This window comes from Myotis daubentonii, chromosome 8 (assembly GCF_963259705.1).
Source record: "Myotis daubentonii chromosome 8, mMyoDau2.1, whole genome shotgun sequence".
NCBI classification, from domain to species: domain Eukaryota; kingdom Metazoa; phylum Chordata; class Mammalia; order Chiroptera; family Vespertilionidae; genus Myotis; species Myotis daubentonii.
Genome location: NC_081847.1, coordinates 24186457 through 24245997, shown reverse-complemented (window position 1 = coordinate 24245997; position 59541 = coordinate 24186457). Strand labels below are relative to the sequence as shown.

The window sequence follows — 59541 nt, the reverse complement described above, 5'->3', positions numbered from 1 at the left end:
TCGATGAGAGAGAAACATCGATCAGCTGCCTCCTGCACATCTCCTCCTGGGGATGTGCCCGCAACCCAGGTACATGCTCTTGACCGGAATTGAACCTGGGACCTTTCAGTTCGCAGGCTGACGCTCTATCCACTGAGCCAAACTGGTTTCGGCAAAAACATGCAATTTTTTCCACCTTAAAAACTTTTCTTGGTCCCATTTCTCTCTCCATGTAGCACCTCAGTTTTGTTTCCCTTTATAGCAAAACTGTATGAAAAAAACTCTCTACTCTTCCTTTATATTGCCTCCAATTTCTCCTTTATCTCTTGAACCATCAGAATTAGACACTCACTCAAGGACCAAAATTACTGGTATTACAAAAGTCACCTGTAATGTAAAGTTTAGGAAACAGAACAACATCCAGCAAAGGAGAATGAAAAGGACATGCCAGTAAAGTAGGGGAAGAAGCAGGACCATGTGCTGTCCTAGAGACCAAGAAAAGAAAGTAATTCAAAAGGAGGAATATGATGACTTGATTCAAAAGCTGCTGAGAGGCAGGAATGACCTTTGGATGGTGCAGTTTGGAAGTCATGGAGGACTCTGACAAGAGTGGCTTCCATGGAGACAATGGAATGACAAACGTTATGGAGGTGGTTCAAATGAGAATGGAAAGTGAGGAGAATGACAAAGAGTCTCCAAGACCACCCACTGTTTCAACCATTTGCTGAAAATATTCATAGAATTCAGCACAGCTGTACTCTCATCTATGATTCATGGCTGTGAAAGGATACAAAAATCAACAAAGGGAAAAGTGGTGAAGTCTGGGTGAAACTAGGCACAAGCTTCCAAGAGTCCTCTCCAAGTAGAGTCACATAGAACCATGTTTAGTTCCCCCATCAAGGGGGTTGTGACATGTGTGAAACTGTGCCAAGCAGAGCAGCTCATTAGAAATACAACCACAGCTTTTATTGGAGGCTGATCATGTAGCAGTCTCCGCCTGGAATGCACCAAAATTCTAGACTTCCGTAGGTATTTGGTGTAAAACATATTGTTTATGCAAACAGTGAGCCACTCTTACAATTAATGGTGGTAGTAACCCTCCAAGAACCAAGCTCCCTTGTAAACAGGCCTCTTAAAGGCAGGCCTGCTACTTTAACACTCCTCTTCACGAGGAGAGAGACTCAGCAAGTAGATGTTATTCCTTTCATGAATTTGCTGAAAAGAGGAGAAGATCCAGCAGCTGGCAGCTGAAGAGAATATAGAATATCAAAGGTTTTTATTTTATTTTTCATATGTGAGATTACAGGATGCTTCAATGCTAAAGAGAATAATCATTAAGGACAGAAAATTTGATGATACAGAAGAGAAAGGGATATTTAAGTGGGAAAGAAGAATGAGATTCAGCACAGAATTGAACATGGGAATATGGGAAGTGCACCCATTATATGAATGAGTATGATTGCTGATTAACATAATAAATATGCCTATCTTTGTTATATATTTGATTAGCAAGAGAGTTCAGCATTATAACAACTTACATAATTAAATATACAAAATCATTAGCTGTCCTATTTTAAAAAAAAATTATAAGGAAAACCACCATTCTCAGTACCAATAGGAAAAATACATCAAGATAGAAATAGACACAATATATGAAGGACTTTTATGAAAAACACTATAAAATGTTACAGAAAGGCATAAAAACAGAAAAGAATTCATGGAGAGACATACCAATCAATGTTCTTGGGAAGAAAGACTAAATATTGCAATAGAGTATTTTCTCCTCAAATCAATTCAATCAAATTTATTCATTCAAGTCAAAACCAATTTCAGAAAGAAGGAATTTAAAAGATTTAAAACTTTTTTATTAACTGAAATATCCTTAAGTTATCTGAAACAAATTGATTTGATTCACATCAAAACCTAATAGGATTTATAGGAGTAAATATTAAGTATTACATTTTTTCTTGTATATTTTTGTATTATACAATCAATATACAGCTAACCCTTGAACAACATGGGGCTAGGAGTATTGACCACCATGCAGTTGAAAATCTATGCATGACTTTTGATTCCCCCAAAACTTAAGTTGTCCTGGTATCCATGGGGGATTGTTTCCAGGACACCCAGCAGGGACCAAAGTCCAGAGATGCTCAAGTTCCCTACATAAAATGGCATAGAGCAATGCATATGCTGCACTCCCAACTGTGGATCAAAAACTGTACCTGAATTTATTGCTCAGGGGGGAGAAATCCATGTATAAGCGGACCTGCACAGTTCAAACCCATTTTGTCCAAAGGTCAACTATATGTTAATAGCAAGAATACATAGAATATGCATAAGGACTTTTTTAATTTAATAAAGTAAAACTATCTGCAAATGCAAGACCCAGGACAGCCACTCAGTTCATATTTTTTTGCATGCTCTTCAAGGCTTTTTCTGTTTGCAGTTCTTGATCTGCACTGTGCTGATATGCAAACACTCAGTTACCATGGTTCAAATTTTGGTTTCTATGTTATACTAACTGTAAGTAACTGCATAAAGTACCAACTTTGCTTCTAGATCTTTGGTCCACCAATCACTTTGCAAATAACAGCAGTACATCATGACCAGTGACCAATGGAATTACCTCTTTCCAAGTCTGTCAGTGATTGGACACTGTGCATTTATTCTGTTCACAGACAGCAAAGCTTGTGGCTGTGTTTCCCAGTGATAAGTCCATGTGACAATTTAGCAAAATGAATAATTGAAAGATGAAATTGGCCCACCAAATGAAAGTTCAGCATAAAAAGAAGTGAGAATGTTAGAAGTGAAATTCAAACAGAATGTAAGTGGGGTTATAGAAGAAAGAGCTGGCCTTTGCAATGTTGACAGTGCTGCCATTGGAGAGGAACTTAGTGAAGGCAAACACACACATACATGAGGAATGCAGTTGTGATGAAAGGATCTTCCTATGAAAGAAACCCTCAGAGATATTTCATTAGTATGGCAGTGCAAAGAATAAACTGTTAGAAGATGACCCAAAGTTAACAAGGAAGATGATAATTTGCCAAGGCATAGAAAAGACGCTTCCTCCATATCATATATTATATGACAAGAAGAAGGCAAGCACTATTCAAACTACTCTTGATACTTTTGTATTGAGAAACAAAACACTTTAATTTTCAATGCTTCTAATGTTTTACATGAATTTTACTATTTTTTTTCATTTCTGTATCACCTGTCACAGATAGGAAGAAACAACTCGCACAGTTTCATAGTTCCACACTAGCATGGAAAGGAAGGGCTGACTGTATTTCTCTCCTGTTCATTCTCTCTCTTATCATCACTTGCACTTAAATAAAAATCCTACATAATAAAGATGTAATATGCAAATGGTTGTTACACTTCACCGTATAACGACCACTGCATCACGACCGAATCAGCAGGAGGGTGGAGCAGCTAGCTATAAGCAGGTGGTGGAGAGCTACAGGAGGGGGCAGGGCAGCAAGCTATGAGCGGACGGGGGGAGCTACAGGAGGGCAGCAGTGAGCTACTGGTGCACGGATTCGTGTGCAGGGCTACTAGTGGTACCATAATAGAAATGTTGTTTTGAGTCCTACTTTCACATATGATATATTATTTCCATGTCAACAAACATAAATACACACCGCTTTGCCTTTAGTGAATGCAAAATATTCCACTGACTGGCTGTGTCAACATTTATACAATGATTCATATTTAAAAAAAACAAATTTAAGTTGTTGCTTTTTCTTTATGGCATGAATAACGCTACAATGCACTTCCTAAAAGTAGAATTGCTAAATAAAAGAGTACTTGTGTGTATATTTTAATTGGATAACATATTACTGAACTGAGTTTCTGAAAGTTACACCAATTTACACTTCCTCGGCCAGGGAAAGAGAACCCAATACTCAGATCCACATTAAAAGTGGGTATTTTTAATCTTTCTAAACTTTGCTAATCCAATAAATAAAATACTCATTTGTATGTTTTTGTTAAATAGTGTAACTGAATTGAATTTGTATTGGGACAAAATAAGAGACCATGCAAATTTCTATTTCACATTAAAAAGATTAAAACTTCAGGTCAGAAAGTTTAGAGATAGTCATATTCAAAAGAGACTTTTTGTAGTTTTCCAAAACCCTTAACTGTTGTTTCTTAGTAACCAATGTTACCTCCATCTTCACAAACTAGAAAATGTAGGTTACACAGAAACAGAATACAAGTTTGGGATTCTGTTTATTGTTCTTTTCACTGGCTTGTTCACCACAGATACTTAGATGTTCATATAGTGGTCCACATGAACACCCCTGTGTGCTAAGGATGCTTCTAAGATTAATAGATACTAATTAACGGGTGAGGTTTTTTTTATTTGTTTGCTTGTTTGTTTTTTAATCTATTGATTTGAGAGAGAGAAGGGGAGAGGGAGAGGGAGAGGGAGAGGGAGAGGGAGAGGGAGAGGGAGAGGGAGAGGGAGAGGGAGAGGAAGGGGAGAGGGAGAGGGAGGGGGAGGGGGAGGCGGAAGGGGAGGAGGAGGGGGTGGGGAAGGAGAGGGAGAGGGGGAGGGGGAGGGAGAGGGAGAGGGAAGGGGAGAGGGAGATTCCTTGTCTGTAACCTTGGCATATCCAGACAACACTCCAACCAACTGGTCTACCCAGCCAGGGTAAGGTCTTGTGTTCTCTAGTGATAACACTCGACCTTCCATTTCTACATGGCAACTGTAGACAGGGACTGGAAAGCAGCTGCTTCCTTATAAAGGGGCAAACTTCATAGTCTCTACCTCACCTTCTTTATTCACTTATATTGCCTGCCTGCCTTTTGTTCAAGAAAATAAACCAATCTTGAGTTTCCTTTTTAATTTATATTACTAGGGGAAAGAAATGAAAAGTTATTATGGACTCTGATTAGCATTTCAATTATATTTGAAAGGGACAAAAAATAAGTTTATCACTCTCTTTAGACATTTTATTTCGGAAAATTATTTTTTCTTTAAGGTCCTGTGAAGTTCTGACAACCTGCCCAAACAGATAAATGCTGTGAGTTAACGCACCATGTAAGGGTACATAGATTTCCACTGAATTTTCCATGGCCCTAGTGGAATCACTTATCTGACTGTAACATGTAAAAGGTGGCCATCATTAAGGGGAATGAGTATAATATTCAGGTCTGCCTGAGAAGGGACTTTCTGACTTTACTTCGTGCCCCTGTGTACCTGGTACAGACCTGTGCTGCCCAGCTCATATTCCCTTATACTTACTGGTGCCAGATGCCTGCCTTCCTATTGCCAGCAGTTGAGATTCTTTGACTTTCTTTGTGGTCTCAGAACTATATTCAGCTCACAAGTAAGGACTGAATGTAAGACTCGGGAAATTAGTTTCCCTGGGAGCAGCCCTCAGTCTCTGATAGACTGGAGAGGAATTGGTGGATAATGACCCCAGTGCTCTAGTCTTTTGATGAATGGGCATGAGTGGATAATGATCCCAGCTCCCTGGACCCTCCATTGGGATATCCCTGAGCTGTGCCTTCTGCACTGGCTCCCGGAGCTCCCCTTCAGGACTGAGCACCCTCTGGTAACTCGGCTGCCTCCCTTCATGGTTTCACTTCCCTGCTTCCCCACCAGTGTTTCCTCGGGTCACTTCCAACTAAACTACTCACACTTGGATTCTGTTTGCATGTTTGCTTCTGAAGAAAAGCAAGAGGGGCTGGTGGGCTAAGGCTCTATGCTGTCACTTTAAGTTCCAGAACATTGCAAATCCACAAAACTAACCTTGGGAGAATCAGAACCCACAAGCCTTCTGCTGGTCTGAGTTACTTACTCAGGAAGAATACCTTCTCCAGCTTTCTGGGGAGTTACACAGTAACAACCCATTTTAAAAGGGCAAACAGCATAATATAAGTAGGTAGTGTTTCTCAGTCTATTTTTTGTCATTTACTCATGTAGGCACAAAGTGTTGCATGGTAGTTCAAAGCTCTATGAACTGTAATTTACTCTTGTAAGGTTATAATCTAGTAACAAACAATTTACAATGCTTGTTTAAAGGGAAAAAGAAAAAAAAATGTTTCTATAGGACTCTGAACCTCCACAGATGCCAAATAAGTAACCTCAGAGAAGAAATTGTACTTGTTTTATTTCTGAACACATAGATTAGTCATATACTCAATTGATAAAATACAATGCCTTTTACTTTAAATGTCTAGGTTTAAGAATCTCTCCATATATAACATTTTTCTATGTTTTCCTCAAAATTCAACAGGGAATGGTTTGACATGATGAAATGAGCCATCAATTGTGAACGAATGTAGTGAAAAACACACGTGTGAACTACAAATGTTGAATGGACAATGGACAAGCAGGAAGTGTTTATTAATATTGCATGCATATAAACACTTATTTACTTGATTTTTTAAAAAATCAAATTTAGAATTTTGACAGAATATATAGCATTTAAAACCTTTTGGAACTCAAGACAAAGCATAGTCTTTTAAACTCATTGTATCTGTTTACAATCACAAATTATATTCATTTTTATTATTACCCATATAATCAAGTTTAAAAAGAAGTTTAAAAACATAAAATGACTAAACCACAAAGAAAAATTCTAAAAAACAGGATTCTAATAAAATTTAGAGATCCCATTTACAATAGGGAGAGATATTCAATCCTATATAATAAAATCCTAATATGCAAATTGATCGAACTGCAGAACAACCTGTCACTATGATGCACACTGACCATTTGGGGGCAGACGCTAAATGCAGGAGCTGCCCCCTGGTGGTCAGTGTGCTCCCACAGGGGAAGCACTGCTCAGCCAGAAGCCTGGCCCACAGCTGGCTAGCGCAGTGGCGGCAGTGGCAGGAGGCTCCTCGGCCTCTGAGGCAGAGCTAAGGACCCCTCAGGGGATGTCTGACTGCAGGGTTAGGCCCTTGGGGAGTACTGCAGTAGCCAAGAGAGATTTAAGAAAAAAAAGGTGGCAGAGTAGGAACAACTGGAAAACAAACAATAGAATATGAGAGGACGAGTCAAATAAAACACGGTGCATGGCAGATTGAATGCACTCATGCATGTATCCATGCCCTTTGGTAATGCTTCCTGCACTGACTCCAGGCTTGCCCATGTGGCTTGCTTTGGCCAATGAAACTGTGTCAACTTCATGCACTCAGAATCTTGAATATGTGCTTTCATATTTTGATATCACCTCTGAAAGGCCACCACTGCTCTTGAGAACAAATCTAGGCTAGCTTGCTAGAGGTTAAGAGATCACAAGGAACAGAGCTGAGTTGTTCCAGGTGAGACCATCTGTCAAGAGCAAGGAACCATCCCTGAAAGAAGTCACTCACACATGTTTGTGTCTTTCCACAATGCCAGGTTTATTAGGGGTGACCTCTAATAAGTCAATAGATTTAAATGCAAGTTACACACAGAGAGGGACAGCCTATGTGATAGAGCAAGTAGAGCCAGCAAAGGGCGCCAACTCCTGGGTTACAAGTGGAGGGGTAGGCGTCAGTCTCAAGCCAGGTGGCTACAGTGGTGGGACACGTCCTGTGGAACTGATGTCCTGTTGGGCTATGAGAGTGACGTGTGGTACAGCTAAACTTGAGCATTCAATGGTTGGAGCTCTGATTTCTCATAGCCCACAGTGGGTGGCTATGGATGAAGTTCTTATCTGAGTGTCCAGCCTTGTGGTTTTGGGCATTCAGGGTTCCTCCATTACCTCAGTCTTGGGCATACCACACTTACATTAGTGCCATGGCTAACAGTGGCTCAATATTGGATTTTCCAAAGGTGTCCAGAAAATCTGCCCTGCTCTTGACCCATACACCACCCTAGACCCATGGTCAGCAAACTGCGGCTCGCGAGCCACATGCAGCTCTTTGGCCCCTTGAGTGTGGCTCTTCCACAAAATACTGACTTCTGCGCATGGGCCATGAAGTTTCAATCGCAGCACTGTACATGCGCGCTCGCACGTGGTATTTTGTGGAAGAGCCACACTCAAGGGGCCAAAGAGCTGCATGTGGCTCGCGAGCCGTAGTTTGCCGACCACTGCAGACCAACACGCCTCCAGGCACCCCACCAGCTACAGGTGGATGCTTGAGAGAGCTTCGTCAAGATTAGCCAAATCTGGCCCAGAAGCGAAGCTGTACAGTAGACCCATAGGCTTGATGGAACAAAGGTTGTTATTTTAAAGCCACTAAGGTCTTTGAGTCATTTGTTACTGCGCAATATTAGATCTACCTAATATATTAGTTACAGATAACCAGTAATCACAGGAGTAGAAAACAAGATTGGAAATATCTGTCATGAGTGTAAGTTAGCACTTACACTTGCAATAGGATACTGGACACCAAGAGTTAAACATATCAAATAAATGTAGGCATCATAGAAGGGTTTATGACCCCAGCGTTAAAGTGATTTCTCTATTAGGAGAGTTATCAAACAAATAAAAAATTCCAGAGAACATACACAGAAGTACCACTATTCAACAGTGCTCACAACGCACTAAATTAAATCCTCACCTGGAATCGTCCATGTTACATATAAACTCAGGGCCAAATTAATCAAAACTTTGGAACTTTATTAGCGATTATTAATTATATTAAAAATACTAGGAGTGTGCATATGCCATGTATGTTACATAAGCTAAATTGTTAGTATGTTTCAGCATGATTTCTAAATGCTGTTGGTTTCAAATAAGAAATTATTGCCACTGGTTTCATAATATTAAAGATTTGATAATGCTTTAAAAAATAAGTGAGACTAATGATTTTCAATCTTTGCTTATTTGAATCTCCTGAAGAGTTTTTGTTTGTTGTGTGTTTTTAACTCCAGTACCCAGGTGACACCCCAGAGCAAATACACAAGAATCATGGGACCATGACTCAGGCATCAACATTTTTTCAAGTTTCTCAGGTGATTCCATTGTGTAGCCCAGTTTGAGAACCAATGACCTAGTCCTACATCTGTGCTGTCCACCCAATATGATAGCCATTAAACTAGACAATTTGGAGATGAGCTATAAATGAAAAATATACACCAGATTTCCAAGATACAGTTTTAAAACAATTGTTAAATATGTCATCAATAATCTTTTCATATTATTACATGTTAAAGTAATAATATTTTGGATATTTGTATTAAATAAAATGTGTTCATAAAGTTAATTTCACCAATGTTGCTTTACTTTTTAATGTGACCACTAGAAAATTTAAAATTATGTATGTTCCTTGTAATCGTGGCTAACATTTCTATTAGATAGCATTGTTTCACCAAACTAAGGTATGTAAATAATTATTTTGATATTCATGTAACTTTACAAAACTTTGCTTAATGAAGTATGTGTTTTCATTCTAGAAAACTGGGTATAATGTTCTCTAAGAGGTTCATTTTTAAAGAAAAACCCTCTGTAGCACAATATTGGGTTTGTTGCGCTATTTTTGCCATTGTGTATGCAGAATAATGTATATGTATTTAATTTTATGATTATATTCTATTTTCTATTTTAAATGTCATACTGATATGGTTTATTTAGAATTCAAAATTACAGGTACAACTAAATTGTGCAAAAGTCAGTTTATTGAAAATGTCAATCAATCACATTTTGTCAGTGCGAAAAAAAAAATTAAAGGGGAGAGGGAGGTAAAAACCTGTAAAGAATAACTGATATTGTGCCTGCTAACCATCTTATTAAATTTTCATTTTTATGATAAAATATTCTTATAATAAGAAACACTTACATTGCCATTCTTTTTACTGAGTGGGCAATATTCTATCTGATACTGTTCAGGTTGAATTCTTTTGAATAGTATTAATTAAAAAATCATGGAGAAAAGAGTGCTGCATATGAATAGTGTAGAGATAATTATGTTGTAAGTTCGATTTTAACCCATTCCATGCAAGTACATTGGTTAAATTTACAAGGCATTATTCCAGGGTTTGTAATTTAAAAAAAAATCTGGTCTAGGATGTATTTTAACTTATTTCACATCTTCTGTTATCAGCATTATTATTTGTCAGATGATAATTAACATCCATAACTGGGGGGCCATTCCTTTTGATTTTATAAAAATTTTTCCTTTTCTGGTATTGAGTTTGCTTTCATCTCAGATTAATTTATTTCCCAGTCACTGTGCCAAAGCTTCTGAAATTAATATCTTCACAAATTCTCATGATAAAATAATATCCTGATTATTTAAAGGTTACTAAAATGCTATGTATTTTCCAAAAATCACTTGCTTTTGTCAATCCTGGAGTTGGTTTACTCTCATCCATAGTGGAATATTTCATTCTCAGCCAAAAGGTAAAAGGTCACAACATGGCAACACGGGCACAGGACAAACATGATGGTCATTTTTCTCCACCTGGTTAATGGTTTCCAACCCAATCATTCCTTGTCCTTTTATAAACCCAACCCCCCACCTTTTGTTATTTTGATGTTACTTTTAATGTACTTTCCACATAAATCTCAATTAGGTCAGGGAAATTTATCTCATTTTTTTTTTCTAAAGCTAAAGTTAAATTTTCCTTTAAACAAAATAAAACAAAAAAACCCAGCCAGGACAATAAAGAGAAAACAAAGAACAAAGGAACATTTACATCTGAGTGGGCTGTAAATGCCTCTCCTGTCCCTCTCTTCCTGTATCTTATAAACAGTATAAAGCAAGTGAGTCCAAGGAGTGAAAGTGTTATTTTCGTTGATAGTTACCAACTTTGCTCAAAATGTCTTTAATGCTCCTCTGTTCCACTATTCTGCACTATACTAAACTGTGCAAAGCTGGGGGCAATAATAGAGGCAGGATTGGGAGAGTGAGCCCCCATCACCAACTTCCTGAACAAGTTACAATTGGCCCAATCATTTATGTTCCTCCTCCAGCACTTGCCACATTCTGCCTTAAGTTATAGTTATGGTTATTCATTTTATTCTAGGCTATTTGCTAAATTCCCTGAGGGCAGGGATGCTGCCTAGGACATAATAAATGGCAATATTTGTAGATTAAATGGAATATTTCCCCCATTTTTACATGCTCCCAAAAGCCATAGGCATGCCCCAGAAGGAATTAAATAAACACACTGATTGAGTGCTATATTATGCACTTACTCTGAGACGGGGAATTATTTCAAAGGTAAGTTTTCTTAGGTTTCTCTTTCCTAGTAGCAAGTAAAGTGAATTGAATTGGCATCTATATTGGAATAAAATGTTCAGATGTGAATAAAAAGATGTGTTTTAAGAGTACAGCTAGAGTCTGTATTTACTTAATGGCTCATTTGGCATTTATTTCCAAATAATTAAAATATTCATGTTATTACATTTTTAGCACATCAGAGCTGAGACAAAAATTTTCTGTTATCTCTTAAAACTACTTTTTTAAATTTAATGTTATTACCTAGTAATCTGAGAAAATGCTTTTATAGTGCTAATATCTACCCTCTTGTTTTTGCCTTTGGTATTGCCTCTTACATAATAGTAGCTGCCATTTATTAAGACCCTACCATGTGTTGGATGCTTTACCCAGTTTTATTTAGTTTTTCATAACCTTACAAGTTAAAGACTATAATCCCAATTTTTCAGGTTCAGATGATAATTAATTTATATAATCTTCATGATCTTGCAAGATATATTTGTCAGGGTTCTCCAGAGAAACAGAACTAACATCTATCTATCTATCTATCTATCTATCTATCTATCTATCTATCATCTATCTATCTATCTATCTATCTATCTATCTATCTAGCATCCATCCATCTGTACATAGAGAAAAGACAATTATTTTAAGGAATTGACTCACATGATTATGGAGGCTGGCAAGTCCAAAATCTGAAGGGTGGGCAAGTAGGCTGGAGACCCAGGGAAGAGTTGCAGTTCAAGTCCAAAAGCAGTCCGTTAGCACAATTCCTTTTTGTTTGTTTTTTTTAAATCTTCACCCGAGGATATTTTTCCATTGATTTTTAGAGAGAGTGGAAGCAAGAGGGAAAGACAGAAAGAAATATAGATGTGAGAGAAACACATCAATTGATTGCCTCCTGCATGCTCCCTGACCAGGGCCTAGGCAGTGGAGGAGCCTGCAACCAAGGTCTGTGCCCTTGATCAGAATCAACCTGGGACCCTTAGGTCAGCATGCTGACGCTCTATCCACTGAACCAAACCAGCGAGGGCAGCACAATTCCTTTTTATTCATGTTAGGTAAGTTTTTTTCTATCAGGGCCTTCATTGACCCAAAGTCCACTGATTTAAATGTTAACCTCACCTTAAAAAAAACAACTACATGCCTAGTAACGTCTAGAATATGTTTGACCAAATATCTGAGTACTTTGGCCAGCTAAATTGACACATAAAATTAACCACCAACAAGGTAAACATTATAATTCTATGTAATAGATGAGCACAGAAAGGCCCAGAGATATTAAGTAAATTGCACAATATCAGTTTATTTTGGAGCATACGGACTTTATGAAAAGGGTTTCTGTCTTTCAAAGTCCATGTGTCTTTCACTATGTATACTACTTCTCAAATTAAGTTTATTGATAGAGTAGAAATAAGTTCTTCCAGGGCCCAATTTATTTTAAAAGAATTATTTAGTGACTGTAGCAATATATTTTAGAGGTTTAATTTATCCACTAATAAATATTTACCAAGGATGATGACCGAGAAATAGAGTCTGTCATCAAGCTAGGAAACCCTCCTGTTCTTCAAAATCACTAAAATCTTTCCATTCCTGCTGCCATCACTTAAATTTAGAACCCTACTACTTCTTACCTAGAGTACATACTAGGACTAGGTAGAGCATTTCCGGTCTGTAGTCTTTATATGCCTAAATTCTGACTACCACGGGTCCCTCTCCACCAAACTTTAGTATTTCTCAATTATCCATTAAAGAAATGCTGAAATTTTGAAGTTAAACATTAAAAATGATGTTGAACTACAACTACTCTTCCAACTGTCATTTGCACTATTCACTATGAACAATACACGCACGGTTAAACTTGTTCACAACAGGGTTCATGAGCTCACATATTATTTGATATATTTTTTCAATTTTTAATTGTTTGCTACTTATGTCTTTGTATTCCCCTTCCTTGCCAGGTGATCTTATCTTCTGTCTCTAGCTCTTATACTTCCAGGCTTCTCAAATAAGTTTTTCTCTTCACCCCAGCCAGCAGCAACACCCTGTCCCTCAATTGCTCAGGAGTGTAGCTAAGGTTTGCAGTTTGGGGTATGGGGTTATTACTATCGATGCACTCTCCTTACCTGTGCAAAGGGAGGGCTGGAATCAGTTCCGGAAATGTAATCCCTAACCCAAATGTAATGGGTTCCCCAATATCAGAGGATGCCCTGTATCCTGCCAAAGTAGATGCTCAATAAATGTTCAACACATCAATGAATGAACCAGATTAGGAAACTTCAGTTGGTGGGACAAGGGCAAACTTGCCTCTTAGTGAGGAGAGACTCCTGGCCCTTTCTACCTTCATCCTTTTTATTGGTTGAGGGTCCAAGCCCATTTTGCACCTCCACTTCTCCCAAGGGACAGGCAGTGCGCATGCCCTGTATCCATAGCCGCCTTTGGGAACACCGCCCGCTTGGCTCCGCCCCCACCCCGCGCTCGAGCGCGCGCGCGCGGCCCCGCGGAGCGTGCCCTGCGTGCGGGTGCCCGCTGAGCCCGCCGGGCGCTAGATTCCCGAGTGCCCGGGCCAGGGCCTCAGGAGTGGGCACCGGGCCGGAGCGGCCCGCAGCGAGCAGTGCAGGCGGCAGCGCCGGAGGCGAAGATAAACGCGAATGGTGAGTCAGGGCGCCGCCGGCGAGCGGGCGGGTACCTCCGCGCGTGCGCGGCGCCGGACCGCCCGGCTCGGGGCGCGCTCCCGGCCTCGGCCGGAGGGGCCAAGCGCGGTTGGGTCGGGACGCGGCTGCGGCCGGCGATGGGCTCGGGGTTCCGGGGGCGCCTGGAAGACCTGCCCGGGCTTTCGAGGCTCCGGCCGCGCGCGCACGCGCCTGCTTCTCTAAGGCTTTCCGGCGGGACAGTGCGGGCCCCGCGCGGGGGCCGGCGCCCAGCTCCAGGCGCTGGGCCAGCTGCACCCCGGGCGCCCCGGGGAGGGGAGAGGCGAGCCCCCGGCTCCGGCCGGCCGGGCTCCCGCGGAGCGCGTCGTCCCCGAGGTGGCGGCGGTCCAGCGAGGGGGCGCGGCCGGGTAGCCTGGGCGCCGAGCAGGTGGCGGGGGCCGCGACCCTCGCCCGGGAGGGAAAGTGAGCAAACTTCCCTCCAGGAACTTTATGGAGCGAGTTGCAGGGACCGACGCCCAGTCCCGGTCGTCGCAGCGCCCCGGCTCATGCTGGTGGGATCCTGGGGCTTCGGTGTCTTTCTGGTCCTGGAGCTGGCCCACCAGGCGCTTAGCGGCATTCATGGCTCATTTCGCTGTTAAAACAGGAAAAAAATGAGTTTGGTGTTTTGGTAAGAAGGATATTTGCTCTCTTGGGAAGAAAGGACTGAAACTGTCCGGTCTTTGTATCTCAAAGAAAGTATTGTTAGGGCATGCTGGGGACTCCTGTTTATGAAGCAGCCTATTGTCCTGTGTGCTTGGAAAAAGCCAGCGAATTCTATTATTAGCCTGAAAAAGACAACGGGAGATAATTGTGCTTTCTTTTTCTTTTCTTGTTAAAAATAGTCTCGGCAGTCTCGCCAAATCCTGGAATCCAGTAGTCCCCAAAACTGGCTCCACAAGGGAATGTCTTGGGAGTTTTAAAACTCCGTGCTCAGTTCACGCCCCACGTTAATTAAACTCGATGTGTATTTTAAAGATCCCCGGATAACTCCTGGATGCCACAGTGTGGGAACCGCCGGTTTCATAGAAGGAAATCAAGATGTTAGTTTCACCAAGTGTTGAGTTCGTAGTTGGTGAGATGAAACTCGATAGCTTCGTTTTCCATGGACAGAAACTCACAAAGGGCGGTTTGTTTCCCACTAGGGATGGAGGGGAGCGTCTCCACTGTTTCAAACTTTAGCTGAACTACAACCTGACTCCGGCGGCGTCCGGAACTTTGTTCTGCCGGCTGTTTTGAATTTTCTGTGGGGTTACCAAGCCCACGCTCTCTGGCCCCTGAGAAAGCCAAAGGGTTTCCTCTTCTTTTAACCCTCTCTGTACCTCCTTCTCTTCTCCCTCCCCCCACTCTCCTCTTTTTACTATCCCCAGCCTCCGGGAGGATCCTCTCCCAGGCTGTCCTGGCTTTAAAGGGTTATTTGGGGTTCTCCTAGCAACGGGGTCTCCAGGGGAAGTGGGCGGGTCCGTGCCTTTGGGTGCCTGAGTAGGGCTACCTTTTCTGAAGATTTTGAATCCCCATTTTCAGTTCTTGATCTCAGCGCAGGTAAGGGTGAGTGATACAGTTCCAGGTTTGTTTGTGTGTTTTTTTCTCCTAAGTAATTACAGCATTATTTAATAATCCTCTCATATGAGGTGATGCTGCTGGCGGCTGTGTTGTCCTTTGATTATTCATGCGCCCCCCCCCCCCCCCCCCCCCCCGTCTTTGCTCCGAAAACTTGTTTAACAAAGTTCCAAAATAAAGTGGGAACAATAAAACAAAACCAAAACGACACACACAAAACCAGTCCTCCTGCGGGGCACACAAACCTAAGAATTGTATCATCATTTGTCGAAAGTCCTAAAACCTTACAGTTAAGAAATTTTTAAAAGTGAAATATAATCCTACAGCCATGCAAAAAATCCTTTGATAATTTGTGGCCAAAAAAAAATAGTCAAATGTCAATATCAGCCTTTAATTTGTTTTGTTCCTAGAAAGTACTTTGCCATGATTCTTTACAAAAAGTTAAACCACTTGTCATGTTACACTTTAAAGTAACAAAGGAAAGGCACAGTTTACAAAATCGCCCACTCCTTTTCTTCCCCAAGGCGCACACATCCAAACAAAGATGCATTTTAAAAATATTAATTCTTTTATGCTCAAGACAGATATTTGGTAGTCATCTAATTGTAGTTTGCCTTGCAAGAACTGTTCTGAACAAAATAGCATAAAAATATGTCACTCGTGTCAGGCTTTTTTGTTTTTTTGAAACCCTTTTAACTTTACTGTGTAAATGATCACAATTCAATCAGTGAATTCCCAAGTGCTTTTGGTAGTCCAGTGATTTGGAGCATGTATGGGATGTTGAAGAGTTTGTTTCTTGCTAATATCTCTTGTTTTATGTGCTAGTTAAATTTCAGTTAACTCGGCTATCAAGCAAGTTATATAAGGCTCATTTTTCCAGTTTCACTCTGAGAAAAGAATAATGATGGAAAATACTCTTATTTGCTGGACCCTGTTCAGCAGTATTGCCAAATTGCTAAGATAGTAACCTCTCACCTGATCTTTCCTGTTTTCATTGCTTGTTTAAAAATTGAGACCTTCTAAGCAGGCACAGTTACGAATTTCTATTGTTTCTATGCTTTTAAACATTTTATTTTATTTATTTTTATTGCTTAAAGTATTACAAAGGGTATTACATATGTGTCCTTTTGCTTTTAAACATTTTAAAGTAAAAAGCAATTATCCGTATTGTAGACATTTTCCAGAAATATCCCCCCCCAAAAAAAACCCACACACACACAAAAGATTAAGAAAGTAAAAACCACAATCACATTACCCAGAAATAAACCTACTGCTCATTAGATGAAGTTCTTCCTTTTGTCCCTTTTTATTTGTGTGCACAGACATACTTTTAAATATTGCCCCTCCACTTAATATCTTACAGATTTCCTATGCCTTTAACTCTTACTTGAAAATACAATTTTTAATGATGGATATGCCCAAGTTTAACTTGCTTTCTGTTGTTTGACATATATCCATTTTTAGTAGTTGAGAATATGGTATTAAACACTGGTTGCAAATCCTAGCTTGACTACTTCCAATCTCAGTGACCTTAATTATGTCATTGCATTTCCTTATGATTGCTTAGAATGAAGGTGATAAAGGTGGCCACAATGGAATGAAGGAAGGTCCTCAACAGTCTGACGCAGGAGGTCCTCTCAGAAAGTAATAGACTTGCAGGCAGAGCTGGGCTAAATACCCTTGTCTGAAAGTCTCAGTGTGTCTGACTTGTTTGGGTTGGATTTAAAGAGAAGAATTCCTCAGGCAGGGGTGAAGTCTTTTATGGCTTGAGGTATGTTGCCAAATTGCTTATGCCTAGATACACTGATTCCCTTTAGCATAGAATGATCTTCCCATGATGCCCACATCTCAATGTTAAATCTTTCCTAATTTTCTATCAAATATGTAGTCGTCTTCTTTTTTTTTTTTTTTTTTTTGGTAGATAGTGAAATTAGTTTTTTGTTTTACCTTTTGAGAGTTTATTCACGTACTTTGCCCATTTTACTCTTATCTGATGACTTTTATAAATGATTTTAAATAGTTTTATATAAAGAGTATTGTGCCTTTATCATATTTGAAGTGATTACCCCCCTCTCCCCCCGGGTCATAAGTTGTCTTTTACTTTACAGTGTTTTCCAAACAACATAATATTTTTATTTTTATACAGTCAGCTCTCTATATCATGTCCTTTATGATTTTTCCTTGTGAACGTTTGTGTTTGGAAAACCCAGAGGTGAAGTGAGTGAAACAAAATTTTGGAAATATATTAGTTTTTACATTTAATTCTATATTAGTATATTGATATGATTTGTCTTACACCACCTTCTACCCCTCCCCCCTCCCCTTCCCCAGCTAGCCAATTCTATCAGCACCCTTTGTTACATACAGTCCATCCTTTCCTCACTGGTTAGTAGTCTTTCCTTAATTATATTTTAAGATCTTAACTAGCTATGGAGTCTATTCTGTTTTATGCCTTATGCATCAATGCATTGATTTCTAATCTTAATCAATGCCAGATCTTTTTTTGTTTGTGTGTTTGTTTTTAATTTAAATTCTTTATTGTTTAAAGTATTACATAAGTCTCCTTTTTCCCCCATTGACCTCTCCCCGGCCACCCCCCACCCCAGCACATGCCCCCCTCCAGCACATGCCCACCCCCAAGGGCAAGCCCCCACTGCCCATGTCTGTGTCCATTGGTTATGCTAATACGCATGCATACAAGTCCTTCGGTTGATCTCTCCCCCTCCATCCCCCTCCTCTGCCTGCTCTCTGCGGTTAGACTGTCTGTTCAGTGCTACCTTGTCTCTGGATTTGTTTTTGTTCATCAGCTTATGTTGATCATTATATCCACACTAGGGGCCCGGTGCACGAAATTCGTGCACTGGGTGTGGGGGGGGGGGGCGGGGGGAGTGTCCCTCAGCCCAGCCTGCCCCCTCTCACATACTGGGAGCCCTCAGGCGTTGACCCCCATCACCCTCCAATCGCAGGATCGGCCCCTTGCCCAGGCCTGACGCCTCCGCCAGAGGCATAGACCCCCATCACCCTCCGATCGCCTGATCGGCCCCTTGACCAGGCCTGAGGCCTCTGGCTGAGGTGTCCGGCCCGGGCAGCGGGGACCCGCAGCTGCAGCGGCCCCGCGATCGTGGGCTCCGCTTTAGGCCCAGGCAAGGGACCCCTAGCTCCTGGGACTGCCAGCTTCGACCGTGCCCAGCTCCCATCGCTGGCTCCACCCCTACTTCCTGCTATCACTGGCCAGGGCGGAAAAGGCACCTGATTCTCCCATCATGGCTGGGGGGCAGGGCAAAGGCGGCCCCAGGGCCGCCTTTGCCCTGCCCCCCAGCTCTTAGCTCCCCCCTGGGTTTCCGATCACTGTCAGTGGCAGGGGGCTTCTTCCTGCTTTCCCTTTCACCTCCCTGCATTGAGCCTACATATGCAAATTAACCGCCATCTTGTTGGAAGTTAACTGCCAATCTTAGTTGGCAGTTAACTGCCAATCATAGTTGGCAGTTAACTGCCAATCATAGTTGGCAGTTAATTTGCATATAGCCCTGATTAGCCAATGAAAAGGGTATCGTCGTACGCCAATTACCATTTTTCTCTTTTATTAGATAGGATATGAGTGAGATCATGTGATATTTATCTTTCTCCCGCTGGCTTATTTCGCTTAGCATAATGCTCTCCAGGTTCATCCATGCTGTTGCAAATGGTAAAGGTTCCTTCTTTTTTATAGCAGTGTAGTATTCCATTGTGTAGCTGTACCACGGTTTTTTAATTCACTCATCTGCTGATGGGCACTTACGCTGTTTCCAAATCTTAGCTATTGTAAATTGTGCTGCTATGAACATAGGGGTGCATATATCCTTTCTAATTGGTGTTTCTGATTTCTTGATATATATTTGTATAAGTGGGATCACTGGGCCAAATGGCAGTTCCATTTTTAATTTTTTGAGAAAACGCCATACTGTTCTCCACAGTGGCTGCACCAGTCTGCATTCCCAGCAGTGCAAGAGGGTTCCTTATCCTCTGCATCCTCTCCAACACGTGTAGTCGTTTGTTGATTTGTTGATGATAGCCATTCTGACAGGTGTGAGATGGTACCTCGTTGTTTTGATTTGCCTCTCTCGGATGACATTGACGTGTAGTCAAGTCAGTCTCTTCAATAAATGGTGTTGGGAAAATTGGACAAATACATGCAAAAAAAAAATGAAACTAGACCACCAACTTACACCATACACAAAAATAAACTCTAAATGGATAAAGGACATAAACGTAAGAGGGGAAACCATAAAAATCTTAGAAGAAGCCATAGGCACCAAAATAGCAGACATTTGTTGTAGCAATATTTTTACCGATACAGCTCCTAGGGCAGTGATGGCGAACCTTTTGAGCTCGGCGTGTCAGCATTTTGAAAAACCCTAACTTAACTCTGATGCCGTGTCACATATAGAAATTTTTTGATATTTTCAACCATAGTAAAACAAAGATTTATATTTTTGATATTTATTTTATATATTTAAATGCCATTTAACAAAGAAAAGTCAACCAAAAAAATGAGTTCGCGTGTCACCTCTGACACGCATTTCATAGGTTCGCCATCACTGTCTAGGGCAGGGGTGGGCAAACTTTTTGACTCAAGGGCCACAATGGGTTCTTAAACTGGACCGGAGGGCCGGAACAAAAGCATGGATGGAGTGTTTGTGTGAACTAATATAAATTCAAAGTAAACATCATTACATAAAAGGGTACGGTCTTTTTTTGTTTTAGTTTTATTCATTTCAAACGGGCCAGATCCGGCCCGCGGGCCGTAGTTCTCCCACGGCTGGTCTAGGGCAATGGAAACCAAGGAGAAAATAAACAAATGGGACTACATCAAAATAAAAAGCTTCTGCACAGCGAAAGAAACCATCAACAAAACAACAAGAAAGCCCACTGCATGGGAGAACATACTTTCCAATGTCATCTTCGATAAGGGTTTCATCTCCAAAATTTATAGGGAACTCATACAACTTAACAAAAGGAAGATAAACAATCCAATAAAAAAAATGGGCAAAGGACCTAAATAGACACTTTTTGAAAGAGGACATACAGAAGGCCAAGAGACATGAAAACATGCTCAATGCCAGATCTTTTTAACGTAGATTTAGAATATATAGAAATACCTGGTAGAGCAAATTACACTATTCTTTTTAAAAAATCATAATGACATACATCTGCCCTTAGTTAAGATTATTGTCTTGCTATCATGAATATATTCATGAAGTTTAAATCTAAGAATACTGAAAGAGAGGCATCAGTCTGGAATGTTAGCAGTCCCTTTGTATAGTCACTCTGGGGAAAGTTCCCATGCTCTCACGGTTCAAAGATTTACCTGTTTTATCTACTCTCCCCAGAATCAATGTTCAGTCTGGCTGGGCCCTGGGACTGTCAGCCAGAGCTCACCAGTGATGAGTTGGACAGGGCATCCAGGGATGTAGGTCTTCTCAAACAGCCTTTACTAACCTTTTATGAGCTCACCACCCTTTCACCGCCAGTTTTTGAGCAATCTGGAGTGCTTCTCAGCTTTCCTCAGACAGTATAGTGTTTCATTCACTCTTTCAGGTCTGCTAAGTTGCTACTTGTCCTTTGCTTTCCACTTCCATGATTATGTTTCAAGTCCTTGGGTCTCTGTCTTCTAGAAAGATCTCTTTACTGCCATTTCAGTGGAGTTTAGAGAGTGGATGTATTGATATACCTACCATTTTCATTTGGAAGACTCTGCCGATAAATGCTTAGAACTAAGAAATGCCCAATTATGTTGTATTTTTACTCTTTGGCAAGGACTGTCGCTTACATGTAGTGTAGTCAGTGTTTCTGTTAAGGGACGTAAAAGCTTATTCAACTTGTCTCTCCTAGCAGAGGTATATATGCCTCTTTTTTTTTTTTTTTTCCCATCGAAGTTCTAGTATTCCCTGTTAGGGTTCTTAGGTATTTATGACTCTGTTGTTGTTGTAATGCATTCTTCATATTGGCTATTTGCTGGTGTAAATGGTTGTCGATTTTTGTATATCTATTTTATAGCTGGCTCTCATTCTAAGAGCTTTGTGGTTTATTCTTTTGGGGTTCTAGTTATATAATCAATTGCAGATAATGACACTTGTGTCTACTTCCTAATAATTATACCTTTTATTTTGGTTTTCATGGCTGGCTGCACTAGTGTTAGCATTTTGGAACATAATCAAATAATAATGGCAATAATGTACCAAATTGTGGTGTTCTTTATTTTAATAGGAAAAACAGTGGTATAATATTGGCTCTTGGTTTTATCATAACACCTCATGAGGACCAAATAAATCTGTCTTTTTATTTCCAGTTTACATAGAGGTATTTTTATTTTTTAATGGACAGGAATTGAATATTGGCAAATTGCTCTTAGCATCTGAAGTTTATCCCTGTATTTCCTGCTGATTTGAGTCCCAAATAGTAAACTAGAGTAAATCCTTCCTTTTGGATAAGTCTTTAGAAAAACAAATTCAGTTCATGAGAAAGTTGAAAGATAACACATTCAGTGCATAATCATGTTCTCTGAGGTGAAGGTATGCTGGGATACAGTCACAGGGCTTTTTCAAAAGAAAATACTCCAAGTTGCTAAATTCAACAGTCAGTTCTCTATCTGTACCTGTTAGTAGCATTGGATATAATGGGTCATTCCCTCTTCTTTATGACATGCTTTCTTCATTCAATTTTGAGAATACCACAACTTTCCTGCTTTTCCTCCTATACCACTGGCCCACTGGTTTCTTTTCAGTTCTGAGTTTCTTAAAATTTGTGTTGTTTTTTTCTCACCAACCTATTATTTGGGAATACTTCAAGGCTCAGTTCTTGCGTAACAGTTGTCCCAGTTGTAAGACTTTCATAAAATGTATGTTGCTGCTTAAGACTCCCAGATGTGTATTCCCAACTCCAGGCGCACATACCTAACTACTTTTTTGGCTTCTTCACTTGCGCATGTAAAAGATGCCTCAGTTTTAATAAGACTGAACCTGGAAAGTTCCGATCTTTCTCTGTAAACCTGTTCTCCCTGTGACCTGCTCTAATTTGGCTCCATTTTTTTCAGCTTATTCAGTCAAGAACCTTGAAATCCTCCTGATTTTTCTTTTTCTCTCCATTATTCTTTTTCTCTCCCGCTCTACATGCAGGCTGTCAGCAAATCCTGCTGTTTTATCTTCAAAATATTTCCAAAATCTTGTCTTCAAATAAATTCAGGAGTTCAACCTTTTCCCCACCTCTGCTCTTAGCTAGTACCTTTGTCCTAGTCTCCAGGACCTCTTGCCTGGATTACTGCCATGGCCTCTTCTTTCTCCTCTTCTGGCTTCCCTTTAATCTGTTATCAGTGTAACAACCAGAGTGTCTTTTTTTTTTTTTTTAAAGAGAACATAAATCAGATTACACTTAAAATCCTCAATGGCATTCCATGTCACTAAGAATAAAAGTCAGATTTTTCATAAAAGTTCACAGAGCAGATACTATCCAGTTACCAGTAATTCTGACCTCTTTCCCTCCCTCTCAGATGTTCTCCATTCCAGGCATCCTTACTTACCTCCTTGCTCATCTTGGAACAGGTCAGTCATGTTCCCATTGTTTTATCTTTGTGCTCGGTTTTCCAATTTGCATATTTTCAAAAACATATATCTTCTCCTCTGATACATTTTTTGGCCAGTTCTCTCACCTCCTTTGAGTCTTCACTAAAATAGCACCATGTCAGTGAGGTCTGTCCTGATAAAACTTGTAAGCTTCGCCTTGTGTCCTCGGAATACTCCACTTTTTCCACGGCATCTATTACTTTCTAAATTACTATATGACTTATTTGTTTGTTTCTGGTGAGTTGTCTTTTTCTCCCTCTTCTAGGCTATAAGTTCCATGTCTGCTCATTAATGTGTTCCAAGTGTCTGGTACGTAGAAGTTGCTCAGTAAATATTTTTGAATGAATAAATGTAGGCTGCCTTCTTCTCCCCATCTCTGACCCATGAATTTCTCATAAAGCAGTCTAATGCTTTGGCATCTGTGGATCCAACATAGGTTATTTAGCATCCCACCAGCAAGGGAGAAATTCCAGAACATGTAACATTTATAATGGAAATAATACATAGAGTGGTTGTGAGGATTGAATAAGATGCTGTCTGTAAAGTGCTAAACTGTGCCAGTGTATAGGAGAAAGTCACTTAACTGTCAGAAAAGCCTAGCCAGTTATCTTGGTTCACGTCTGAATGACATGAATCTACATGTTATTGTAGAACATGTTCTCTTAGGATTTCAGTTTTTAATCAAGGGTGGGCAGTGGCCTCATATTGGGAACTTTTCAAATTTATGGCTGAGCCCCCTGGTAAATATCAGTGATGTACTGTTACAATATTTATTCTTTAACCAATCTGTTAAAGTGGAATGTAGTAACCATTTGTTTTCTCCTTTTGTACTTTCTTACTGTTCAGGACATCTCTTCATCTCTCATGTCCTCTTTAATCCTTTTTTTCTTCTGAGGTTCTAGCTCAGGGGTCCTCAAACTAAGGCCCGCGGGCCACATGCGGCCCGCCGAAAACATTTATACGGCCCGCCGGGTGTTTTTGCCACCGCTGTGTGCATAGGAATTTGTTCATAGTTTTTTTTTTTTTTAAACTATAGTCCGGCCCTCCAACGGTCTGAGGGACAGTGAACTGGCCCCCTGTTTAAAAAGTCTGAAGTAAGTTCTTTTAAGCTGATTTTGAAACATTTTAGAGCCACAGAGAATCATATAACTGTACATGGAACTAAATCCACAAAATCTAAGACACTCAGTTCTTTACCTTCAATTTCCCAGACAGGAGTACATTGTAGTCTCCCCATAGCAATCATTTTAAAGTTTTGCTTACAGTGTTTCTAGAGTTTCCTTTTGTGTCCAGGTCCCAGAATATCTCAAAAACATCAGACTTCCTTTCCTTCTCTTTTAATAGAGCAAGAAATGTTTGCATAGTTTGTACTGTTACAGTCACTGCTCAAGTAAGTGGTATTGGTGTGCAAGAAAAAGATGATTATTAGAGATCATGTAAGCATAGAGGGTAAACCAAAGATGTACCTCTATAAATGCATAAACCCAATAATAGCTGCTATGTAAAAGCACAAAAATATGAAAATTTCCACTTTTTTCCTCTCAAGTCATATCTAGTTTCCTTTTTTTTTTTAATCTACTTAATTTTTCAGTAATAGCACGAATGGGGAAAAAGTAGATTTATAGTTCATATGGAAAACTAACACAAGAATAAACTCTATTTAGCATATTCACAACTGTAAACCTACTTTTGACCCACCCTGTGTATCAGCAAGAGTGTTCCTACATTCAGTTAGAAGGTATAAACATTTCAGTCATGGTTACCATACAGCACCACTCTTCTGAATGCATTACACTAGAGTTTGCCTTGCCTTTGAAACGATTAGCATTGTATCTGGGTTTTGTTATGGTGAAGACTCTTTTGCAAATATCACTGTTACAACCTATTTTATTTGAACACTTTACAGTCAGTTCTATTGGTCAAAGCTGAATGGAAAGCACTGACCTGCATTTCTGCTGCTGTTTAGGCTATTAATGGATAGCCCAGTTAGAATATACACCTTGTTTTTATAGTTCTATACCTGGTTTGGGGACCTGTGTAAGTATTTGTTTTGTATGTAGATTTTTTTTTAATTAACATCTTTCTTATATTCATCCAGTTTTTTGTAAGTAGTTATCTTGCCTACCCTGCACCAGCAAATATGCCTGCTTTATCGTGAGGGACTAATTTTGGCCTTCAGCTATTATTATACTTCAGGTGTCTGGATAGACCAGGGATGGATATATATATATATATATATATATATATATATATATATATATATATATCCATATATATAGACTAGCTCACTAGCACCTATTTTCATACCTTTTGTTCATGGAAAATGTAGTGAAAAGTTGGCTGTAATTGTCAAACTACATTCAGATATGTTATTGGAAGGGCTTATTCAGAAATGATCTACAGTCCTAGTTCTTAACTAAGGTTACAACAGGCATCTCTTCCCAAATAACCTTATTGTCAACATTAAAAAGGTGAGAAGCTACTCAGTAGCACCTCCTGCTCAAGATGCAGGTTTAGGCTCCAAACAGCTGTTGCTAGCTACATACACCCCTTTCTCTTGCACAGCCTTCCACCCACTCCAGAGTGCTCCCTCCCTCTACCCTCTCCTGTGGCCTCCGGAGACAGAGTGAGTGCTAGGAGCTGGCACCCATCTGCTGGAGACTGGGCAGCAGCTGTGGAGGAAGAGTACACAAGTACAGTCATTTCTGATGCCTACATCTACCCCTCCTCCAGGTGGTTCAGCACATTTTCATAAACACTGTAGAAATTCTTTATGTGAATTAGATTTTGTACCTAATTTAATGCTATTCAACAAGTATTTCTGTGGGACCTATGGTATTAGCCCATACTTACCTGAAAGTCTGGGTTACTTTATTAATCTTGTCAGTGCCATGAAAGATTCCTCAAAGTGCCAGAATTGATCCTGAAATTTTGGTTAGCATATCTCTTGTCATGTACTTAAAATCATCACCAGGCAATGATATACTTTTACCAGGTGGGTGTTGGATAGGGATGCCAACATACAGTGGTGTTTGGGTTCGGTTCTAGGAAAATCAGATGCTCAAAATGGGGACAGCCTGTATTTTGATTTTACAGTCTTTCTAAAATAATACATAATTATTGAGTGTAAAGTAATTATGAGGATAACAATCCTGTTGACATGCACACCCCCTAAAATCTTTTTAAGAATGAAGCTGAGAATGTGTTTCAACACCAGCTCTTTATTAAAATGAAAAGTTCCTGTTGATAGATTAAATATTTCTTTTGTCTGGACTTCTGCAAAATCCTAACCTAAACTTTATTTCCAACAAACTCTTTTCTAGTACTTAGTAGAAAGATTTTGATGTTATATAATATCAAATACTGTACTATATAGAACTAGTATATAGGAAGGTGTTAAAATGATATGGATAGGTTCTACCTACTATGCCTCTCTTAAGTGAAGGAAAAAGTGAACAACACATTCTTTAAATGTTGGCAGCTCTGCTTGGGAAACAGCAGACGTTGCTGTGGAAATGTGATACAGGAGAAAGTAAATTATCAAAGAGAAATATTTGCTTTTTTGCTGGTTTATGTGACGTTTCTAGGGACATTTGTCTTATCGATGTCCATTTAAATTTTTCTCAAGATCTTCAAAAGAAGGTGTCATCCATTGCTATATCTTAACACCTGTGTTCTGTGAATTTTCTGAGATTGGGGCAAAGCTAAGATATTAAACAGTGTCATAGGACAAATAGAATTTAATTTTTGTGATAGAGATTGTCATGTTTCTCCATTCTGTCTGTCTAATGTACACAAAACTCTTTGTAATGAATGGTTGAGAATTATGCTTTGAGAATTAGTTATTGTTTACTAGAAGGGTAAAACCAAAAAGCAGATATTTTGATCACTTACACTTTTTATATTTTTTTTAAAAAAAATTTTATATATCTATTTTATTGATTTTTTCAAAGAGGAAGGGAGAGGGATAGAGAGTTAGAAACATCGATCAGCTGCCTCCTGCACACTCCCGACTGGGGATGTGCCTGCAACCAAGGTACATGCCCTTGACCGGACTCGAACCTGGAACCCTTGAGTCCGCAGGCCGACGCTCTATCCATTGAGCCAAACCAGTTAGGGCGACTTTTTATATTTTTTAAAAGTCTAGTGGCCTACCACCAATCACACAATGAAATTCAAAACCTCCTATAATATCAGTGGTTCTCATATTTTTTGGTCTCAGGACTCTTATACTCTTTTAAGTATTTTGAGAAGCCCAGAGAGCTTTTATTATATCTATTGCTATTTACTAGAATAGAAGTGAAAACAAAAAAAAAACTTTAAATATTTACTTATTTGTTTAAAAATAAACAAACATTGTTTTGAAGAAAATTCGGCTTTACCCAAATGAGTAGCTGGAAAAGGAAGGGGTATTTTAATAGCTTTTTCAGATAATTGTGGTTATTATTTGATATTTCATCAAAACTTGAATAGCAGTTTCTTAAAGGTTACTTGCCATGTGGAATCTAAAACCACTGGTGAACTTTGCTCCTGTTTACTAGAATGCATTGGTTTGTCTTGAACTCTGAATGGACCTTTTACCCATGTGTGCATGATTCTATAATGTACAGTGGGGCCTTGACTTACGAGTTTAATTCATTCTGAAGCCGAGCTCCTTGAGGAGCTGGTTAAGGAGCTTGTTAACTCAAATTACTCTGTCAACTCAATGCAAAAAATCGGCCGAGAGACAGCTGGTATCTCAAAAAACTCGTTAGTCGGGACACTCGTAAGTCAAGGCCCCACTGTAATTGCATTGTTATTGGAACACATTGGTTCACTGAGTTATGGAACTCTCAAATGCTGACATGTTTCGATATATATATAATATGCAGTGTGTCCCTTTAGGAGTTCGACCGACTGGGAGTTCAATCGCTTGCTGTGACTTGCACTGACCACCAGTGGCGGCACGGAATGAAGGAAGGCCCTGGCCGGCAGCCAGCATCTGGGGAAGGGAGGCCCCGGCCAGTAGCCTGCAGCTGCTAGGGACCCTACCCATGCACAAATTTTGTGCACTGAGCTTCTAGTACAGTGGTTCTCAACCTTCTGGCCCTTTAAATACAGTTCCTCATGTTGTGACCCAACCATAAAATTATTTTCGTTGCTATTTCATAACTGTAATGTTGCTACTGTTATGAATCGTAATGTAAATATCTGACATACAGAATGGTCTTGGGCGACCCCTGTGAAAGGGTCATTCTACCGCCAAAGGGGTTGCGACCCACAGGTTGAGAACTGCTGCTCCAGTACAATATAAAAAATTACATTTATTTAATATTATCACGAGTCTCATCAGAAACAGTCTTTGACCATTGGGAAGCTCATGGTGGCTTAATAAGTATTTTCAAAATTCTAATTTTTGCTTAAAGGTTTGAATGTTATCATTGGCAATAGTTTTCCTTAAAGTGACAGGCTCACTTTATTCACTTTTGAGAAAATGGCTGCTAAATACCTAAGTGTGAATAACACACTTTGCGTGTTTTCTCAAGTACAGTAGTGTTTCATGGAAAAAAATGAAAAGGTGGCTTGTTCAGCTCTAACACAAACAGTTGCCACAAGTATTTTTTCTCAAGGCAATAATTGTATTTCAGTTTCACCAGAAACGCTTTAAATATACTTCCATTTCATCACACAGAACATTAAAAAAGTTTGTGTACTCGAGGATCGAGATTTGATGGTCAATAATTTGCACTACTTATCTCCCATGAAACAGTACATTGATTATGACAGGAATGCACAATACCTAATCTGTTCTCACATAAGCTGTTTCACCACTGTTCCTAATCCCCCAGGTGTGAATGGGGAAGGAAAGGCGACTTGACTGGTCCTTCAGTGCCTGTTCCCTTTGGCTGCTCAGAGTCCACTGGAGTGACTTTCAAGTGGCCGAAGAACCAGTGGCATCAATAGTAAAAAGGAAAAAAGCACAGAGCCAGCCTGTGGCGCTCTTGGAGAAAGCCCTCCCTTTTCTGTGGGAGCAGAGAGAGAGCTCTTCCTGTGAGGGCTTTTGCTTGTGCTTCACCACTCCCGGAGGCCCTGGGAGGCTTCAGAGGGCTTCAGCCCCTTGTACCAGCTTCAGATACCTTCTTACCTATTGTGATCAAAACCTAATTAAAATCATTCACAGTTTAAACAACAGGCGCAAAACAGATGTATTTACCTTATTGCACCTTCCAAAACATACACTTTTATAAAAAACCAGTTGAGCTTACTTGGAAATTCAAGCTGTCTTTTATTTTTTGCCAACACACAATTCAAGCCATTACTTTACAATAGTTTGTTTACATTATGAACCTTACTAAAATTTTTAAAAATTATTGCTGGTGGTAAAATTTTCCTTTCATAAACACACCAGCCAAGCAAGAGATTTTTCCAGCCATGGCTAGGTTCATTCAGCTACCCCACTATTGGTATTACCATCTCCTTTTATTCTTACACTCTAATATTGTAAGAGAATATATAATTTTTAGGGGGAAAAACTTAACACTGGTTCTTAGTAAAGCACTGGAGACACACATGTGAGTGTGCTTGGCTACTTGCACTGTGCTCCGCAGTAATTGGAAACGCGACATTGCCCATCCCTAGCAGTGAGGCTTGTTTGCGATGTAGGTGTGAGTTTCTAGACTGTTCATATACTCAGCCCTGTACACAAAGCCTGTTTTATTACTTTGTTTGAAGAAGGGGGGTGTCTAATGTAGTGGGAATTCATCCATTCAATGTTAAGTACAGACAAAACATATTTCAAAGCTACATATTAAAGTCTCTTTAATTATCCATTTTTTAGATTATTCATATGACTGCTTTCCTCCTTTTACATGAATTGCTGAGCATTTATTATTCTTTCCAGTTCATTAAGTCACTAAAATTCTCTACTGGTGCTATAAATAAATATGCCAGACCATGCATTGAGACTAGTTGATAAAGGCAGCTTTGTCCTAGTAATGGAGTCTTTTGCTCCTGGTTGACCCACACTTCTCTTTGAATATGTGAATATGTTACATTAAATTTTAGACTTCTAATGAAGCAAAGCCTTGCTTTCAGTACATGTGGAGACTTGCTTTAAGTCCTGCTTTAGTACTTTCAGTTGGTCTAGCTGCAAGTTGAGTGCAATATTTTAAAACCACATTTGTGTTTAGACATGTTCAGAAGAGCCTCAGGACACATTTAATGTCTAGATTCTTTACTACTGTACCTTGTATAGGCCTATATCTCAGACAGCTGAAAACATCATAGACCTCAGTTGCAGACCTTTTTAGCCCAGGACAAGTTGTATTCCACAAATGCAATCTAGGGTTCTAGATAGACTTGGTAGTGTTGGACTTTATCCTTCCTGTTACTTACTGATTGAAAGCCAAGTGTGGGTGTGGTGCTGTTAGCTCTTGTTGGGAGATGCAGCCCTCAGAGAAATCAGTCTAATCAGACATTGGGCAAGATGAATGTGGGAAAGTGCTGCAAGAAGTCTAGAAGTGCAGGGAAACCTTCCTTGAGGTGTCTTTGGAATGCACTGTGAAGGATGCGTAGGCTTCTGATAGGTAAGGGATGTAGAGGAAAAGGGGCAGTGAGCTCATTCACGGTATTGGAATATAATTGACCTTTGAACAACATGGGAGTTGGGCACCTGTCCCCTGTGCAGTGAAAATCTGGATATCACCTTTGAATTCCCAAAACCTTAACTACTGTTGACTGGAAGCCTTTCCAAACAGTCAGTTAATAAATGTATGTTAAATTTGTTATAAACTGTATTCTTACAATAAAGTAAGCTAGAGAAAATAAAATGTATTAAGAAAATCACAAGAAAGAAAAAGTAATTTACCGTAGTCATTGAAAACAATCCACATATAAGGGGGCCCACATTTTTCAAACCTGTGTGGTACAAGGATCAACTGTAGCCTTGTTTGCATTGTGAGTGGATGAAGAGGACTAGGCAAGGTCATGGTGCATCACAAACCATGTGTCTTCCTCTCCCTGAGAAAGGGACGCAGAATTTCTTCTCCTCCTGGATAGATGCTTGGTCTGCAGTCCTGGCAAGATTCTGATAGACCCATCCTCACCTAACATGGTAACCTCTGGGAAGAGCAGCATAGAATAAGGAGCTGGTTAAGACTTGACCACATGCCCCTTAATCAATATCCCTTTTCATTTTCTTCTTCTTGTGGTATTTTAAATTTTATGAAAGAGTATTACCTTAAGAAAACTGACCTCAACCAGGTCTCCCATATGAACTTTTTTAGTGGATGATGGCATCCTTACTGCTGGCTAGCAAAAAATTCTTATATATTGATCACCATTTTCAGAGACTATCTGTTCTTCCTTGTCCTTCTTCCACCCATCATCATTACAATGGATCTTGTATGAGTGCATGTAGGTCATAACTATGATGAAATGGTTGCTTCTCTGTGTGTTATTAAAAAAAAAATACTAACAGTCGCCACTTTTTGAGGTCACACACACACAAATTGATTTCAGAGAGAGGAAGGGAGAGGGAGAGAGAAACATCAATGATAAGAGAGACTCATTGATTGGCTGGCTGCTTCCTGCACCCCCCTACTGGGGATCAAGGCCACACCTGGGCATGTGCCCGGACCAGGAATCAAACTATGACTTTCTGATCACTGAGCCACACTGGCTGGGCTGAAGATATATTTTGACTTGAATGTTTTTATTCTGCTCATTATAGTTAAAGTACATACACATGTAAATACTGAATACCTATTGTTTGTTATATGATGCAGATTGGGGTAACCCAAATTTAAGAACTTATTTCCATGAATAGTCTTGACTTTCTAAGTGAGACTTATTTTAACATTATTTTATGAGCAATTAAAGTCTTTTATTCTGTACCTCTGGGCAGTTCAAGTGCTGACCTACTTATATAGTAGCTTTTAATTAAAAAGAAGACTTGCTGAATATATTGTTCAAATTGAATTTTTATTTGAAATACCTTATTTTCTTAGTTCTGACACATTCAGTGAAGCTAAGTATAGAAGCCCCTCAACTTTTATCCCAGTTACACCAGCATGAGAGTTGGAAGCAACAAGGGAGTACTAATCAGTGCCAAATTATTTTCTGCAGCAAATGGAGGCAGTCTCTGCATGTTACTTGGTGTTGATATTGTTAGGGTTAGGCCAACATTTACAGGACAGTGCATCTTTATATTATGTCTATCACAACAGTCATGGGGAATTATATACTTTAAAGGTAATTAAAAGTAGCATAAAACATACTTTTTAATTTAGACTTAGAACAGATTTTACTTTGAATTTTTGCCAGAAGCTGGTTTCTATAATAACCCTCTGTCACTGGCTTTGAGTTCTAGTTGAATTTTTTTGTTAGGCAATGTTTTTATGACTAGGTTTGGAAATAAATGCATGTGCCTTTTTCATTTTCATTTGATGGCTTTCGACTTCAGAAAAAGATGTTAGAAATTGGATATAAAGGTGCCTGTAACTTCATTTGCTTGTTTTTTCTTACAGCACATTTTTTCTTGCTGTAGCAGATCTCATTTTTTAGATCTTGTATTGTTTGCTTAAACTAACCATATTCTAGTCCCAGACATGATAAAAATAAGGGAAGGAGTTTCATTAAATAGTAATTAATTGAGGCTTTTTAATACACACGTGTATAATAGTAGTCAAATCACAAAATTGGTAACTGATCTTTTCTATGTAGTTTTGCCAAAATAAGAAATGAAAGTTGTTTTTTTCCCCTCTGACCTTGCTTTTTTCAAACCTATTTTGTTCATTCTATAGTGTTAAAATGTTCAAATCTAAAGTAATTTATGTCGTACCCTGGCTGGTGGGGCTCAGTTAGTTGGAGTGTTGTTCCCTATACCAAGAGGTTGTGGATTCAATCCCTGGTTGGGATGCGTGTAGGAGGCAGCGGATCAGTGCTTTTTTGTTACATCATGCTTCTCTCTCCTTCCACCTTCTTCTCTCTAAAATCAATAAAAATAAAAAGACTTTTCCAGATAGAAAAAATGAAGAAACAAACAAAAGAAGAAGGAAATTGCCCTGACTGGTTTGGCTCAGCAGATAGAGTGTCGGCCTACGGACTGAAGGGTCCCAGGTTCAATTCCGGTCAAGGGCATGTACCTTGGTTGAGGGCACATCCCCAGTGGGGAGTGTCCAGGAGGCAGCTGATCAGTGTTTCTCTCTCACCGATGTTTCTAACTCTCTATCCCTCTCCCTTCCTCTCTGTAAAAAATCAATAAAATATATTTTTTAAAAAAAGAAAGGAAGGAAGGAAGGAAGACTACATTAAAATAATTCTATCTAATAATAGACAAACATGGTAATTGACTGTACCTTTGCTACACTTCCCATAGGCTAATCAGGGCAATATGCAATGCTGGGAGGTGAAAGGGGAAGTACGGAAGAAGCCGCCTGCTGGTGATCAGAAACCCAGGTGGCAGGCAAGAGCCGGGTGGCAGGGCAAAGGTGATTGAAGAACCGGGGCCGCCTTTGCCTGCCCCCCAGCCGGTGATTGGAGAAGCTGGGCGGGGCAGGGAAGAGGCAGCCGCTGGCAGCCGCCTCTTCCCTGTCGTCCCCCCCCCACCCCCCCGGGCCGGTGTTCAGAGAAGTACCTGTATTTTTTTTTTCAAAGTACCTGTATTTTTAATAATTTCTTGACATCGTAAAATAATTTTACATTACGATCCAAGGGTGGTGGGGTGAGGAGAAGGAGCAGCAGAACAATCCAACAAACAAAAAGGGAAACAGAAATGAATGGTGGAAGGGATTTGAAGGGTGGGTAGGGGCATTGCCCAACTAAAATGCAATTGGCTTGTTACTGAGTACTATTCATGTGAAGACAGCATCCTGACTCCTCTGTACAGCATATTGGGAGTAAAAATGATGCATCCAGGTGGAAATATGATTAGGGGTTGGATGACAGACAGGGAAGTCAGAAATAGATACAGAGAGAGTCACTGGTTGGCTGGCTGCAAATACTGACTCTCCAGTAGTGATAGAATAAAAAAGTGGGGGATATCTCTGGAAGATTCAAGAGATAGGGGACAAGTCTTCTATGGTTTTGACTTGCCCATCAAATTTCCACATACACACTTGTACATGCCTATGTTTGCATGCACACACACATACACATAACTGACTGCCCTCCCTGGAAGCACAGAAGAAGAAGAAGGAGCCGCCAGAAGAAGAAGCCGCCCACCTTTGATCCAGGCGCCAGCGCCTGCGGCTGGCTGCTGCCCAGGAGTTGGACAAGCCACCCGCCCGCCCGAGGTCCCAGACTGCAGCCACCCAGAGAAGCTGCCAGCCCTGTGGTCCAAGGCGCCAGCGCCTGTGGCCAGGGAAATAGGTTCCCTCTTCTACTGCAGTCATCGCTTCAATATTTCCCTTCTGAATTTCTCTCCTGTGCTGCAACCCAACTCCACTTTTCATCGGAAGGATACGGGACAGAGAGAGCAGTGTTAAAAGCTTCCATTTTTAAGCCAGTAAGGTTGGTACTTAAACATATAAATGGAAAACTAGAGTCCTTAAGGTAACAAAGGCTACAAAGGACAGGGACAGCACATGACCTATTATATCCATCAATCCATATGGGGACTGAAAACTTTGCAATGATGACAATTAGTGAAGATATGAATCAACTAAAATAGTTGACAGGGACAATTCTTCCATCTTTGAAAATATCTACATCAAATCTGTTTAGATAGATTTTCATCTGCATAATATAACACATTCTGACAAGACCACCACCAATGTGGTCAGTGTTCTGCTGATAAACGTTTAATAACTGAGGGACCCCCCGCCCCCAAGTGCACAAATTTTTGTGTACCGGGCTACTAGTAATAAAATAATATATGTCATAACTTCAGGTGTTTTAGGGGGTGGAACTAAGTTAAATGATAGGAGAACAGTATTTATTTCTAAGGCGTGACTAAGAAAACAACACATTTAGACAACTTGTATTTAGGGATATATATTTTTTTATCTTGTGGAGCTTTTTCACTAAGAGTTGTGGGTGTTGGGGAAATAGGTCTGTGACACCCCATTAATAATCAGGATTAATATAGAATATCTGGTGGTTTGAGAGTTGTCTGGATTTTTTCTTCCCATTCTTTGTGCTCATTGGAAAAGGGTGCCTTTCTCAAATAAAGCAATACATTCTTTAGTTAAGTATGTAAGTGAAGAGGAGCTTTGGATATTAATGATCTGATTGTAGAGATGTTTTTAGTTATTACCTCCTAATATCAGAAAAAATAAATATCTCCAGCCAAAGTAAAAAATACTTATGAAAACAATTTTCTTTGACTGAAACACATTATTTCCCCATGAACTAATGCCAACAAACAACCAGGAGAAAGCCATAGCAATTGTTGGGCAAAGTTGTTTTGTTCAGGCATTTCTAATAGAATAATCTCCCCTGTTGGATCAGAACAGTCTCCCTTCAGGTTTTCTCAGAAGAGACCTTCTGAGGCTTGATTTTACTTTTCTTTGGGCAAATTGTTTTCAGGAGAAAGTCATATATATATATAAAATAATTGTTATAACATATCTCCTCTTAAGCTAACATTTTAATGTACATTCTATTTGTTTGAAAACAATAATTTCTAGGGAACCATTTAGCTCCAGGTTTAACCTATGTGTAATGTTGTTACAAGTCAATAAACCTTTGTTTGATTGATAAAATATCTTTAGCAATATTACCCAGAGAGTTAATAGGCTTTCATTAGTCAGATTTTGTACAGGCATAGTTGTGTGCCATGAGAAAATACTAGAAATGCATTGTATTATTGCTGGAACTCCTACCAATCCTGGCAATGGTAATTCTCATTTTGGAATTTTCTTCTGGATTTTCTACCATATCATTGGTTGTCATAGTAGCAGTCTCAATTGAGAATTGTGATTATGTATTTATTAAATGACTACTTGATGAAAGCTCAGTTATTCTAATGCAGTTCAGTTGGAATTCTGAGCCATCCTCTGGCCTGGTTAGAGGAATAATTAACCAACCTAACGAAGACAGTCCTTTCTATCTCTCGAATTATATATGTCACTGTCTGTGAGGTACCATCAGTTGTAAGACATGCCATTATTTTATGTGCCAACAAAAAAGGAAAAAAGCCTAATAGTTATAGTCATGAGATGCCATTAATTTTAGAGGCAGCCCAATTTCACCTATGTTAAAAAATGGGGGGGGGGTGTTAAGTCAATAAATATGGCACATATTTGCACATGATCATAGTATTAAAATGTAAAGAAAACTATTTTAAATAAGTTATTATTTCTGCTGAACATTATATAGATTCCTTAATCCTAGAAATCTGGAATTGGAAAAGAGATTATGTAGTCAACACTTACACAGCAGGAAACTTACTATGAGATCCTCTAGAGCAGCGGTTTTCAACCTGTGGCTCGCGACCCCTTTGGGGGTAACGACCCTTTCACAGGGGTCGCCTAAGACCATCGGAAAACACATATATAATTACATATTGTTTTTGTGATTAATCACTATGCTTTAATTATGTTCAATTTGTAACAATGAAATTGGGGGTTCACCACAATATGAGGAACTGTATCAAAGGGTTGTGGCATTAGGAAGGTTGAGAACCACTGCTCTAGAGAATATAAATTTTTTTGATTATTTTGTTTACCAGAGTGTCTTAAACTTTGCAAAAGAATTCCTTTAAATAGGTATGTTTAAAGTATCTCATAAATTTTATGTATTACCTTTCAAGATCACCCCATTTAACATGTGATAGAGAATGATGGATTTAGATGAGTATTTCAAAAGAGGTACACACAGACACAGCTATAATAATCAAATATCATGTTAAATGCCATATGGAATTTTAAAAGGAATCATTCCTGCTTTTAAAGAAGATCACATTCTACCATTCTACCTTTGGGCATTCCCCCCCTGCCCCCCCCCCCCCCCAATTTAAGGTACAATTCAAGGTTCACTGGAGATCTGTGTGGTAAAAAGGAAATGACTTAGTGAACCTGCCCATGAGCCCATCCTTGAGGCCAGCACTGAGGTGTGCCTCGGTCAAACGCTTGTCTTAGTTATTGCCCTTGGTGCTAGAATTCAAACTGGGTCATTGTTGAGAGAGGCCTAATTGAGTTGCTAGTGTAGACACTGCTGAGTGGCTAAATGAACTACTTGCAAATTCAGGCTCTCTGTGGAGATGGGGACAGCGTGACATCTGTCAACAGGTGATCTCATGGAGGTTCGAATGGAGTCCAGTAGACACACAGCCTGGAGTGTGAGTTCTAGGTACAGATTCAGCGGTTGGGTGGGAACCTGATCACTATGTACAATACGAATCTTGATTATTGAACCTCACCTGCAAATCCAAGCAACTTGGGACCTGTTTGGCCATTGGGTGGGGCTGGAGCAAGCCTGGGAATGGGATGAAATGTCAGTAGCTGTGAAGCCTGGAAGATTACTAGGGCAAGAAGCCAGATTAATCATTGGGTTTTTTGTTTTGTTTTGTAAGATTGTATCACAAAAGTTTCCTGCTTTGGGTACGATTGTTGATAATAGTGAAAGCTTACCTTTGCAGAATGTTTTAAACTTTTATTAAAGCACTTTCACAAACATGTAATCTTGCCTTCAAAACAAACCCGAGAGGGATAAACTGGGTGTAATTAACCCCATTTGGCAGATGAGAAAATGAGGCTCACAGATACTGAGTAACTAACTGTAAGGTAACTTGTTATTGGGTCTTGCTCTTTTCACTATACCATGCTGCCAGTGCTCGACTCCATATTTATTTTAAAATTTAGAAAACATGCAGTCTTTTCCAGTAGCTGCTATCTTTAGGGACTGCCAACATTTTGTCACTTACCTTTTTACCTATCATATCACAAGCATAACTATTATGCACTATTAAAGCACAAAAGAAGCAAAAAACAAAACACTATTCCATCATGACTTACCAGGTTAAATTTCTCTCCTCTGTTATGTTCTATTAATAATTTGTGGGAGTGATAACTTATTTCTTCAGTCCATACTACCTTGTTTAAACCTCGTTAACCTCACTGCTGTAGCTGCAGAGGTGTCTTGTAATAAACCAAATACAAGTCCAGACAAAGAGTCCAGAGTTAGAACTGGTTAAACAAGAGCAGCCAGCATTGTCAACATAGGATTTGTTGGTGTTAACTGGGAATAGCTGGTTTTCAAACTTTCATTTTACGTAGAGAGCCTCCTCTGTTTTTGAGAAGCTTGCTCATGGACCAGGGCTTTTATGGTCCTTGTTGCACTTCCTCTCCATTTCTTTCCAGAAAGTATCTTTCTAACCTTCTTCCTACAGTGTGCCTCCTGCAGGGTGCAGTTTGTTCATGACTTTCATGTCTATAAATTTTGCACATATGTTTTTATTTTAAAGAAGACTAGAAATAAAAAGATACAGCATTATGTAAAGATGTAGGGTAATGATTATAGGTGAACATTAGAGTGAGTGGAACAGACAAAATTGGGCAAGCAGTCAGGAAATCTGCATTCTAGTCTTGACATGGTCCTACTACTTAACTGTGGACTTTTCACAAATCTCTTAATCTTTGGACATCCAGTTACCTTATTTGTGGGGCAGGCTTGCATGAAATGATTTCTGGAGTCCCTTTTAGTTCCAAACCTTACTTAAGTCCCCAAACTGAGCATACAAGATTCTACTAAATAAAGGTAAGATGTTGGGCAAACCTCCCAGTGATGAAGAGGATGATTTAATGAGCTTAAATTTATAATTTTGTTATTATTGGGAATTGACTGAAAAGAGATAAAGGTGATTGAATTCTCTGGCAATTATAAACATCATCTGAAACACTATTATTAGCTAATAATAACCATTTAAGCTTAGTTCCTAATTTGCTCACCATTGTGTACCTAACACGTAATACACTGCATGATCAGCATGTTGTATTTGGAGAATACTCTCATAAAAGATTGATGGGCTTCTTGACCTATTTACTTCATTAGAGCAGATTAACCATGGCTCTCTCATAATAGCCTTAAAATTTAGGAGGTGTAGGGACAAATGATACAATGTTAGTTGGCAAGAAATTTTAGAGGTGAGATTTGACAATAGATAATATGGCTGGTATCCTTTATTACCCTTCAATCCAGTGTGTGGTATTTCTGGGTTACAAATTTAATAAATGAGGCTTTAACTATTTATATTTAATTTCAAGGAGAGGGGGAAGAAGCCATAATTTGTGTTTAATGAGATAAACTATAGAAATTAAAGCAGAGAATAAAGTGACATGAATATTTTGTGTATTCAAATCAATCCTAGATGTTTTTTATAACATTTTTTTGTGTGTGTGTTCTGGGTCATGTATTACTCTGAAAGACAGATGAGAGCTATGGCTTTTTTCCCCCAGAAAAATAAATGCAACACTCCCAATTTTGCATGCAACCTGAGGGGTTTCATGGGCTCCATGAAGTTGATTCAGTCTTGCCTTATTCCTCAACTGGTTGGCCCTAGTCCAAATTCTTCATAGAAAAAGACCCTGGGATGTTAAACTGTAAAAGCCTTTAGAAATAATCTGGCTTGTTACTTAGACTCTACTGTGACCATGAAACCAATGGAATGAACCAAGACCAAAAAGGAAAAGAAAAAATAGCAAAACAGAAAAATTCCGAGTATATCATAGCAGGTTAAGAGTTAATTTTGTGAACTGCCCTTCCATTTGTGTTTGTGTGTGTCCCTAAGTCCAAATATAAAATGCATGTCTTGCTGTGGATTGAGTGTAGAGTTTGAGAAATACTCATCTATTCTTGATAAACTTCTTTGTTTTGTAGCCGAGGAAACTGAGGCGCTTAAAGGCTAAATGATTTGTTCAGGACCCCCAGTCCCCAACACACACTTAACCTTAGTTTTTAGTGGCTGAGCTAGAGCTGAACCAGATTACTTGGTTGCTAATTTTGATGTGCCACAGCACTAATTTTTTAAAATAAAATTGTGAAGTAGGTTATTTAAAAATATCAAGTAGCATCTGTTTCACAATTGGTATTTTTTTAACCCTTTTATTTCCCACTAAAATCATCTCTGTTTTTGTCCTTGAAAATAATCTGGGCTTGAGTTTCTTTCCAGAGAATTGAAAAATTTGGGGGGGGGGGCTCTCAGTTGGCTCTTTACACCCCTGAATGTTTACACTTAGAGCTTAATCAGAAGAATTTCATAACAAGACATGAAGGTTATTAAATTTCATGTGCAAACCAAATTAAATTATTTTGAATTATTTCTTCATTCACTTGATAATTGAATGCAAAATGCGATGCCAGAGGTTGATACTGGATAATTGGGTAGACCTGACAACATTCCTTAGTTTTCTAAAAAGGTTTCCTCAAACTTCAATGTCATAAGCTCACCTGAAGGGTCTTGTAAAATGAAGATTCTGATGTAGAATCTGGCTGAGATCTGGGTTCTAACGGGCCTGCAGACCGTACTCCTGTTGCTGCTCCTTGGGCCCAACTTTCTGTAGCAAGGACCTTGGTGAGGAAAGGTAGCTCTCCATAAGTTTTCCATGGTCTCGATTTTATTAACATTTCCATGCTTTCAAAGTGGCTGCAAGAATTTAAATGCCATTCTTATTTTTTAATTGGATTACTTTTTGTAGCCAGGACCCTATCTTTGTAAACAACCATGCTCGTCAGTCCCCACATCTATAAGTAATAAACCCCTCTTCCTAGCACGGTTCTAGGTGCTTCAGAATTAGCACTACTTCATCTAACTAGCAGATTTGGGATTTTCCACAAAACTTAATTTTCCAATTTTCAGAAAGAACATTTTCTAAAAGACATTATTTTCTTTCGTAACTGGGCTGTGTGCACATTTTTCTTTATTTGATTGGTGTAAGAGCAGCGTTTGTTGGAGGCTTTCTTAGTAAAGAGTGTTGAACTATCTGCAAAATGAGTAAAAGCCACAGAGTCTTCTAGGTTCTTGTGTCTGCTTTTTATGCTTTTTCTATTTTGACTGTCCAGCTGCCAGTTAATACTATGTTAGTCTCAAGCAGCTTGTTTCCCTTTCCATTCTAATGGTTGCTGTCTGACCTGTCAGAAGGACCAGCTCCTTGTCATGGTGGCTTCCTAGGAGGGTGGTGTCAAAAGGTTAGTAGCAGTTAAGCAAGAGAGAAATCCTTTGATTTTTAAAAACCATATCCTGAACACTTAGCTCAAATAGAAACTCGTTTGTTTCTTTTTCATGCTTTGAAAAGCTAATTTCTAGATCTCTCTCTCTCTCTCTCTCTCTCTCTCTCTCTCTCTCTCTCTCTCTCTCTCCACACACACACACACACACACACATTGTGTGTTAAAATGTGTTTGAAGGTGACTTGCAATTGTGTATATGAGTGTAGGTAGCCCTGTAATTGGAAACATGACAATCGTAATAAATAAGCAGCTTTTTAGGGTCCATGTAAAATGGGGATGAATAACCTACTAAATAAAGACTGTGGTTCTTTTATGTAGCAGTGGCTTCGCTAACAGTTTTAAGAGTAACAATGACAGTAAAGATGATATTCCTTGGATCCATTAATGACTTAGGGTCCTAGGGATCTGAAGTCTGATTTCTGGTATGTTATCCTTGGTAGATTATCAGTCATAATGACAGTCGAGGCCCCCATTTGTTGAACCATTACTCTGTCCTGAACTCCTTATTCAGATGAATGTTGTGCAGCCAGCAGGGATGTGGCCATAAAGGGTGCATTCACTTGGGGGGTAGAAATGGCTGCTGCATTGGGGACAAATAGATAGGAGAGAGATTAAATCTCCTCATTAGTCCCCCTTTGGGAAATAATAAGCATGTGTGGAACCTATAGCAGGTGTTTTTGTTTTTCCTGAGCCCACTAAAGCTAGACATTGTTGGAGGATTCTTGTCTATAAAAAACAGATAGTAGTGTATAGGCTTCTGATTCAAAGTAGAGAGAACCTGTTTACATTTTTAACCAGGTGGCATCAGAACATTTATCATGTTGAATAGCCATATTACTTGCTTTGTGTTAGAAGTTGTGGGTTATAATCTTTAAAATTATGACAAGGCTAAATGTAGCCATAGTATTTCAGTTGCATTTTGAAATTCTAAACAGGGCACCATCTGACATATTTTTAGTGAATTATAACCCCTTTCCTCCATTTATTGTCATTTTCTTTTTTCTTCTTTTTTTTCCATCACCATCTATCCCCCCCTATATTCTCTTCCACCTCCACCATCTCCCTCCCCCTCTGCAATCACCACACTGTAGTGAATTACAACCTTGAAACACTGATTACTAGATTTAGATTTGTCTCACTTGAATCTTATTTTTGCATCTAGAATTTGTCTGTGCTTCAGTGCTGTTAAGCTTACTGGTATAATCTTAGTATAATTAACAGTATGTTGTGATCTGGGACTCCTTTCAAAAATCATTATAGGAGCTAGAAAACACTGGGAGGTAAAATGAATGCATGACCTCATCTCTCTCTCTCTCTCTCTCTCTCTCTCTCTCTCTCTCTCTCTCTCTCTCTCTCTCTTTTGCACTATAACTTACATTCAGAGACTGGAAAAAGAAAAATAACATTTTTTTCCATTAAGCTCTGATAAGTATGTTTAGTATGGTTTTGCTGTTAATAATTCTTCGTAGCTGGTAGAATAGAGAATTTCGTTTGAAGTATTTGAAACTAAAAGCTGCCGGATAAAGATTTTATTAGTGATAATAGAGTAGACATGAGTCCCTACCCTTTGTTAATTGATCCTGTTTAACTGGGGAAATAAAAATGTACATCTACTAAAGAGAAATCTGTGAGCACAAACTCTTCCTGTTTTCAAATGTATTTCATGGGTTGCTTATCTTATTTAAATATGCAATAATACAGTAGACAAGAGAATGCAACTGCTGTTCCTTTAATACCAGAACTGTGCACGTTACAATAGGTGTCACTGTTTTGCTTGGTCCAATCATGATTGGTGACTTCAGCTATTGGCTCCGAGCACTGGCTGTCTGACTCCATCTGCAGGGCTGTAATACCTACTCTCCTCAGATCCATTCACCACACAACTTCAGCCGGCTGAACAGACTCGCACGGCTCCAGCACGTCTTGCTAACCTAATTCAGAAAACAAGTGCTGAGGCTCTCTGCCTGTCATCTCCGCTCACTGTAGCAGTTTTAGGTGATCCAGGAAACTAGGTTATTTTTATGAGCAAGTAAGAGAAACAGGAATCATGACGGGCATGTATTTAACAGACCGAGTACTGGATAAAACTTAAAGCCAGTTACTATTCAACATAGTGGAAAGGTCACCTTGCCTGGCTGAGAAAAGAAGCAAAATATCAGCTTGTTGGTTTCTGTTAACATCTTAGCTCATGCCAGCCTCTTTTCCTTGATGTTTGTACCATCTTGGGATATCTAACTCTAAAGAGACATCCTGTACTCATGGTAGATGACAAGGAAAAGAACATGAAATGTCTCACCTTCTTCTTGATGCTTCCAGAGACGGTAAAGAACAGGTCCAAGAAGAGCTCGAAGAAAACAAATACCAGCAGCAGCAGCAGCAGCAGCGGCGGCAGCAGCAGCAGCAGCAGCAGCAAGTTGCCTCCAGTTTGTTATGAAATAATTACCTTGAAGACTAAAAAGAAGAAGATGGCTGCTGATATATTTCCCCGCAAAAAGCCAGCCAACCCCAGCAGCACCACTGTCCAGCAGTACCACCAACAGAACCTCAGTAACAACAACCTTATTCCGGCCCCGAATTGGCAGGGTCTTTATCCTACCATCAGGGAAAGGTAAGTGCCGGGCCAGCATATTTACTTTAAAAGTTTTCCTGTGTTGAAGTTTCTGCTTTTGCACAACCCATACTGTATTTTAACATAAATCTCTGTTTCCTCTTTTCCCAGCAGCTTTATTGGTAATGGAAAACTGCCCTGTGCCTTTTCCAAAACAGTACAGCTGTTTTCCTCTTAGATAAAAACGTTTTTGCAAGCTGTAACATTTAAGTGACAGGGGTATGTCTGTGGGCCACAGAAGACAGAAACCCTTTATTTATCCTTAGTCTGATGAAAAGTTTGGATAACTTTTTTTTTTTTTAACTTCAGTTACTTCCCATGTGCTTGCAATGATTACAAACACAGTTGTTTAGTTGGAACCTTTATTTGTAGTTTTACCCTGAACTTTTTAAGTTGTTGCTTAGCTTGCGAATCTTTTGTGGGTTTTGTACATTGGGGAGGGGGTATTAAAAACGCTGGCTGTGTGAATTAATGAATTGCTTCTGTTTATAGAAATGCGGTGATGTTCAATAATGATTTGATGGCAGATGTACATTTTGTGGTTGGGCCACCAGGTGGGACTCAGCGGTTGCCAGGACACAAAGTAAGCAACAGCTGCATTACCAGTTTAGTTCTGAGATTCACAAAGAGGGACCCTGTCTGCCAGCCTGGAATTTGGGGTGGGCAGCTTGCTGATGGCAGGCAGTGCATGTTTCACCCCATCACTATGAAAGCTCAGCCTCTCCAAAGGGCTTTGGCCACGCTTAATTTTTTTTCTTTGTTCCTTTTACCCTGCTTTATAGCACGCACAAAAAACATGCCGTTTTAACTCTCCAGTCATGGGGACTTGTTGTGACAGGTTAGGAAAGTCATATCTTTGTTCTTCCCCTAGAAGTCAGTCAGATAAGCTTGTATTCATTTTGTAATGAGGGAACTTGTGCATTAATCTGTTAAAGCCTTGAGATATTTAGCAGCATAGAGACGGATTTGCATGAACATCTATCTTAGACTGTCACAGCAAGATACACTGTACCTCAGCTTTGACAAAAGAGCAGGTAGAGGTGCTCCGTGTCCACTAAACCTGATTGCTTAGAGTTGTTTTTCTGGGTTGATTTGCTGAAAATGTTTCAATTTAGAGCATGAAATAAGATTTCCCTTTCTCCACAGTATGTTTTGGCTGTTGGGAGCTCTGTGTTCCATGCAATGTTTTACGGAGAACTTGCTGAGGACAAAGATGAAATCCGTATACCAGATGTCGAACCTGCTGCTTTTCTCGCTATGCTGAAGTAAGCATCATTCGTATGTTTGGGGAGTTTGTTTATGCTGTATTTGTACTCTGCTGGTTTTACAGTTAAATTTAAGTTCTGTGTAACAGAAAAGGGAGAGTGATGAAGAAAGAGGGTGCTGCTTACCTGATAAATGTTTTTGGAGAAAACTGCATCTTTCATTGGAAAAACGAGGAGTGATGCAGTCATTTATAATCACACCATAGCATGGGATTTGGGGGCAAGTGCTTGTGATTTGATTTAAGGAAAAATAACTTTCTGGCATAGGCATTATCTAATAGAGGATGTCCTTTCTAAAAGCATTGTGTGTGAAGAACTCTTCAAAGGCAAATTACATTTTTGCTTCACAATTCTGGAAATAGATACCTTGTTTAACTCCACCAGTTAAGAGATTCCTCCGTTTTTTAGGACTTATTGTTACCTACCAGCAAATATAAAACATATTATCTGATATTTGCACATACACATACATATACTCTTACATAAAATCAGATACCCTTTCTCAAGGATAAGAAGCGCTTGCATGTGATAGTAGAGGAGAAATTTTTGAGAGAGATGAATAGTTTTCTATAGTTCCCTATATATTTATACAGAATAACTTTAATTGGTAATATAGCAATATAAAGCTATAAGGTATATATTAATTAAAAATAGTTTTATATCTTATGGGTGGGTCTTTGAGAATCCATGTTAATGAAGTAAATAGAATCCACTTCTTTACATGTACTGGTGCTAGGCAGTGATAACCTACCATGTTACTAAAATGCAGTTATTCTAAATCATATTTATATAATTCTTTGTTAAGTACTTAAGCACACCAGGTATATTGGAGTTCAAACTTATCAGCTGCTATAGGAATTTCAGCTCACTAGAATAAATGATAATGTTTGTTGAAAAAAATTATTCAAGTGGGTCAACAAGTTGGACAATAATCCCACAAATGTTTAAAATGTTACTATATACCTCTGCTGACCTAGTAAAAAATAAGTAGTATAGTTAATTTTGTAACCGAGTCCAAGCTCAGTGCATGACAGCCAGTGAGTTAAGTGACAAGGAGTTGGGGCAAAGACAGTGACTTCATTCAGAAAGCCAAGAAGATGCTAACATCCTAAAGAAACATTTTTTTTTTATTTTTTTTTAAATATATATTTCTTTATTGATTTCAGAGAGGAAGGGAGAAGGAGAGAGAGATAGAAACATCAATGATGACAGAGAATCATTGATTGGCTGCCTCCTGCACACCCCCCACTGGGGATCGAGCCCGCAACCCAGGCATGTGCCCTTGGCCAGAATCGAACCTGGGACCCCTCAGTCTGCAGGCCGACGCTCTATCCGCTGAGCCAAGCCAGCCAGGGCCCTAAAGAAACATTTTAAGAAAGTACAGAATTCGGGCTTCTTTTATTTCTACGGAAGAGGGAAATAGGAGAGGCAAGAGGTGATTGATGACTTAGGCAATTGGGCACCAGCAGGGGTTCAAGAAAGATTGTGAAACTTATTAGTTCTTAGTCTTGTTGACTCTAGTTGATGTGAGTCTGTCATAAGATTAGGTTCCTGCAAATCTGTGGTAAATATTGTTTTTGTACATACTTCATCTCCTTGGGAGACTCGGCAGTATATGGCAAGGAGTTTTTTTTGCACAACTAAAGTCACAAGCAGAATTCCTCTAATGATGAGCATGTCTGTATGTAAGACTAAGCAGAAGCCGTTAACCTAAAGGCCATGGGAACAACGTAGGCTTAAACACGATAGCCAGAGAGGCCAAGCAGTTTACTGTTAGAATTCTAGAACTTAAAAGGAATTTAATTATTTATTTGCATTATAATTTTGAAATCAAATTGCTGCTGACTTAAACTTTTACAGTGGAAGGTAGGGAAGTTAAAGGCAAGTGAGCATGTGAAGTACCAAAATGTAAACTAATCTACCACTTTTTAACTAACTGCTTTGTAATCTTTTAGAGATATAAGTACAGGAACCAATTTTGCTTGCAAGATTCTCTTTATTTTCGCAAGTCAAGCCATTTGTATATTATCTGTTGCAGAGGGGAATGCTGCTGGTTCGGCATTTTGACTTCACTACAGTGGAGTAGAGTGTTGTGTCGTTCCAGATATATACACAATTAGGAAACATGAGTGAGGATCACAGAGTTACATTTCACCTAAGTAATTTGATTGGTCAATTGACAAGCATCTTTTCTCATAAATGGATTGCCTAGAATATATCTTGATGTAGCTTTTTAAAATTAGACAGGCTGTCCATGTAAAGTGGTAAAAATCAGAGATGCAGTAAGATGCCATTTGCTGTCATGCTGTAGTTGATCAGTACCGCATTGTTTCAAGGACAGAGGAGGCCAGGTTTTCCTCATGTCTGCATGTTGGGTGAGTAGCTAGTATTCCTGCAATGGGTTGTCAAGGAAAAGGGAAGACTGCTCAGGGTAAGAGCCAGAGTGGTGACTCTGCTTCAGAAGCCTCCCCAAGGTCCTGGTTCTCTGGCTACAACATCTGTAAGCTGCAGGGGTTTTGTCAGGAGGTCTTGCCAGTGGTAGATGACTTAGCCTATCAGAGAAGAGAAGGGGCTTTCTGGGATCAAAAATGCTGGTTTCATTTGTGATTGTGGACATTTTTCTTATTGCCATTGCCATCGTTGTATGTGTACCTTAGCTAGAAAGATTTAAAAATGAAGTTTTATCAGCATGTATTTTTCACCCATATGTAGTTCTCTCTGACTCACTTGGTGAACCATAGCAATCTAAAAGAAGCATATGATTTCTGCCTTTACATACCACTATAGGAGACTGCAGTGTCCCCCGAAGCATTATAGAATCACAGGAGTAGTGCATATTTAGGCTTTCTTACTTTGTCTTTTAATTAAATATATTCTTTAATTCTGAAGGTGGAAAGTGTGTGGGAGAAAACAAAAGTTTATAGTTTAAAAATAACGCCAATTACAAAGCCTGCATTAGATTCTATGTAAAAGTAACTAGAAAAGAGTGTTGAAGTCCATATTTGATAACCCATTGAACTTGGAACTACTTGAAAAATATCTCATTTAATCTCAGGTTTTATTTTGTGTTTAGGAGAAATCCAAGTCATAATTAAAAGTATCAAGATGGAAACATTGCTAATATTATAGTATTAAAAGCATTTGTTTCCATCTGTATGTTCAGAAAAATTTTTAAGTAAAACATGTAATGCTTCTAAAACACAGGGGAGTTATTTTTTCATTAAATATAAAAAAAGTACATGTAATAGAATTTTGCTAGTTTTTTAATATTAACTATCTCTGATATGCCATTCTAGTATCTTTTATTTTTTTATTAAATGCATAGAGGCTAGAATGATAACACAAAGTTAATGTCTTTAATATGTAACCTGAGTTGAGATATTAAATTAAGGACATATTTCAGATGTTTTTTTAATCCCTAATCATTTTTTGTCACCTAAGATGACTTTTTTTGAACCAGCTTGAAAGTAGTTGCATCTTTTCTTGCTGGACACACTCATTTTGTGAAACTTCCATTTACGTGCTTGTCCTTTTTCTTTCAGATATATCTATTGTGATGAAATTGACTTGGCTGCTGACACGGTGCTGGCTACTCTTTATGCTGCCAAAAAGTACATTGTCCCTCACCTTGCCAGAGCCTGCGTTAATTTCCTGGAGACCAGCCTGAGTGCCAAGAACGCCTGTGTGCTTCTCTCCCAGAGCTGCTTGTTCGAGGAGCCAGACCTGACCCAGCGTTGCTGGGAGGTGATCGACGCCCAGGCTGAGCTAGCTCTTAAGTCTGAGGGATTCTGCGACATCGACTTCCAGACACTGGAAAGTATCCTCCGCAGGGAAACTCTGAATGCCAAAGAAATCGTCGTTTTTGAGGCAGCTCTCAACTGGGCTGAAGTAGAATGCCAGCGGCAAGATCTAGCTCTGAGCATTGAAAATAAACGCAAGGTCCTCGGAAAGGCACTTTACTTGATCCGAATACCTACAATGGCTCTGGATGATTTTGCAAATGGTGCTGCACAGTCCGGAGTTCTAACTCTCAATGAGACCAATGATATCTTCCTCTGGTACACTGCGGCCAAGAAGCCCGAGCTGCAGTTTGTGAGTAAAGCCCGCAAGGGCCTTGTCCCCCAGCGCTGTCACCGTTTCCAGTCCTGCGCTTATCGGAGCAACCAGTGGCGCTATCGGGGCCGCTGTGACAGCATTCAGTTTGCGGTGGATAAGAGAGTGTTCATCGCGGGCTTTGGGCTGTATGGCTCCAGCTGTGGCTCTGCGGAGTACAGTGCCAAGATCGAACTCAAACGGCAGGGCGTTGTCCTGGGGCAGAACTTGAGCAAGTACTTCTCCGATGGCTCCAGCAATACCTTCCCTGTGTGGTTTGAGTATCCGGTGCAGATCGAGCCAGACACCTTCTACACAGCCAGCGTGATACTGGACGGCAATGAACTCAGCTACTTCGGACAGGAAGGCATGACAGAGGTTCAGTGTGGCAAAGTGACTGTCCAGTTTCAGTGCTCCTCAGATAGCACCAATGGCACTGGGGTACAGGGAGGGCAGATTCCTGAACTTATATTCTATGCTTGAAAACACTTCCTGAAGCAGAGTGGGCTCTGAGGTGCACATCTGGTTCCTACTTGCTTGATGCTTAGCTCATCTGCAGATATATGGTCTGCGCAGGTAATTTGTAATGAATGAAGCTGTAGGCAGTTTCTAATTTCTTTCAACCTTTTAATTATGTACAGGCAAAAATGCAGCATTCGGCTTTTACTCTATGCTTCAAAGAGCCAAGTTCTTATTAGGGCTTTGTGGTTTTTAGAATTGCATTTGTCTGTGCAGCTGGGGAGAATGTGTGCTCTTTTCCAACTGCCCCATTGACCTCCCAGTGTTGTCCCTATTAAGAAAATTTTTTAATCACCTCAGATTTCCTTCAGGGCTTTATTTTGACAAATAGAAGTAAATAGTCTAAAATAATAATAACAAGAGTTATTTTTAAACAGAACCCCCCCCCCAAAAAAAAAAAACACAGATAAACCTCAGTGTACAATTTTGAAAGAAGTTTTGTTTCATAATAAGTAATAATTTAGAAAGTAGACAGTAATCATGTTTAGCTCTTATTTTATTTTCCTTTTAAACATTTTACTTCTGGGAATGGCTTTTTCTTAAATCCTACATTCATAAGATTGATACATATTAAACACTGCAAAGTGTCAGTGTAGGGTGTGAAAATAAGAATTTGGATGATTGTTTAGACCATGATTTCTGCCACAAGCAGATTTTCTCTATAGATTAGAAGACAAAGTATTGCAGTATAGACACTTTTTTAGAAGTAACTAAATTACAAAGTTTTGTCATTAGAAAAAAGTTGCAGGCCTATTTATTTTAAACTAAAACATTTTAGAAAGGAAACCTAAAAAAGTCCCATACTACAAATGGATTAATTGATGGCACAATAAAATGCACAGTTTGAAAAAGTCAAACACTTTTCTCCCCACTTAGCTTCTGATCCCCACCATTTGCTTGTTTTCCAAGTCGTACTGTATATATTCCTATTCCCTTTTTTTATGAAAAGAGGACCAAACAGTTCTTTTGATGAATGAAAAACAATTAGTTTTGTAGCACCACATGTTACTATAATGATACCTTTATTCAATGATTTTTTTTAAAAAATCTGAAATATACTTTCCCTGTTTTACTTTGACCACATGCTGTCTTCTTAGTGAATTATAATTCTGTCTTGTTCCTGGACTGCTAGAATCTGGCCTCTGGCCATCCTAAAGTGCCAATATATTCCTGCAGGGTTTTAAAAAAATGGTCTGGAGCGATGCACTTGATCAGGCCTAATAGTCACTGCATCATCATCACATCCAGCTCTCTTATTTGTCCCTGGGTAATGTAAGCAAAGGAGGGAAAAGCTCATCAAAAAATTCTCCTTCAGTGATGGCTTATAATGGTTGAGTGCCCATGACCCTGGTAGTATCCAGTGTGTTCACTTCCAGTTGAACTATCTATGTGTTTCTGGGCAGCTTTTCTGCTCAGTGTGATCCTGAGATGGCTTCCCTTGCCACCCAGAGTGTGGTCCCTGGCCACCTCCTTCTCCTGCTCTGCAAGCCTGAAGCTGGCTTGTCTGGAGCCAGGGGTTAGTCCTGGGGTGGGTGTGTGTGCGTGGGCACCCACGTGCATGCAGGTTGTTTGCCGACTCAGGAATTGTCTCCTCCCTGCCTGGCCAGTGAGAGGTGGGACAGAAATGTTCCCCCTGCTGGCCCCAGCAAGGCCCCAGTCAGTGACTCCCCTTACCAAAGTCACTGTGTTTCTGGGCCGCTTCTTCCCCTGTAGACAAGGGCTTGCTGCTTTTGGCCAGCTTTCCTGATGGAGGAAAACACTGGATTATGGGAAATGTTTTAATTGTCTTTGCCATTACCTATGTCTGTTAGCATAGATGATCAAAAGCTGTTACTGGTGATTATAAATGGGTACTCCCAGGACAACTTTCCAAAATTATCTAACAATTATTTCTTATTAGAGAAATAACAGATAGTAGTGTTGGCAAAGTATCTATGAAATAAACATACATTTTCAATTTAAAAAATACTCGTACAAATGATTTTGTTTTTAAATTATGATTAAACATTTCAGGAATTCATAGCTACCATGCAAATTGGTAGACTATATACCTGATAACAAGGCACTCATTTTTAAGCCAGAGGAGAAGAAACTTTGTTTATTACTAAGTTCATCGTATCAGATTGTGAGGTGGGTGTGACAACCTTAAAGTGAAGATTGTTCATTCCATAACACTCACTGTCCATGCTCCTGTTAGCTAGCTGCCCTCCATGTGAACGCCCCATGAGATCCTGTACACTGAGTGCAGAAGAACCTGTATGATCGTTACTGTTACCTAAAGAAAAGACACACCACCTGATTGGCTGGTGACGAGAGCTGTGGGTTAAATTTGAAAATTGTATTCAGAGTAAGAGATTTTAAATCCTAGTCTCCCTTCTGCATTTTGAGCAACATGGAATGAAGGCTAATGTGCTTGCTTTATTTTCTTTGTTAATCTTAAATTTTGTAGCTTTTAAAAGTAGAAACTATTGTTCTGACAAGGCAGGCAACTCTAGTGTATAAACACAATTTTATTAAAATATTCTGTAAATGCTTTTTCCAATGTATCTGGCAGTCTTTGCTGTTATTCATACTGGGGATAACGGGGAACTAGGCTAGCAGCTCTAATGTAACATTCTTTAAGCATATCTTAATATAGTATTTAAGTAAACGGTCTCATTTCTATATAATTATTGCACTGAACTGTCTTTTTTGTTTTTAAGTGTTGAAATAAGCTCGACTAATTCAAGTCACTAGCCATTTGGGCATCAGAGTGCTTGAATTTAGTAGCTTACAGCATTATTTATGAAGGAAAATATATAAATATGAAGTACCTCATGTTGAATGTTATTGTACTGTATTTTTAATGTAACAGTGCAGATCTTGTTAGACACATGAATGTGTATAATCATGTTAAATGCAAATAAAAATAAAACTGATTCATAGATTGGTTTTCCTTAGCATTTTTGCAGGTCCCTTGAAATAGTAAAATATTTCATGCTGGCGCTCTTGGTGCCACTACATTGTACAGAGGTAGTTTGTCAGGAGCATTTGTTTGCTAAGATATCTCTGCTCCCTAAAGAAATAAAGATTTGAAGCTAAAGCATAAGAGAACAATGCATATGTTAATCATTTGCATTGTTCCAAGCCTGTCTCTTAAGTTAATGAGAGGGAGTCAATGGGATACATTTATATCCCCCTGATGGAATTTGGGATTGGCTGGCATTCTGATACTATATTTGTTCAATTGTCTGTGAATCTGACTGTACTAAGGGGGTAGTACTGCATTACAGCTTTGGATGTGACCAGTGCTGCTTGTTGCTGCCGGGTTTTAATAGTTTAAGTCTAGGAATTTGTTTAAGAAGTCATATGAGAATTTTGAATATAATTTTATGTGCTCAATTAGTTTTATATTTCCCCATACCAAGTACATTAATATGCACACATTTATACATAAGTATATACACATGTACATATATTATGTCTATGTTGCTTTCATACTAGAATGTATTGTGAAACCTTGTATATTTGCTAACCACTTCAGTTTCTACAGCACACCTGCTCAAAAGACTTTTGGGATCATTTCCAAGAATAAGGGAACTGGATGTACACATTCTCATCAGCTTAATTACAGATACAGCCTGAATTGGAAAGATCTTTAATCCAGGAAAGTCTTAGCCATTCTCTCTTCTCTATTGCTATTTAAACTTAATCCACAGATGTTTGTTTTCCAAATCCCCAAACAGTTGGAAATTATCTTCCTCTATTGTTGGCACTCAGTTAACTCTATGGCAAGCCTACAAAAGTCATGGCTTACATGGGGGTGTGGGGGGAGGAAACAGAAAGGAGGAAAACATTCCTGGTGAACTAAATAGTATGAAACTTAGAGGCCAAAATAAGAGCGAGTGGCCCTGAAAACCTGCAGTTATCTTGAGTGGTAGCGTAGGGCTTTGCCTGCCTTTGAGATGCTTCAATAGATGACTACACTTTTGATTTCTAATTCTTACGTTTCAACCTTTTTTTCTGAGCCATTTATATTTATTGACCAGCTACTCCCTGTGCTCAACACTTCCTATTATACTCCCCGTTTTAGAATATATCATCCCACAAAACTAAAACCAGGGCAAAATTTCAAAAATAGAATTTCCTAGTTTATTTAACCATAACCAACATAAGCATTAGTGAAAAGAGCATCTCAACCAAGACATTGTCAGATAATTGAGATGAAAATATCTGTGAGGAAGAGATGATGATAATGAATGGTTGGCTTGCATACACACACCAAGCAATATAAGACACCAGCAGCTGTAGATCCACCTCTGAAGAATCTTTGGGTGCATTTCCCCAACTTGGCATCTCACCTCTTTTGCCTCTTCTGAGCTTTGAGGGAGGGTGCTGGGAAGAGTTGTAATTTTTACTTACACAGACACTAGCTATCTTTATAATTGTTTTCTATTTGCCTATTAAGTGTCCACTGGACAGCAGTTTCATAGCAGATGCTGCCATTTTATATTCTATCATCTAAAAAACCCCCCAACTTCATGATACATAGTTAAACACAACACCCAGTCTTTACTTTGTCAAATCTGTACTTTAAGTCTGTGTACAGGATAAGTTTCCTATTAAACTACTAGTACTTAAACATTAGTTTATTCCTACTGACTTCTCTTTAAGCTACTCTTGGTAGTAACCAGTCTAAGTGGTATGGAGGAGGGGCTGTGTTAGATTTCAAGGATGATGTCCTTGTTTACTTCATGTAACAAGACTACATAAAAATATTTCAAAATTAAAGCATACTTTTTGTTTTTATGACTTTGGTGAATAGTTTATATTTGATAGACTACCTCTTTTACATCGATTTCTTTTAGAGGAGTGGAATTATACCTGAATATTTGTAAAATAAGTCATACTAATGGTCTTGTTAATTCTAACTTGAAGTGCTGCAGAAGATATTTATGAGCAGCATATAGCACACAGGCTTTTGTGAAGTCTATGAGATAATAGTTTGATATGTAGCAGTCTTTACTGTGGCTGTGCAATTTGCATTTTCCTCCCTAAACTACTGTACTCAAGATATAGTCGAAAGAAAATGACTATTTAAAGAAACTGCAAATAATCTTTGAAAGCCTGAAGCAGAGGCCATCACTTTCTGCTCTACAGTAGAATACATAAAAATGTACTTTTGAGAGACATTCTGTGCATCTAACGGAATTTTCATTTTTGTGCTTGACTTAACCACCTCTAAACTTTAAATTATTGCAGTACTCCTTATAACCGTGCTGAAACAAAGAGTATACTTGAGTCTCAACCAATTTAAAATTAAAGAAAAAATCCATTTCTGAGAATATTTGGAGGTATTAATGGCCTAAAGAATATTTAGTGTTTACTTGATAATTTAGCCTCCCCAGGAAGGAAAATAAAAACAAAAAACAAAACAAAAAAACCCATATGCTCTACTGAATCACTCAAAAGATTTACCCAACGTTTACTCATTGATCCTGTGCTTTATCCCAGGTAGACAGGTGCTAGCGAGCCAGAGACCAGTCAGAAAGACGTGCTGTGTGCTTTCAGAAGCTTATGGGCCAGTGCAGTGCTGCTCTGCTCTTAGCACTCAGGATTCTGGTTTGTGTGGGACCTGAGAAGTTACATATCCAATGAGCTTCCACATGATGCTGATGCTGCCATTTGCAGATCACACTTTGCGTAATCCTGGGGTCTCAGTGGGGTGGGGTGGGGGTGGGCGGGAGGAGCCTGTACTGCTAAGGGGCAGTATAGAAAAATGCCTTTGCTATAACATGAACACAGAAAAGAGGCAACTAGATCAGTTCTTGGGTAGGAGGAAAATGACTGGGTTTTGAAGGATGCATTAGAATTATCTAGTAAAGACTGGCTATGTCAGTTGGAGGGAGGGGGTAGGGATGAAGGGAATTTCAGAAGGCAAGCAGCTGGACGGATAAAATGGCAAACAGCTCAGCTCAATATGGCTCGAGTCAAGGGTACATGAGGAAGAACAAGGCTACCTACTGTGTGTCAGGTATGGAGCAAGATAATGAACTGGGCAGGAACATGAAGCGCTTCATCTGTTAGGCTAAATTTTCTGGCTTTTATCCACAGTATAAAACGGTGACATTGAAGAGATTTGAGATAGATGAGACGACAGTTTCCTGTTTTAGAAACATTTTTCTTGAACTCTGAGAATAATAGACTGTATCAGTCTTGAGGCAGGAGGAAAGGTTAGGGCAGTGAGCAACACAGACGAAGACCAAAGGGGCCAGGGAATGGAGGGAAGAGAGAAGAATGAAAATTCTAGAAATTAGGGGAAATACCCAGGCTGCATGGCTGTCACACCCAGTTAAGAAGGGACTTCCTCAAGTTGGAGTGGAACCTCTTGCCTTACATTTATGAGGGGGAAAAATACATTTTTACTCTACCATCTTCTGTAGGTAATTGGTTTCTAAGTACCCAGCCTTGATTTTAAGATTCTTTTAGGAAGAAGGAAAAACAAGAGCGTTGACATAGCGGACTGGTTAATAAAAGTCTGGAGTGAGAAGCGTGGATTTGAAGGTCAGCTCTAGCTGTGTGTGATGTTGGGCAAGTTACTTAATCTCTCTGAGCCTGTTCTCTCAAGAGAGACAATAGTAGTAGTTGTGCCTTTCTCACAGGCCTATTCTGACAATTCAATAAATCAGCATTTCTAAAGCACTTATAACAGTACCTGGCAAACAGAAAGTGCCATGTAAGTAAGTGTTAAGTGAAATGATATAAAAGGCCACCATGCACTTTCCTCATATATGCCCTTATGAAAACCAGTTTACTCTTAGCTTGCACACACTTTTAACAAATTGTCAATGCACACAATTAAAAAAAGTAGCTTTGTTGCTGTCCCTTTAAATCGCTATGGTCAATAGCTAGGGAGTATATAAAACTACAAAGAGCTGTGTTGTTGGGGAATTCCTATATTTTAACCGAATTCCTAAGAAGTATTTCAGTGCTGTCATGTTAATAAGAGACATGAAGTAGATGGATTCTGGATATCAGATGCCTTCTGTGCTAGGATATTACCTAGATTTTTCTCAGAAAATTGCTCTGTAAAAGCTGACTGTGAGAGCACATAACGAGTTTTTGAGAAACCTTTTGAAGACATTTCTAAGAAGAGTCTATTTTGCAGGTAAAAGAATGACCCCTTTACGAGCTCTAGTTCTGCTAGCGTTGAATAGGCTCCCTTTTCTTGGCCCAAGTCTTAGACAATTTTGTATATAAACCCTTCTCAAAATAGTTTGGGATTAAAATCAGTCTGTGGCTGAAAAGCAGGTTTGCACCTTATTAGGAGTGATGTGAATATTAAATGGACAGTTGTTTCTATCTAAGCAGACAGGTATGCCAGAGGTACACACTCTGAGTCCGTGTGTCCCCAGTCTTGGTGGCACTTCACCTCCCTTCTGCTGCCCTCCCCACAAATGTCCTTTATCTGCAGGCTCACCTTGTCCTGAGCCAGCGCTGGGGCCTCATTTGACAAAGGCCCTGGTTTCCTGGAAGTTCATTTCTGGTCCCGTGTTCTGAATGCTCTGTTTTGCAAACTAAGCTTTCAGGAGCCTCACCCCCCCCCCCCCCCCCCCCCCCGCCCAGAGAACCTCACTCAGGGGCAGTCACTTTTATATGAAGCCCAGAGTGGGTACCTAGGGATTCTGGTGCACATGAAAGGTTGAGAACCGCTGGTGTAGGCAAACCTGGAGCCTTTACTCACAATGTAAAGGCTCCAGGAACACCTAGCTTTATACAACGGGAACACCTAGCTTCAGACCTGGTTGTGGACCCTGGTGCTCCACACTCTCAGATATCAGTCTGGGGCTTGTGCCCTGAACCCATGAGCCCTGGACAAAATCACAGTCTGCATTAGTGGATGAAATAAACCCGGGGTATCTGAAAACCCAGCCTTGACTCCCTAACTTATTGATGTGACCTCTGCTTGTGGATTTCGCCCTTGTCAGTCTCCCTGCACCCCGGTCCTCCATCTGCACCTCAAAAGCCCATATATGCAGTCCTTACAGCAGTGTCCTCTTCCCAACTCTAGTCTGCTTGACTATGTTTAAGTCCCAATCACTATCAGCTGGTCTCAGTGCCTGCCCATGTTTGGGACTGATGCCGAGCCCTGTCTCTAACCCTTCTACTTCCTTCAGATATGCACTGACCATGTCCAATAGACCTTCAGGGGCTCCTCTTTTAGCCTCCAAACGCTGGCTGAAATTTCTGCCCACTGGTCTCGATGGAGCCTCCTGCCCAGCCTATTCATAGCCCCCACTCGCTGTTCTTTCTTCTTACCTCAGACCTGATCCCCAGAATGAAATACATTTGTGACAGCCCTCGGTTGCCCAAATACCATGTAACAAACATAAAACCTCAGTAGCACCCAGCAATACATTTAAGCCCCCACATCTAGGAACAGCTAGAGCTTGTCTTGCCAGCCTTGTGGACCTGACCAGGCTCACTCACGTGTGAAGGTTGGCAGCCTTTGGTTGGGTGACTCTGCTCTGATTGTCTCTCATCCTAGATGAGGCATGGTTTCATGGTGATGATCAAGGCACAAGAAAATCACCTGCCACAGGAGGAAACGTGCAAGACTTCTTGGGGTTTGGGCTCAGAACTTGCACGCCCTCACTTATGCTGTAGTCTATTGGCCAAAACAAGTCATAAGCCACCCAGATGCAAGGGGTGAGGAATGAAACTGGGCCCATTTACTGAGAAGCGCTGCAAAGTCACATGGCAAAGAGGGGTGTGGCAATAGCGTCATTTTGGGCATCAGGAAGCCACAGCATTTCACCTGAGTGTTGGAGGTGCCTCCAGTAGACACTGTGTTCCCTCTGAACCTGGACCCTGCAATCAGTGCCACTTAAAGTTACCCACAGAGGATCTACTTGCTCCCAAAGGCATCAGTGAACATGAAGATTTCACTGAAGATTTTTATAGGGGAGAGGAGGAGGGATCTCTCATGCAGGATAAACTGCCCACATATCCTTCTAGCAGGTCCCTTTCCTATGTAACTAGTTTGTTCGGCTAACAAGTGTTTCTTCTTGGCTCCAAACCCCCAGGCACAGCTGTATCTCCTCATCAGACCACATCTCACCCCCCGGCTCCAGCTCCTCAACCTGGAGCCTTCACTTCTATTGCATTTGTCATTTACATGGCTCCCATTCTCACATAGCATGCTTATACAGTGTCACTCCGAAAAGCAGGCCCTAGTGTGCAGGGAAAGACGCTGGAAGTGGATAGGAAGCAGCTTCCCCCTTCTGTGTTTCTGCATCATCATTAAAGGCAATACCCTTAGGAAGCCTGAGATGGTCCATGAGCTTCTTCCAGGTACAGGAAGGTAGGGAGAGACTAAGTGTTGGCTCTCAGAGTGTCAGGAAGGGAAGAGGGAGATGGACTTTGATATAACAGCTCAGCCAACACCTTGGACCAGGAGACAGTGAAGAAAGAGGGTTGGCCAAAGCAGGGAGAAATGATGGGGTGTCAGGTAAGCTGAAAACCTCACGCAGCTTGTCTACTGGGAGCTTCTCTCCCACTTCCTCAGCTCTTCAGGAATCCCTGACCTGGGACCAGTGCTCCTAAGGTCTGTTTGACAGGGACTGTATTTTGTGCCCGTACCATCGAGGCCTCATCAGAAACACGAGGTTTCTTATGTGACCTTTCCAACACGTCTCTGTGACCTCACACATGCCTTGGTGCGGCAGCTCTGAACTCCCTGGTCTTTGGGGGAATATGGCGGTGCTCTTGGTCCTGCTTTTCGCCCACAGTATAGAAAGTTTTAACTGCGGGAGTGTCCTGGATCCTGCATTCCTTTCTGAGGAATCAATCTTGTTTACTGTTTCAGAATCCTGACTGCTGAAAGGGACGCTTAATCACTCCACTCCTTCCCCAAACTTCACACTTACTTGCCAGTAGGTTTATTGGGAATCAAGAAAAAAGCAGCCCAAGCCACTTCATTTGCTCAC

The 59541-nt window shown here is 39.9% G+C and overlaps 1 protein-coding gene across 3 annotated transcripts; it reads left to right on the top strand.

Moving 5' to 3' along the window:
* Positions 1–13613: 13613 nt before the first annotated feature.
* Positions 13614–52497, top strand: BTBD3 (BTB domain containing 3). Of its 3 annotated transcripts, XM_059705543.1 has the most exons (5): positions 13614–13751; positions 43406–43697; positions 44190–44280; positions 44844–44962; positions 48505–52497. In XM_059705543.1, exons 2-5 carry the CDS (start codon positions 43555–43557, stop codon positions 49535–49537), a joined length of 1386 nt encoding a protein of 461 aa, XP_059561526.1. In that variant the 5' UTR covers positions 13614–13751; positions 43406–43554; the 3' UTR covers positions 49538–52497. The 3 variants fall into 3 exon arrangements, with proteins under 3 accessions (XP_059561526.1, XP_059561525.1, XP_059561527.1); XM_059705542.1 differs by lacking the exon at positions 13614–13751 and having other exon boundaries at positions 42915–43697; XM_059705544.1 differs by lacking the exons at positions 13614–13751; positions 44190–44280 and having other exon boundaries at positions 43558–43697.
* The last annotated feature ends 7044 nt before the right edge of the window (positions 52498–59541 follow it).

Coding starts and splice junctions, on each gene's coding strand:
- BTBD3 (XM_059705542.1), top strand. CDS start 43,348: ATGGTAGATGACAAGGAAAAGAACATGAAATGTCTCACCTTCTTCTTG. Junction 43,698..44,189: donor TATCCTACCATCAGGGAAAG/GTAAGTGCCGGG, acceptor TTCTGTTTATAG/AAATGCGGTGATGTTCAATA. Junction 44,281..44,843: donor AGCGGTTGCCAGGACACAAA/GTAAGCAACAGC, acceptor CTTTCTCCACAG/TATGTTTTGGCTGTTGGGAG.